At 32.3% G+C, this 72,089-nt stretch overlaps 3 protein-coding genes and 3 long non-coding RNA genes across 7 annotated transcripts; all 6 read right to left on the reverse strand.

The window, feature by feature from the left end:
* Positions 1-22,850: 22,850 nt before the first annotated feature.
* On the reverse strand, positions 22,851-27,855 carry LOC141711305 (uncharacterized). Its single transcript, XR_012571307.1, has 6 exons — positions 27,668-27,855; positions 26,855-26,957; positions 26,204-26,364; positions 25,703-25,766; positions 25,036-25,221; positions 22,851-23,215 (listed from the first exon to the last, which is right to left on the reverse strand). It is a non-coding gene; the product is annotated as an uncharacterized LOC141711305 (long non-coding RNA).
* A 72-nt stretch (positions 27,856-27,927) lies between these two features.
* Positions 27,928-31,316, reverse strand: LOC141710482 (uncharacterized). 2 transcript variants are annotated; one of them, XR_012570942.1, is made up of 4 exons: positions 31,138-31,312; positions 30,976-31,030; positions 30,392-30,463; positions 27,928-27,975 (listed from the first exon to the last, which is right to left on the reverse strand). It is a non-coding gene; the product is annotated as an uncharacterized LOC141710482 (long non-coding RNA). The 2 variants fall into 2 exon arrangements; XR_012570943.1 differs by lacking the exon at positions 27,928-27,975 and adding an exon at positions 29,167-29,238 and having other exon boundaries at positions 31,138-31,316.
* A 1,028-nt stretch (positions 31,317-32,344) lies between these two features.
* On the reverse strand, positions 32,345-39,950 carry LOC141711300 (auxin efflux carrier component 5-like). The gene is made up of 10 exons (XM_074513675.1): positions 39,877-39,950; positions 39,138-39,223; positions 38,644-38,804; positions 38,462-38,538; positions 38,273-38,349; positions 36,172-36,274; positions 35,587-35,678; positions 35,124-35,187; positions 34,341-34,530; positions 32,345-32,638 (listed from the first exon to the last, which is right to left on the reverse strand). Exons 1-5 carry the CDS (start codon positions 39,897-39,899, stop codon positions 38,346-38,348), a joined length of 351 nt encoding a protein of 116 aa, XP_074369776.1. The 5' UTR covers positions 39,900-39,950; the 3' UTR covers positions 32,345-32,638; positions 34,341-34,530; positions 35,124-35,187; positions 35,587-35,678; positions 36,172-36,274; positions 38,273-38,345.
* A 3,125-nt stretch (positions 39,951-43,075) lies between these two features.
* LOC141711299 (uncharacterized) lies at positions 43,076-48,580 on the reverse strand. The gene is made up of 4 exons (XR_012571303.1): positions 48,507-48,580; positions 48,029-48,220; positions 43,370-43,538; positions 43,076-43,180 (listed from the first exon to the last, which is right to left on the reverse strand). It is a non-coding gene; the product is annotated as an uncharacterized LOC141711299 (long non-coding RNA).
* A 3,774-nt stretch (positions 48,581-52,354) lies between these two features.
* On the reverse strand, positions 52,355-52,783 carry LOC141711213 (uncharacterized). The gene has a single exon (XM_074513621.1). The coding sequence runs from the start codon at positions 52,781-52,783 to the stop codon at positions 52,355-52,357; it is 429 nt and encodes a 142-aa protein (XP_074369722.1).
* A 164-nt stretch (positions 52,784-52,947) lies between these two features.
* LOC141711214 (uncharacterized) lies at positions 52,948-53,277 on the reverse strand. The gene has a single exon (XM_074513622.1). The coding sequence runs from the start codon at positions 53,275-53,277 to the stop codon at positions 52,948-52,950; it is 330 nt and encodes a 109-aa protein (XP_074369723.1).
* Positions 53,278-72,089: the final 18,812 nt, after the last annotated feature.

Below are 72,089 nucleotides of genomic sequence, written 5' to 3' on the forward strand. Positions count from 1 at the left end.
GATCTTCTTCCAGATAGAATTCTTAGGCTTGATACTATTTATAGAAAAGGCTCCAGTCTGCTCCTTTGACATTTTTATAGACTTTAAATGTTACAAGTACAAAATTCAAATTAAGATAACAATACAACTTATTTAAGGTTGACAAAATGTCTTAGTCTTGTTAAAGTACAGGCATGTCTCTTACAAGAATCTTCCCCAATTTGTGAGAAGATTGCTTAACACAAATTCATGCCTGTTAACAAGACTAACTCCAAGTTTGAAATGATGGAGTATAGAATTAATACATAAGCTTGATAGAATTAAAACTTATACAACATAAGATTCACAAGGTTCAATGATTACAAGAATCAGGTACAGACAGTTTTTACGTCTGCTTCTTCTCTGAGTTTATCCTTCAAATGATCAAGAATTTAAAGTTCTTCTATGATAAGTGTTCCACTCAGAGCTTCTACAAGTTTTTGTCTTGCTGTCTTTGGATAACCATTGTCTAGAACCTCTAAGCAGAATCTTGAGAATCCACCAGCTTTGATGTTCAGAAATCTCCCATCTTTAGAAATTTTGCTCATTCTTTTTTGCTTTCAACTCTTCAGATCTTTTTATGTACATCTCTATTTCTTTATCATACTTCCTCATTCTCTCTTCAGCTTCAGCTTCAGCCTCTTCTCTTTTCTTTGTTTTTTCCCTTTCAATCAATCATTCAGCTAGAACTGATCTTCATGCCCTTGAAACAGTATCCTTGTCCTTTATCAAGCTCATTATTCTCTTAATTTCTATGGTTGAAAGAGAGTCCATTAATTTGCTGCTAAGAAAGGTGAATGATCCATCTTCATAGAAAATTATTACTTCCCTAAGAGATACAATCCAAATTTTGACTATTTCCTCCGCAAGTTGTTGAAAATAGTCTTCATTTGAGATGCACCAATTTAGAGGTAGAAATTCAGATTGCTTGAAACAGTTCCAGATGCCCCTTTCAGTGACTTCCACATTCTTTGCAAGCTTGACTTTCTTAGGCTTTCTCCCAACATGTTTGTGCTTGAATTTTAATGAATATCTGGCTAAAGATAGGGTTGTCATTTTCTTGAGATTTGTCTGGCATGTGGTGATTGGGATTTTTAGAAGAGAGTTGGCTGTTTGTTTGTACAAAAACTTTGGCTTTGAGGTTTGAGGTGGTTGTGTTTGTATTTTTAGGGTTTTCTGAGTTTCTGAATCATCATGAGGCTTTCTGCTCTTCCTCTCACATCTTCTCCTCATTTCTTCATCTTTCTTGTCATCCTCCTTCTTCTTCTCTCCACCCTTGCTGCCCGATGGCTTACTGGACTGAATTGGATTTGAGCCAGAAGGATTTTGATCATCTTTCTTATGTTCATCATCATTCAAGTTATCCTTGTTGATTTGTGTTTCGGGCAAGTTGGCTTCTGCATTTTCCAGATATCTCCTCAGTAGCTTTATCATTTCCAAATCATCATTGTTCTTATTTTTCTTAGCTCTTAAACTAGTTCCTAGGATCATGATAAGCTTCTTGTTGCTCATGACACAATGTTTGGGGATCTGAAAATGTTTGAAGTAATTGGTGTTTGGACAGATGTATGTTATACCCTTGTTTGGATGTAAATATGCTTCAGGAAAAGCAGCCATTTGAGCATTCCTCAATTCAGTCAATAGCAAGGTATCTTCATGAGTTATAACTTTGACTTTGCTGATGAAGATATCTAACTCAGATTGTAATAACCCCAATTTTTGGAAATTTTTGAAACCCTTATGAATAGTGATTTTGCAGATTATGCTGAATGAGAAAACTTTTCATGCCACACTATGTAGGGGTTCTGTTATTGATCTTCTGGGATTTTATTAGTACTCTATATGACATATAAGTGTATGTAAAGATCGTCAGAATCCAATTCCGAACACTTTGATTTTTCCCGGAAATCCACTAGATACGGAAAGAATTGAGTATAAGGTAACAGGATAAAAATGATTTAAATTAAAGGATTATAAGAGAGGATCATAAAAGGAATATAATGTATTGAGAAAGGTTAAGGGAACCCAAGTAATAAGATCCCGGATATGATCTCTCAAACGATAAACGAGAACGAAAGATAAGCGAACCGTAAAACAAATAAGTGACCAAGAGACAAGCTTGTACAAGAAGCCAAGGATTGTGACATCATCAAATCACAAGGTGTGGACAAGTGGAAGCATTATGACATGTGCAAGGTGACATAAGCATGACAAAAGGGAAGGAATTGTTGGATGATTGTAAACCACACAAAGTTCAAGGTTAGAAAGGTAATTAACCAAAAACAAAACCAAAACAACCTAGCTAGCCAAAACAAATCAAATCAAACACAAAATTTTTCATTTCTTCAACATTGCTCTCGGCTTTTTCTTCTTTTCAAAGGAAGAAAAATCAAAAATCAAGTTCCAAGCATTGTTAAATCACAAGGTAATTATCTAAGGTTCCTTGTACATAGATATGGATGTCCTATAAGTTTAAGCTTCTAATTCCTTCACAATCTCTTTCATTAATTCAAGGAAGAAGATGGTGAATAGTAACTTTCAAAAAATAACTTTAGTTTTCTTGAATTTTTATGAAAGTTTAAGGTTATACAAGCAAGGATCAAGGTTCTTTAGGCATTCAAAGCTCTTGTGTTGTGTTAAGAAGCTTCAAGGAAGGTATAATCTCTTAACCAAGCTTTGTTATTGAATGTTAAGAGCATAATATGAGTGTTATAGTTCATGAGAGGCTTGATGGTTGTGTATGTAGAGATTAGTTGGTTTTGGGATGTTTTTGGAGTTGTAAATCTTGGTTGTTGATTAATGAACTTAAGTGTATTTTAAATTTATGATAAAGAATAGTATAAATTGTTAATGTTGAGTGGTTGGGGCTGTTATGATAAAGTATGGATGGAGTTTTGATTGGGTTATGATTGTGGGTTGATTGGTGATGGTTTGGTGTTGAATTGGAATGGTATAAAATTGGGAAATCGCGTAAACATAGCCGTCGTAATGTCCGATTTACTTTAAACTGCTTTTGTTCATAACATTAGGACCCGAGAACTCCCTGCTAGGTTTTGACCATTGCCATGTTTAGATAGTTCATGTTACGAGCTTCGTTTTGATATGTGGTTCGTTTGATTCTGATGTACGGTTTAGGAGAAACGGCCGTTTTAAGTAACGACGTTTCGCGAACGAATCATTACCCCTCGCCTTACTTCGAAACATAGGTTAGAGACCTTAAAGGACTAATTGAAGTATGAAACAATTATGTTAAGTGTGTTAGGCAGTTGGTAAGACACTCGCGAAAGAATCGCCTTAAAACCCTTAATGGTTAATTTATTAAAAATGGTGGAGCCGAGAGTACTCGAGCGACTTAAGTGAATCGTTAAGCGCGAAAGCGAACGTTAGGACTCTAAATGGTTAAAGTCTAGTTTCTTAAGCGACCGGGGTTTAATTCCGACTTATGTTGTTGTTCATAGGTTATCGGACCCACTCTAAGCTTAAGTCTATCCGGGAGCACTCAGGCAAGTTTTCTACCCGTTATACTGTTGTTGTGATGTATATGTGTATATGCATGACCTTGCGATAAATGCATATTTGTGATTAGCAAATTCTTGCGATATATTGTAGCATGTGATATGGTATATATGCATGCCTGTTTCATATTCTTGGATTATATATCTGTTGGTTAAAATGCTTACAGTTGCATAATACCTATGCTAGAGATAAGCGGTATTTGAGTTACCCTTAGTATAGGGGATAAAAAGGTGAACATATTTCTAAACCGGGAGTCGATGTTCCCGAGTATAATATATATATTTTTTATATATATATGGTTATAGTTTTCAAAACTATTAATCGAATAAGGTTTATTCGATAACTTCAACTTTATTTTATTATTGAATATTATTTCGAATATTCATCCGAGGACTTATGACTCCTTTATATTATTATTGAATATTATTTTGAATATTCATCCGAGGACTTATGACTCCTTTATTTTATTATTGAATATTATTTCGAATATTCATCCGATGACTTATGACTCCTTTATTTTATTATTGAATATTATTTCGAATATTCATCCGAGAACTTATGACTCCTTTATTTTATTATTGAATATTATTTCGAATATTCATCCGAGGACTTATGACTCCTTTATTTTATTATTGAATATTATTTCGAATATTCATCTGAGGACTTATGACTCCTTTATTTTATTATTGAATATTATTTCGAATATTCATTCGAGAGCTTATGACTCAGTTTATATTATTTAATGATTATTAATTGGATAGTCATTTGAGGATGTATTGACTCCTTTATTTTATTTAATGAATATTATTTATAATATTCATTCGAGGTATTATGACTCCGCTTATTATTTAATAATATTCTTTATTTTATTTAAGAATAATGTTCGATAATCAAACTTACTTTTGATATTCAAATAAAGATATTACTTTCGTATAAGTATATCTTTGGTTATTTAATACTCATTTCAAGTATAAGTCTTACAACTTCTACTTCAATTATTTGTATAAAGATTATTCTTTATGGGAATATTATTTAAATAATAATATTCAGACATTTTCTAAATACATTGGGACTGATTTATCTTATTAAATCAGCATTACTCCAAACACTCTTTAAAGTGTTTTCGAGTCTTCAAAATGATTTTTAAAAGTTAGAGCGGATCCCAAAACTCATTTTTATATTTAAGATCTTCCTTTTAAAAAGGGGATTTAAATACTCGCTCAAAACCTGAGGGATCCGGCTCTATGGTGTATTTTATATTCGCAACAAGGTTGCAGTTTTGGTAAATGAATTGATTACTTACCCAACGTTCGGGAAGTAAGTCCATCTATCGAGTCGGCATAAGCAACATGAGCTCAGTGGGCGTCCATGATAGTGTAAGTGGCTCAGTGGGAGTCCATCAAATGCATAAGTGGCTGAGTGACAGTCCAGCATAAGGTCCTATTGCGACCAGGGTGATGACCAGTGGGGAATTCGTCCATCTACTAGTAGAAAAGGTTACTTATTGGTATCTTTGCCTGATCAGCAAGATATCAAGTTTATGCCAAAATTCTTTCCTTTCCAAATTTATTGGATATTGCCATTCTGTTCATACTTTACATGACAGAGGTTTTCAGGAAACGTACGTATATATATAGGTGTATATATATATCGGGACTTAATGAAGTATATCATAACTTCATTTCCTTCAAAATATTTCAAAGATTGAATCTATTCAAGTCTTATCTTGTAGTCTCATCAGTGTGATGAACTTTTGAAACTAATTATAACTTGAACGGTGGTAGTTCAAGTAGTATTTAGAAAAGATATAAGTATATTGGAGTATCTTGTAACTTCATCTTTTAAACTTATATCTAGTAAATGATTATCTTATGCATATCAAAGACTTTCAGAAAAACGTTGAGACAAGGTTAGATATATGAGATCACCTTGCAACGATATTTTTTTATACAGTTATAAACTGGAACTTTATGTATATTATACATGGAAGAGGACTTCCAAGATTTTGAAAAGTATATATGTATATATACTGAATATTTTGCGACTTCATCGCATTAAGATATCAAACTTGGTTCATTTCTTTTGACCAAGACTTTCATGAGTACTATGAGAAGGCTCATATATTGTTAATCATTATACATATTATTTTGGTGGGCTTGCTGCTCACCCTTGCTTTCTTCTTTCATCACACAACAACAGATAGAAAAGATGAACGGGACCAAGCTCCCGATTCGCGAGCGGATAGGAAACGTTCTGCAGCTTCCTATAGGCATTGAAGTCGCTGTAGCTGAGGTGGGAACTACCAATAGACTAGGCTTCAACTTTTGATGTACCAGACTTATGTATAATCATGAATTGTAATAATGGCAAAGAAATGTAAATTTATTCAGAAACCTTTTTAAGGTGTATTGACATATAATTGTGGAATAAAATGACTTGTGATTATTTTTGGATATTCATCTCTGAGACTATAACTTGTGGTGTGTGTGTTTATTGTGGGGTCACAGTACAGAGTAGTTGATTGTGTATTAAGATTGGGTGTTATTAAAGGAAATGGAACTCGTGACAACCCGGATCTCCGACCCCGGATTTGGGGGTGTTACACAGATGCCCTCCTTGAGACAAGGTAATTTAGAGACACTTGCATACATATGTCTGTCCCTGAGTCATTTGCATTGATATCTATTCTCTTGTGCAGAAAGTTATCCTGATTGCCCATGATCACTCTTATGAAATTAATTGTCTTGTCCAGAGCCTTTTTGTATGTGAAGTGATTGTCGTTGAGAGAAGCTTTTAAATCCGTGAGTAGTTCATCAAACTCTCTGCTCAGACTAGGTCCTTCAACAGCCCTAATAAGTCTCTCCATGTCAAGATCAACTTCTTTAGATTTCTTTTCATGACCCTGGACTTGTTGTTGAGATGACCTTGATCGTGTCAACCTAGCTTTTATCTCCCCCTTAGTCTTGTTGACAGGCATTAGAAGGGGAATAGGAATTTCAGGCCTGACTTGTTCAGGCAAAGAAGGTAGTGGTATGTTGAGTTTACCCATGATGGCTCCCAAGGCTACAGAATTCTGCATTTGAAGAGACTTATGGGAGTCCACCAGGGTTTTGATATCTGTTTGTTGGCTCTTGACAAGAGATGTCAAGGCCTGAACTTGTGCAGTGAGAGAAGAGTTGGAGTCTTGCAATGCAGTGATTTGACCTTGTAGAGATTGAATCTGTAGATTTGTTGATGTAGATGCAGGTTGATGGGAGCTTGATGTAGAGATAATAGTGGAAGACCCAAATGTAGCTTGCACAAATTTCTGAATTTCATCCATGACCAAGGGAGAAGGAGTGTATCTTGCAGAGTGCATCTGATCTAGCTTCAACCTTGTGTCATTAGAGTTAGTGATATGATTTTGAACTTGCTTGTGCAAGGAAACAAATGAGTCCTTTAGTTGTGTCATGCCCTTATCTACTCCACTGAGATCATATTTAGACATTTGTTCTGAGAAGTATTTGAATTAATTTTTGATCTCAGTTTGAGAGAGAATGAGTTCATCCATCTTTTCCCTCACAATCTTCCTGATCTTGTCTTCATAACCAGTCAATTTGTCTTCAAGAGCTTTACCAAAGAGGTGAAAAGCCTTGAGTTGAGCTTTGTGCACTTTTACTCGAGATCTCCAGTTTAGGCACATAGAGATCTTGAACTGGTCTATCATGAAGTCAAAGTGAAGATGTTTATCATGAATATTGAACCGGTCTATGATTCTGTACTTTGAGAATTTTACTCGAGATCTCCAGTTTAGGCACATAGAGATCTTGACATCTCGATAAGTATAATGACTTATCGAGATCTCTAGTACTCTATATTTAATTTGGCTTGTAGAGGTCTTCAATTCTCTATAAGAGAATTTTAGCTTGTCGAGATCTCTAGTCTTTACATCTTCACTTTGACTTATAGATAACTCTTAGTTCTCTAGTAGCTTTTTGACTTGTCGATATCTCAGAGTTCTCTAGTCAAATTTAACTTGTCGATATCTCAGAGTTCTCTAGTGAATTTTGACTTATCGATATCTCTGAGTTCTCTAGTGGAACTTGACTTATCGATAACTCTGAGTTCTCTAAAGAATGTAGACTTGTCGATAACTCTGAGTTCTCTAGTGAAGAAATGACTTGTCGATATCTCTAACCTTCATGTCTTCTTGACTTGTCGATATCTCTCTGAGTTCTCTAGTAGCTTTCCTGACTTCTATATAAGCTATTCTGTAGTTCTCGAATGACTTCTCTATAACATTAAATCTGTGACTTGTAGAGATCTTGACTTAGAGTATTTTTCTTAAAACAACTTTATTCAACTCCAAGCTTCTTCATAATTTTTCTGAGGCATGATCTTCTTGATCTTCTTCCAGATAGAATTCTTAGGCTTGATACTGTTTATAGAAAAAGGCTCTAGTATGCTCCTTTGACATTTTTACAGACTTTAAATGTTACAAGTACAAAATACAAATTAAGATAACAATATAACTTACTTAGGGTTGACAAAATGTCTTAGTCTTGTTAAAGTACAGCACGTCTCTTACAACATAAAGTATTATTTATATTCATAATAAATGTAAATATATAAAAAATATATTAGAATAATCAAATTTTAACCGGATTTTTAATCGGGTCAGGCCGAGTATGTAAATATACATATAATTATGAAATTATTACTTTATATTTTAGTTGGGCCTTTGATAACTTTCTAATTTTTTTTATCTCGTACTCTTAGCGAGAATATTACTTTACGACCGTGCCCCAAATTACGATCGACAAAATTTATACCTAAATAAGGTTATAACTTTATCCGATATTACTTAATACAGGTTTAAGTGTAGATATAACAAAAAGATTGCGGTTTACATGATCAGCCTGTACTAATACTCATGCTTGTCGGTGAGCATTTTTTCTGTTAATTAGCTGCATGTTATAACTAAAACGCTTTAAAATCAATTACAGAAATACCAATTCACCTTTCTAAATCCATCAACTTATCTCTCTGTGAAATTACAACATTCCTATGGTCTATGTTGTTTCAGCAAACACCAAACAAAATATGTTTTCATCACCTACATTTTTCCGAAATATTGCATGCAAATCAAAAAATGTTGTTGGTAACTAATAATATCCATGACAAAGATCTATGTTGGATAATTATTGTTGAAGTTAATAGTAATCAATAATTAAAATAACTTCTCTCTCTTGTATGAGAGTCGGCCGCTCTAACTTCACCTAACCCTAGCCGCCCTACCTTCTTTTTCACCTTTTCTACCTATCTCTATCTCCATATTTATCTTCATGTCCTCTTTTTATTCACTTTTTCTTTAATAAAATCGAGAATTGTTTTACAAAACTCGAAAAATCCATTACAGTTATTCATTTTAATTTTCAGATATACTAAGTTAAGAGCTTGGATTTTATAATTAAATTCAGTTTTTGCATTCAAAATCCCTGGTTTAACAACATATTACAATTTGGTGTTATTCCGAGATTTTTGAAGACAACAGTCATTTAAGCCCAATATTGATGCCTAAAGTCTAAGTTGGATTCACTGTCACACTCCCACTCCCGCGGCACAAGCCCACTCATTGTCTACTTCAATATTTGTTCCATATGACTATATCACATATTTTTTTCAAGTATGTTTTGAAATTTCAAGTCATATTTTTTTGACAAAAATGTTTAAAGGATTTTAAATCTGAGTAACAGTTCATGATTTAATATTTATGAGATTTTTCTAAATTTATATAGTTTTAATACAACGTTGATTTTGTGGAGTTCGAACTTCGGCGCCCGAAATATGGTTTATGTCTAATTATCTACTTAAATATCTAAATTAATTATATCAACTATAAAATATTACATACAGGAGCACCCACGTCTAATTTACATGTCATTTTTATTATATAAGAGTTAAAAAGTAACAGGACGGAACCAGAAATAAAATTTACGGGGGACCGACTAATATTTGAAGAAGCCAAATTACATTATTTTATATTTTTTTTTCAAAATTTAACACTAAAATTTCTGTGAACTTAAACAGTTGAAAGATACCGAGACTCCCTCCAGTGCCCTCTAGTTCTTCCTTTGAAAACTAGGTCAAGCTTCTTGCACTAACAAATTGCAGAAGATAAATAAGAATATTAACCAGGTCAAACTCAATGCAATGAGTGATGACAGATAAGAATATCTACTTTTTATCGATATTGCATGTTAGTTATATTATTTAGAAAAAATCTGGTTAGTGCGTAATTTTCTATGACACTTTACAATTTTAGATAGACTCGTAATATGGCGACCCTTTTTTTTTTGACAAACAAAGAGATTTTATTAAACCGATAAATCAATTCTCAGTACATTTTTAACCACAATGGAAATAGAAATCCTATCGAAAACTCGATCTGGGAAAGAATATGACAAACAAACTAGCTCCTGCGCCGCCATATTAGCAGACCGTTTAACAACAAACAGAGACACTGTTTTTAAATCCTCCAACATCTTACGACAGTCTTGAATGACCTGACCAAAAGGAGATAGCAGAGGAGCCTTGCTACGGATTGCTTGGATGGCTGTCAGACAATCCGACTCCACCAATACCTTGCTCGCTTTGATCCAGCTGAGGGCTTCTTTTATCGCCAACGCTTCAGCCATTGTGCTCGAAATCATGCCAGCCTTGTACTGCGTCTTCGCTTGGATTAGTTCCCCTTGCTCGTCTCTAACAATTAGACCCAACCCTGTAGAATTATACTCATTAAACACCGCTGCATCCACCGAGATCTTCATATAATCAATCTGTGGTGCAACCCAGACTTCCTGACCGTCTCCCTCAACATAGTAAGGAAAACGCGATTGAGGTTTACTCTTCTGGGCTATACTCCATTGTAGAAGAAACTGCTTTGCTTGTGCAATAACGACATTAAAACGAGTAAAATTCTTGTTCCAGGTTAGCTCATTTCTGGCTTTCCATAACGACCAACACACTGCGGCGATTTGAGCTCTTTTTTCATTGTCACAGACCTCCAAAATTCTTTGCCACCACTGATAAAAACTCATGTTACCACTGAGAGGCACTTGAGGAATAATTTGTTTCCAACATTGAGTTGCCAAGTCACAGGAGCCTAAGATATGCTCCACTGTTTCCTCCCCTCGACAACAGACTTGACAAACTGGGTTGACATCCATATTTTTCTGCAGCAAATTAACCATGGTAGGCAAACAATTGGATAGAGCTCTCCACATGAAGTTGAGGATCTTTGGAGGTGCCTTTATCCTCCAAGTCTTTCTCCACGTACTACTCTGATCCTCCATTCTCCAGAGATTTTTCTGTTCTTGGCGGGGGAGGGGTTTTGGGATTGTCCGACACACATGTTAAAAAATTATTTTACGATATAATAATTAAACTGAAACAAATAAACATTACTATCTAAGTTTGAAAAAGAAAACATTACAATCTATAATGTTAACTAGAGAAATAACCTTTAGGTCAATCTCTAAGAATTCTAGCAGAATTATAATCTGATGACTGCTTTGAAATCACGCATCAACCATATTCACGTTTCATCAATATTCACGTCTTCAACTATATTTCCTTCCATTGCGACGTTGAAGCATTCCCCACAAAAAACCGTGCTTGTACTTGTACCACTCTGTAGTTAAAAAGAAAAAATCATTATAATCAAGCACATGCTATAATGAGGTGCTGTATACATGATCCAATACTTCATCAAATGAATTTTTACTTTATCTTCCCAGATGATGTTTGAAGCGGCCGTGCAACTACAACCAATATGACAATACAAGTAATACTATACACATAGCAAAATGAAAGATGACCTTGCACCCTTTTATTACGTTCAATATACTTCTGTTCATTTCATATGCATATACATAGGCAATTGGGACAGCATATCTCATGGATAATCACTTCTTTCATTAAGCCGGACCACTGGGCCCTTAAGTTTTTGGCTGAGCAGAAAGTGAGAAATTGGTTGCAGCATAAATGGATAACAAATTGATGAAGTACAATTATCAAATCTTTACAGAAAAGTTCAAGAATATACTGTTGCTGATGCGCAACAGAAGGCCTTGGATTCCTGTTTTAAAGAATAATTTTGAAGGAGGGGTTAAGGACAGAAAAGCTAGAGTAGTATAGCAAGGGTGTTGTAATCAAAACTGTAAATAGAGGTTTAGTATAAACAGATCATCAATATTTTAATTACGTTCATGTTTGAACTATTATTCAGAAAATAGAAGTTATTATTCCACCAGCGTCTCTCTCTCTCTAACTGAATCCTATCAGATTCTCTTGCATTTCTAGCTTAAAATTTCTATTCCTTAACTTGTTTTACTGTTCTAAGAAATCAAGCACACACAAATACATCAGAAAAACTGAAAACTACATGTCAAAGCATGACACCAAATTTAATAGTGTCGTCATAGATTTAGTATTTTTATAGCATAAAATGACAAATTATAGCATTTAAAATAGAACTCGCATAAATATTTAGCCAAAGGAATACTTGATTGGCATATAATAGAATTACTTCATCCAAGATGCAACTCGAGAAGTTTTAGTGGGAAAAGTATGCACATCAAAATCGGCATACAAATTCTTCGGTTCAGTATCTCTAGTAAGCTTAAGGCCTGAATAATAGACATCGACTCCAAATTACAATTAAGCTGAAATTAATAGAAGCACTTTATGGACTCAAATCATCATTTTAACAAATCACACCATGGAAAACTTTTGTCTGTTGTAAATTAAAACGTTTTACATCTACGTTTTACAAATTCAAATTCCAACATTGTCAATTACTCTATGAATTAAAAGGTGTTTATTCAAATACCAAGTATAACAAGAAGATGGAAATTCCTATTTAAATTATGGCGCTGTTAGTTTAATTTTACATTAAACAAATACTCTCAGTCCATATTCGACAAGAAAGTTTATTCTAAAAATACTGTACGGCCATCATCAGGGAATAGAGTAGCGTCTAGATCTGGTACAGGAAGTTACGAAAAAGGTACAAAAACCAATCAGAGAAGCACATTTATGTAGTGAACATTGTTAAAAAGAGCCTGTACACATTTAATATTTCGTTGTTGTCTACAACAGAAGACTGGATGGTTAAAATTAAGACCCTGATTACAAGCTAGCAAGGCATTATATTTGTGACCTCATTTATCCACTAAAGTTAATTCCTTCAACAGTTGTGAAAAGGTAAGACTATATATCTAAAGATCATATGCCAATCAGGAATCTGAACAATCGCCTAAGAGGTATTCAATTGGGAATATGAACAATTACTGCAGAGGAACGGAAGGAATACCAAGTATTTATCTACTATATATGCAAAAAGATAATAAATAGGGTATTTGAAAAAGATGAAGAGACTAAAGTAATTATCTGCACCTTTTGCTTTCTGCACCCATGTACATTAAAGAAGAATCCACAGTAATAATATTTTGAGGCTTCATCTGAGTCGATCACGGTCAGATGCTATGGATTTAGATGGCCTACAACAGCTTCCTCAAGCAATTGCTGAAAACCAGGGCAATATGGTTGCACTGATGACATCAGTAATATGTTGGGTAGTATTTCAATTCTGGTGGATTATATTTGTTGCTGTATATATTTTGTTGAGATTGTTTGACGAATTGATTAAAAGAAAGGTCGGAAAATGCTACAAATGCGGACTGAGTTAGCTCATGATCAGGGAGAACCATATTCAAAACTCAATTTTTTTGAGAAGCATCTACAAGAGAGGCGGTGTTACTTATACCAATTTACAGCAACCTGAGCAGCATGTCTTAAGGGATGAAAAGAGTTCACAGCATTCACGTGATGGAGAGCGCCTTAAACAGGAGGCAGAACTCGAACAATTAGAGAGTGATACCGACAGGTTGAGGACTGAAATTATGAATATCCAAAAGGAACAGGAGAATGCAGATAATTATCTGTTATCTGTTAAAGAGAGGCTGAGAAGGACTGAACAGAAGCAACAGCAGATGTTCATTAGCATGGCCAAAGCATTTCAGAACCCGTCATTTAGCGAGATTCTTATGCAGCAGCTCAGGCCGAAAGAAGCACTGGAGACTGCTGGAACTTCAAAGAAACAACAGCTGATTGCTCCACAGTGCAACAAAGGTCCAGCGGAGGCATCCTATTATCCTATATATGCAAAAAGATATAAATAGGGTCTTTGAAAAAGATGAAGGGACTAAAGTAATTATCTATTTATCTGTACCTTTTGCTTTCTGCACCCATGTACTATTCTGGGCATTACCGCATCTAGTAGGTTGCAGGTGCAGCTGCTCTAAATAATTGGATGGACATTAAAGAAGAATCCACAGTAATAATATTTTGAGGCTTCATCTGAGCCAATCACGGTCAGATGCTATGGATTTAGATGGCCTGCAACAGCTTCCTCAAACAATTGCTGAAAACCAGGGCACTTGTTAAGAAAATTATAAGAATAAGTTTATAACAAGATCAATAATATTAATCTAAAGGAACTTATTACAATACCTTCTCATGTAAAAGTAATGCACACCACTTCCATGAATAAATAAAATATTTATGATTTGATATTGCCGGTAAAAGATATAGCAGACACTAACTATGTACACCATTCAGAATGAGCTGTGACCGGTCTCCAGTGGAGTAATTTGGAATATGTAACCAAAAAACAATAGATACCTCAGAGAAGCAAATGACTAAATATGGTATTCTGTCTCCATATGAGATTTATAACTCCAAATGTGAATACTTAAAAGGTAAAAATTGACTACTTTTGCCTCCACCAAATGACGTTTCTTAACCTCCCAATATGGTTGCACTAATGACAACAATAATATGTTGGGTAGTATTTCAATTCTAGTGGATTTTTTTTGCGAAAATTCTATTGATTTTAATAGAGCATGAATTTCTATAATAAATTTAAAATAATAGCAAAAAAATAAAATATAAAAAATAACAACTGCAACAAACATTACAAATCTTGCATTAATTAAAAAAATGAAAAAATTACCTGGAAACTAGATGTCAACGACTCAACCGGGGGGATTCATGGAGCACTTTCTTCATTGATTCTGCAAGTATTTCAGAAATTTATGAAGTAAAAGTAGAAGTAGAAGTTCGATAATAAATTTAAAAAAACATAGATAAAGATGGTAAAATAATTCAGTCAAATTGTCTAACTGTGCCACAATCATATGTATACACACACATGGATAATCAAGATTGTATAAGTGAACAGAGTCCGAAAATTGACACCTTCTAGATAACGAATTACAACTTCAAATCAAAATGAATTGTGGAAATCCTAGGCAATAGAGATACATCTATATTTAACTGTTGTAGGAAAGTCATGACTAATTAGGCTACTTATCTGACTAATCTTGTGCATCTGTTTTACGTTTAACATATATCTAACATGCATTCTACTTGTATTAGGACATCAATAATATTGTATTGATTTAAAAATATAGTTTATTATTTTCATTCCAACAAAATACGGCCAAAATCTTAACCCTTTTTTTTATCACAAACTTCTCTTCGTGATCGATGACTGCAATACAATTTTCCGTAGAAAGATAAGCCCGATCCACCTGAAAAATATATAAGATGTCAACTGGAGGCAGAGCCTTCATCTACATCTACAAGGCAGTAGATTCAAGTTTTTGAAAAATTGACATGATATCATTCCATATGAAGCTGCTCCATAAGCAATCTATCTTCAGAATTGTCACACAACAGATAGAACTCGAAGTAAAAAAGAAATGATAGTTAATGCGACTTTACATCAGTCAAAACAAGTTTTTGCATATTTGGCAAGTAAAAAAAAGATGTTTAGTTTGGACCAAGAGACACTTGCATACATATTATCTACCTTAAAGGTTTCTATATATCTGAAATCGTTATACGTTTTATGAGGAGATTTACTGCACATATTTTTCTCCACTAATCTTAGTTCATAATTAAGTTTTTACATCCCTTAATTCGAAGAACATTGTCAATAAACGGGAGATGATGACAGCTATGCTCATTTATTGTGCACTATTGAAGTAAAAAACTAAGTACTAGGGAATCCACACATAAGACTGTATACCTCGGATTCAAAAATAATTGCATCTCCTTGTTCAGTGAAGCATTTTCGATCAGACAGGTTGTCTAGATAATCCAATGTTTCCAAATCTTTTATCCTCACTTCACTGTAAACCACATGAATTTTGGTCAGTCCAGGTAACAGCTAAATACTGTAAATTTCACTACGGAAAAGCTTTCATAGCATTAAGAAATCTAATTAACCAAATAAGATCGCAAAGTCTACATTCTCTCTCCTTTATTATTATGTGTCAAATGATCAAAATAACAGTGAAAAGGGGGAAGTGTCTAAATGGCGCATCCGAAAAGGCTCCAAGTGTCACTTTCAACTATTATGCAGCTATGTTAACAAATTCATATTAATATATGTGGATTGATAATAATCACCAACATTCATGTAACCAAGAAACTCTTTGCTACAGTTTTTAATATCCTGCCATTTCTCTACCTACAAATATGATCTTAGATGTGAAAACGTATACACAGGTAAAATACAAAAAAAGTAATATATCAACTTCACCAAGTACAAAATGTTTCTATAACTAAAGGTTTGTATCATCTAAAAGTTATCAAACATGTGGAAGCCTCCGTGGATCCAATCAGCATATAGCATATGGGAACTTGCAACATAATCACTATCTTCTGCTGTTATATAGAATTTTTTTTTCTTTCTAAATGCCGGTTAAGGCCTTGTTTGTAAAGGAAAAAAACAATACATCTGCATAAAAGTACTTTTAAGATATTGAACGGAACATCAAATATTGGGTATTATTCTCATAAAATATTTTTATGTGTGTTCTGCGTTTCACTGAAAGGAAATAGTGATTCATGTATTTTGTGTAATGAGAAATATAAATCTTTTGCGATGTTGGTGTATTGTGTCAGAAATCGGATTACAGCTTTTGAGTAGAATCCAAAACATCACAAAAATGTAAGCAGCAGTGGAGCTCTGAGGTTGTAAGAATAAGATACTAAGATTCATAGACAGAGAAGAAATAAAGGAGCCTGTACACATTTAATTATTCTTTGTTGTCTACAACAGAAGTCTAGAAGGTTAAATGAAGACCCTGATTAAAAGTTAGCAAGACATTCTATTTGAGACCTCATACATCCGCTAAGGTAAATTTCATTAACAGTCATTGACAAATAACTAAATAAGACTATATATTTACAAATCATACGGGCCAATTAGGAATCTGAACAATTACTAAAGCGGAAAGTATTCAATTGGGAATATGAACAATTGCCGAAGAGGAAAGAAAGAAATACTTAGCTCTCTATTATATACGCGAAAAGATAATAAATAGGGAGTTTAGACAGAAATTAAAGGGACTAGAGTAATAATCTTTATCTTTTGCTTTCTGCACCCATGTATTATTATGGGAATTACCAGATCCAGTAGGTGCAGCTGCTCTATAATAATTGGACTTGGGTACGCAGAGTCATACATATCCAAGTATCCATCATCTACCCACATCTGCAAACATATACAGAGTCACCTTCAAAGCACCGGTAGATCAGCGATTATTACCGGAGGGATGATTTTTACGGCAAACTTCGAATATTTTTTGGCGAGCTACAATTGTTTTCCAGTAACGACAAAGAAGGATTCGGTTTCAAGACCATGAATCTGGCACGGATTCCGTGCCGACATAGGTACGGCCTATAGAATAGCCGAGTCGGAGCAACACAGTCAGCAATGTGTATGAACCCTTATTAAAGGATTAGAAGAGGCTCAATCGATCATTAATCCTCATCCCAAATAATGCAGTACAAACAGTATACTCGCTCTCAACAAAATGTTTTGATCATTAATCCTCATCCCAAATAATGTTTTTCATATGCATATCATCACTATATACTAATCTGTAAGTTGTAATAAATTTCAAATTATAAGGGTTTGAGGCTGGAAATTTTGATAGTTTTAACGGATCGGGATCCGTTTAAATAGAAAAAACAACCAAAAATGAATGTGGACGTATCCATTCTAGATTTCTTCTTCATACACTTTACACACACATAATTACACAAATCTAGATCAACTTGTTGTATTTAACAAAAATAAATACTATTATAAATCTCGCATTAATTTCGAAAAATACTAAGAATTACCTGGAAACTACACGTGAACAGGAACGAAATTCATGAAGCACTTTCTTCATTGTTTCTGCAAGTAATTCAGAAATTTAAATAAAAATGAAGAATTAAATAAAAAAACATAAATTATACTCGTAAAAGATTGTTAAGTGAATAGAAATTGACACCTTATGTTTAATAAAAAGGGGCGATTGAGCTAGGATTGAATATTATGAGACAGCTTCTTGTACAAAGAGAGATCGATCGGCTGCAACGCGATTTCACCTCCAAAACCATGATTCGATGAAATTGTTACAGATAGGTCGGTGCTGATATTTATCCAGATATCAGTCGGATGCACAAAAGGGCCGGGCTTGGACCTTAAACAGCCCTGCCTTTAACCGGGGCCTGCTTTTATCTTGATCGAGCCGGATCGGGCTTTTCAAAAAGTTTCAGAGCTTGGGGAACATTAGATCATATCGGGCTTTATTAGAGATTTTGATTACTATATAGGTTAACAACTAAATTATTGCAAAAAAATATTAATTTACATAAAATATTTTATGAAAACACTAAATTATTGAGAATATTTAAATTGGGGAAAAAATGAATATGTTTTATAAATTTTATCTAAATATATACAATGTACTTATTAGTTTTTCTTTCATGGATCTTATAATAAAATATAGGGAAAATAAATTCATATGTCCCTAAACTATTGGTGTTTTCTAAAGTAGATCCCTGAACTAAAAATTTCAACATTAACGTCCCTAAATTTTTAAATTTTTCTCACCGCAGTCCTTCCGTCAGTCAACCAGTAACGGATGTTGGGTTTTTGCTGACGTGGCATGCGGGTTGAATATGTGGACTACTATGTGGATGTACACGTGGGAAAAAATTAAAAAAAAATTATAGAAAGCAGCATATGCATCTCATGTGATAGTGAAATATATTCGGCCGTTACATTATATACATACATACATATATTATAAAAATAGGGTACATGTTTATAGTTTGGGGAAGATTACATTGAGAAATTGATTGAGATGAGATCTAATGGGAGTAACACTACAATCAACTCAAGCTCTGTATCGAAGGCACAAGCCATCTATAAGTGCGGGTTCGAATGTCCCATTTGGACCTCCAACAAACCAAATAGCAGGGGAAAAAAGTATTTTGGATGTCCATTGTACAAGGTGAAAGAGAAGTACTGTGAATATTTTCAATGGTGTGATGATACTCTGCCTGATAAAATTGAATCTTTAAATTTCGAAGATGAAAAAGTTTCATCACTCCGCCTAGCTGTAATGGAAGCAAAATTTGGTGAGTTGGAAGCTGTGAAGAAAATGAAAATTAAAGCCCTGGAGTTTCAATTGCAAATGAAGGACAAAGACATTAAAGTTCTTGAAATTAAGTTGCAAATTTTCAAACTGGTTTTAGTTGTAATTGTTTGTGCCTTTGTAATCAATTTATGTATGTGAATCTTCCAAGTGACTTTGAAATTGTAATCAGATGAATCACTTGATTCATCCTCTAATATCTTGTATGAATCTAACTCATACTCACTCTCCCATCCTCGGTTCTCTACATCAATCTCCTCACTGTCCTTATTCTTTTGCGTCTTATCAATTTTTTTAGTTATCAAACTACTAAGGGGTATATGCAGTTCATCATCATCATTGGCTGGATTACTCTTAGACCTATAAACTTTCTTCTTCTTTTTCAGTACCTCTTCAAACTCTTCATCACAATCACTCAAATTCTGCATATACTCATCAATATCACTACCCTCACTGTCTTCTCCACTCTCACTACCCTCCTCACTCTCACTACCCTACCAACTATCACTATCCTCTCCACTCCCAACATTCTCTGCATTATATTCAGAGTTATCTTCACTAGACCCATCACATATTTCATCAATTTCACAAGAATGATCAACATACAAATCTATTCTACGAGTTTTCAAAGCATGATAACACATTAAATCTACATTATCATCATTCCACAAAATCTTACAATTATAATCATCAAAAGGAGTACCAATTTTGTGCCAATAAATCTTAAACTCCTTATAATCAAGCTCAGTTCGAATGTAATTCTCAAATATTGGAAGAGACATAATGCTTTGCTTATTAAGAATATTGACCTTACCTCCCTCATAACTTTTCCCACCATCATTACAAAGTGATGAATATACAAACTTCCCCCCGTGACGAATATACAAAGTGATTTCAGACTCCATCTGAAAAGTAGCACAAACCGTAATTAGTATCGATTTATTAGTAACGAAATTGAAAGAATTACAACCGTATTTACCTTAATCCCAGATATGAACCCTCAATTAAGAACCTAACCCTCAGTTATGAACCCTAAAACCCATTCATTTATCCCCTTATCTTTCTATACATATATGATATAATCAGTTTGTTTTAAAACATACTCACGTGAGAGACAAGTGTGTGTTTTACATTTTTCTTTTTTTTTTGTTAAATTTTCTTTCCACATAGTAGTCCACATATTCAACCCGCATGCCACGTCAGCAAAAACCTAACATCCGTTACTGGTTGACTGACGGAAGGACTGCAGTGAGAAAATTTTAAAAGTTTAGGGACGTTAATGTTGGAATCCAGGGATCTACTTTAGAAAACACCAATAGTTTAGGGACGTATGAATTTATTTTCCCTAAAATATATAAATAGCATTGTTAGTCACGAATATGTAAATATTATGTGTTTAAAGTATTATTTAGATTAATAGTAAATGTAAATACATAAATATATAAAAAAATATATTAGAATAATCAAATTTTAATCGGATTTTTAATCGGGTCGAGCCGAGTATGTAAATATATATATAATTCTGAAATTATTATTTTATATATTAGTTGGACCCTTAATAATTTTCTAATTTTTTTATCTTACTTTTAACGATAGTCTTACTTTACGACCTTGCCCCAAGTTGAGACCAACGAAATTTATACTTAAGCGGGTTATTACTTACCGAATATTACTTAATCTAGATTTAACCGTCGATATAACATAAAGATTGCGGTTTACATGATCAGTGAAAGCTTTAAAAGCAATTACGGAAATACCAATTCACATTTCAAAATTCACCAACTCAGCTCTCTCAGTGAAATGACAACATTTCTATCTTTTATGTTGTTTCAGCAAACACCAAATCAAATTTATTTTCTTCACCCGGATCTTTCTGAAATATTGCATGCAAATCCAAAAATGCAGTTGGTAATAATATCAATGACCATAGTAAATCCAATTCATTTACTAAAAGATATATGTTGGACAAAAGTTGTTTAAGTTCAATATTGATGCCTAAAGTTTAAGTTGCACTCAGTGCCCCACTTCCCCGACCCAAGCCCCCTCATTTTCTATTTCAATATTTGTTCCATATGACTATTAGAGTATCTTCAACCCTCTGCACCGTTAGGCAAAAAATCTACGTGTCAGTCTATTATACATAATATGTGAAAAATGGTACACTCCAACGAGAAGACTGTTAGCTTTAATTTTAGACAACGAAATAGACGCACATTGTTGATTCTCTTGCATCATCTATAATACTCCATGTCACCTCCCGCCTAAAAATCTTCTAACTTTAACCCTAATTTAGGCCAAATCTTAATCAATTTTTTTTAATAACGTGGAACAAAATATCTGAAATCATTTTTTCAATATTTAATTTAAAATATTTAAGATATTTTTTAAATATATAATATTATAATATATAAATTATGTATATATCTTCATCATTAATATATATACATATAGATATATATATTTTTTACTTATATTTTAATTATAAAAAAATAATTTTGTGTAATATTAAGTGTAAAAAAATAATTTTCTTGTTAACTAAATTTTAAAAAATGTAATATAATAAGATATATTTTAGTCATATATTTGTATTTTATATGTAAGTAATGGTCATAATAATTATTCATTTTTATTTTATAATGTTTACTTAAAAATATTGACATAAATATAAAACTATTATAATATTATAATTAAATATTTTTTATTGAATATCTTATTTTATTTTCAGTAATGTATAATAGAATAATTAAATTTATTTTAATTTTATATTTAAAATTAATAAAAATAATAATATTATAAATACAGCTAATGAGAATAGCAAATGTTACTGGATTAAAAGTGCTTACATTGTTTTTGACAAAAATGTTTACAGGATTTTAAATTTGAGTAACAGTTCATGATTTAATAGTTCTGAGATTTTTTAAGTAATTTATATAGTTTTAATACAATGTTAATTTTGTGGAGTTTGAACTTCGGTGCCCGAAAATATGGGTTTATTTATAATAATCTTCTTAAATATCTAATTTAATTATATCAACTATAAAATATTACATACATGAGCACCCACCTATAATTTACATGTCATTTCTTATTATAATGGGAGTTAAATACTAACAGGACGGAACCAGAAATAAAATTTACGGGGGACCGACTAATATTTATAGGAACCAAACTATATTTTATATTATTTTTTCAAAATTTTACACTAAAAGTTCCGCCTAGGTCTATCGTCTTGTACTAACAAATAGTAGAAGATAAAGATAAGAATATAAACTAGGTCATGATCAATGCAATGAGTGATGACATAAGAATATTTACTTTTTATCGATGTTGCATGTTAGTATATAGAGTGGTTAGTGCGTATCTTCGGATCACACTTTAAAATTTTAGATAGACTCTTTCCATGGCAGCCCTCGAGCTTGTCCGAAACATGTTAAAAAATTATTTTAAGATAGAATAATTAAGCTAAAACAAATAAAACAAATAAACATTACTATGTGCCTGTTTGAGAAATCTTAAATAAGTAACTTATGAGTTAAAATAAATATGTGACTTATAAGTGATAAGTAAATAAATACTTATAAGTTATGTAAGTGTTTGAATAATTTTATTTATAAGTTAAATTATTTTTTTTACTTAAATGAACTAAAATAAATAATTTTTAAATATAATTATCTTAATTCTTGAATTTTATATTAGATTAATATTTACAAATATATTTTTTAAAACTAAAATTAATAAAAAAAACGAAAAAACATAATAAGCTGAGAAAAATTACCTCGTTACTAACATTCAACTTATCAGCTTTTAAGTTGTAAAGTCAACTTATAGGTTGCTTCAAGTCAACTTATAAGTTGTTACGACAAAAGTTGTCGATAAGCTGTTACGGGCTTATAAGTCAACTTCGTAGACAAACAGGTTTTATCTAAGTTCGAAAAAGAAAACATTACAATCTATAAAGTTAACTGGCGAAATAACCTTTAAATCAATCTCTAAGAATTCTAGCAGAATTATAATCTTATAATCTGATGACTGCTTATTCACGTTTCATCAATCTTCACGTCTTGAACTATATTTCCTTCCATTGCGACGTTGAAGCATTCCCCACAAAAAAACGTGCTTGTACTTGTACCACTCTGTAGTTTAAAAGAAAAACTCATTATAATCAAGCATATGCTATAATCAGGTGGTGTATACATGATCCAATACTTCATCAAATGAATTTTTACTTTATCTTCCCCTATGATGTTTGAAGCGGCCGGACAACTAACACCAATATGACGATACAAGTAATACTATACACATAGCGAAATGAAAGATGAAAGATGACCTTGCACCCTTTTATTACGTTCAATATACTTCTGTTCATTTCATATGCATATACATAGGCAATTTGGACAGCATATCTCATGGATAATCACTTTTTTCATCAAGCCTGACAACTGGACCCTTAAGTTTTTGGCTGAGCAGAAAGTGAGCAATTGGTTGCAGTGTAATTGGATAAGAAATTGATGACGAGGTACAATTATGAAAGCAGGGGTGCGGCACTACCCCCACGTACTGCGCACTAGATACGTTCCGGTGCGGGGGTGCGCGGCGGTGCGGCTGCATACGTACGGGGTGCGCCACCCGGCGTGTCCCCATATTTAATTGACTCGATTTGTTGGGGGTGCGGGAAGGGGGTGCGGGAAGGGCAGAGACCGTAATTTTTTTTTGTTGACCTTCACTTACCGGAGCCTAATCTGAGGTTTGAGATGAGAGAGAAGTTTGAGAGGAGAGATGATTGAGCTCTAACGTCGCCGCCGTCGAGCCTGTTCTCTTCATCTCCGTCTTCAATTCCGAGTCAGTTGGCTCTGGGGGAGTCTGGGGGAGTCTGTGTGTATCGTGTATGTATATATGGGCTGGGCTTTTGTTGTTTTGAGTGTTTCAAAGTTAAACCGACCTGGTCTGCTAGTGTAATTCACTGCTTTCATTATTTTATCTTATTTTACATTCTTTAATACTTGTTTCTTTATTTACTTATTCTTACTATCAATTGTTATATGTGCTGAGTATTGGTTAGTTTTATCAAAAATTTACAAATTTATATTTATTTGACTACTTTATTTATTTAAAATGCAATTTTAATTATATAATATGTACTTATAAAATATATATTATCTAAAAATATATTTAAATATTTTAATATTTGCCGTATCCCCCTGCACCCGAATCCCCATATTTTTAAATTTGCCGAATTTCCGTATCCCCGCACCGCGTATCCCCGCACCCGCACCCGCACCCATGCTTCCCAGATTATACTAATCTTTACAGAAAAGTTCAAGAATAAACTGTTGCTGATGCGCAACAGGGACATGATAGTTTTGAAGGAGGGGTTAAGGACAGAAAATCTAGAGGAGAGGGACATGATATTTAATTCCAACACTGTCAATTACTTTATGAATTAAAAGGTGTTTATTCAAATACCAAGTATAACAAGATGGAAATTCCTGGGGATAGAGTAGCTTTTAGATCTGGTACAGGAAGTTAAGAAAAAGGTAGACAAACCAATCACAGAAGCACATTTATTTAGTGAACATTTTTAAAAAGGAGCCTGTACACATTTAATATTTCTTTGTTGTCTACAACAGAAGACTAGATGGTTAAAATTAAGACCCTAATTACAAGCATGCAAGGCATTATATCTGTGACCTCATTTATCCACTAAAGTTAATTCCTTTATCCACTAAAGTTAATTCCTTCAACAGTTGTGAAAACTGAAAAGGTAAGACTATATATATAAAGATCATATGCCAATTAGGAATTTGAACAACCGCCAAAGCGGTATTCAATTGGGAATATGAACGATTACTGCAGAGGAAAGGAAGGAATACCAAGTATTTATGTACTATATATGCAAAAAGAAAATAAATAGGGTCTTTGAAAAAGATGAAGAGACTAAAGTAATTATCATCACCTTTTGCTTTCTGCACCCATGTACTATTCTGGGCATTACCGCATCTAGTAGGTTGCAGCTGCTCTAAATAATTGGATGGACATTAAAGAAGAATCCACAGTAATAATATTTTGAGGCTTCATCTGAGCCAATCACGGTCAGATGCTATGGATTTAGATGGCCTGCAACAGCTTCCTCAAGCAATTGCTGAAAACAGGGCACTTGTTAAGAAAATTATAAGAAAAAGTTTATAAGAAGATCAATAATATTAATCCAAAGGTACTTATTACTAGACATTCTCATGTTACAGTAATGCACACCACTTCCATGAATAAGTAAAATATCTATGATTTGATATTGCCGGTAAAATATATAGCAGACACTGACTATGTACACCATTCAGAATGAGCTGTGACCAATCTCCAGTGGAGTAATTTGGAATATGTAACCAAAAAAATTTGATAATATGTTATTCTGAGTCTTCATATGAGATTTATAACTCCAAATGTGAATACTTAAAAGTAAAAATTGACTACTTTTGCATTCACCAAATGACGTTTCATTGCGAAAATTCTATCGATTTTAGTAAAGCATGAATTTCTATAATAAATTTAAAATAATAGCAAAAAAATAACAACTGCAACAAATATTACAAATCTTGCATTAATTAGAAAAATGAAAAAATTACCTGGAAACTAGATGTCAACGACTCAACGGGGGATGGGATTCACGGAGCATTTTCTTCATTGATTCTGCAAGTATTTCAGAAATTTATGAAGTAAAAGTAGAAGTATTAGTTCGATAATAAAACTAAAAAAAATCACATATAAAGATAGTAAAATAATTTGGTCAAATTGTCTAACTGTGCCACAAGCCCACAATCATATGTATACACACACATGAATAATCAAGATTGTACAAGTGAATAGAGTCTGGAAATTGACACCTTCTAGATAACGAATTACAACTTCAAATCAAAATGAATTGTGGAAATCCTAGGCAATAGAGATACATTTATATTCAACTGTTGTAGGAAAGTCATGACTAATGAGGCTACTTATCTGACTAATCTTGTGCATCTGTTTTACGTTTAATATATATATATATATATATAACATGCATTCTACTTGTATTGATTTAATAATATAGTTTATTATTTTCATTCCTACAAAATACGGCAAAATCTTACCAGCATATGGTAACCCTTTTTTTATCTCAAACTTCTTTCCATGATCGAGGACTGCAATAAAATCTTCTGTAGAAAGATAAGCCCCCTTTTTTTATCTCAAACTTCTTTCCATGATCGAGGACTGCAATACAATCTTCTGTAGAAAGATAAGCCCGATCCACCTGAAAAACAGGTAAGATGTCAAATTCTGAGGCAGAGCCTTCATCTACAAGGCAGTAGATTCAAGTTCTTAAAAAATTGACATGATATCATTCCACTTGAAGCTGCTCCATAAGCAATCTATTTTCAGAATTGTCACACAACCAATAGAACTCAAAGTAAAAAAGAAATGATAGTTAATGTGATTTTACGTCAGCCAAAACAAGTTTTTGCATATTTGGCACTTAAAAAAAAGATGTTTAGTTCGGGTTAAGAGACACTTGCATATATGTTATCTACCTTAAAGGTTTCTATATATCTAAAATTGTTATACGTTTTATAAGGAGATTTACTGCACATATTTTCCTCCACTTATCTTAGTTCATAATTAAGTTTTTACATCCCTTATTTCGAAGAAGAGTGTCAACAAACAGGAGATGATGACAGCTATGCTCATTTATTGTGCACTATTGAAGTACAAAACTAAGGGAACCCACACATAAGACTGTATACCTCAGATTCAAAAGTAATTGCATCTCCTTGTTCAGTGAAGCATTTTCGATCAGACAGGTTGTCTAGATAATCCAATGTTTCCAAACCTTCTATCCTCACTTCACTGTAAACCATATGAATTTTGGTCAGTCCAGGTAGCAGAAACAAAAGAGGAAGAGCTAAATACTGTAAATTTCACTACGGAAAAGCTTTCATGGTATCAAGAAATCTAATTAACCAACAAGATCGCAAACTCTACATTCTTTCTCCTTTATAATTATGTGGCAAATGATCAAAATAACAGTGAAAAGGGGGAAGTGTCTAAATGGCACATCTGAAAAGGCTCCCAGCGTCACTTTCAACTATATAAAGCTATGTTAACAAATTCATATTATTATATGTGGATTGATAATAATCACTATCATTCATGTACCCAAGAAACTCTTAGCCTACAGTTTTTACTGTCCTGCCATTTCTCTACCTATAAATATGATCTTAGATGTGAAAACATATACACAGGTAAACTACAAAAAAAAGTAATACATCAACTTCACCAAGTACAAAATGTTTCTATAACTAAAGGTTTGTATCATCTCAAAGTTATCAAACATGTGGAAGCTTCCAGGGATCCAATCAGCATATAGCATATGGGAACTTGCAACATGATCACTATCTTCTGCGGTTATATAAAATTATATTTTTTTTTAAATACCGGTTAGGCCTAGTTTGTAAAGGAAAAAACAATATATCTGCATAGAAGTACTTTTAAAAAACCTGGCGTAACTAGAATATACTTGTCAGGTAAATTAGTAGGAAAATACATCAAAAGTCAACCTGTAGGGCCACTGCTTTAAATCTTCCTCTGAAGGACTGAGCAGCAAGTCAAATAAGTCTTTCCCGCTAAGCCTTCTGTTTTATGGGAGGAGGATCATTATCAATTCTCCATCCTTTGTTTCTTGCATGACCTTTTTCTTAAAATGAAGCGGAGGAGCGAAACTAGAGAATATTTTAAAACATGCATCAAGTTATCGGTACAATGATTTCAAATAACAAGACTGCAACGTGCATATAACGATAATTGGTATATACCTTAAGAAAACAAACAGAGATTCCTCCTCGCTTGCATTATAAGGCCTGGGAATCTACAGAAAACATTTAGGAATATATTTAAAATTACGCCCGGTATTGTATATTAAGCAGCATAACTTGATTACTCATCACTCGCTCAACAAATACATAACGCACATTTTAAACTTACAACTATTCTCCTCCCTTTTTTCTAGTTTCTAAAGTACAAATTTGGTCATTCTGTAATGCGCCACAACCCAGAATTTATTTTCTTAAGGAAATTCCATCATGGATCACTTACAGAGAGATAATTCAAACAACAAGTTGTCGCTAGAAGCACTTAAATAGCAAGCCAAAAGAACAACTTAAGATTACAACCTAAATAACAACATAGATTGCAATTACCAGCAAGAAAGCCTGCACATAATCATTATACACTTCAATGCCAGGGGGCACAAGAGGCAATAGTAGTGCAAGAAAGTCTGCTCATTATACACTTTAATTGTAGTACCACACAACAGGGAGAAGTGGTGTTTTTTTAGAAACATTATTATGGAAAATTTCAATATAATTTGTCATCCAAAGTTAGATGGGTCAAATTAGTTTGCCTAAGCTCTTGAACGGAACATCGAATATTGGGTATTATTCTCTTAAAAGATTTTGTGTGTTCTGCGTTTTACCGAAAGGAAATGGTGATACATGTATTTGTGTAATGAGAAATATAAATCTTTTGCGATGTTGGTGTAGTGCGTCAGAAATCGGATTACAGCTTTTGAGTCGAATCCGAAACATCACAAAAAGTGGAGCTCTGAGGTTGGTAAGAATAAGATACTAAGATTCATAGACGGAGAAGAAATAAAGGAGCCTGTACACATCTAACTATCCTTTGTTGTCTACAACAGAAGACTAGAAGGTTAAATGAAGACCCTGATTAAAAGTTAGCAAGAAATTATATTTGAGACCTCATACATCCGCTAAGGTAAATTTCATCAACAGTCGTTGACAAATAACTAAATAAGACTATATATCTACAAATCATATGGGCCAATTAGGAATCTGAACAATTACTAAAGCGGAAAGTATTCAATTGGGAATATGAACAATTGCCGAAAAGGAAAGAAAGGTATACTTAGTTCTCTAATATATTCGCGAAAAGGTAATAAATAGGGGCTTTAGACAGAAATTACAGGGACTAGGGTAATAATCTTTATCTTTTGCTTTCTACAACCATGTATTATTCTGGGAATTACCAGATCCAGTAGGTGCAGCTGCTCTATAATATTTGGACTCGGGTACACAGAGTCATACATATCCAAGTATCCATCATCTACCCACATCTGCAAACATATACAAAGTCACCTTCAAAGCACCCGGTAGATCTGCGATTATTACCGGAGGGATGATTTTTACGGCAAACTTTGAATATTTTTTGGTGAGGTACAATTATTTTCCAGTAATGACAAAGAAAGAAGGATTCGGTTTCAAGACCATGAATCTGGCACGGATTCCGCGCCGACACAGGTACCGCCTATTGAATAGCCGAGTCGGAGCAACACAGCCAGCAATGGGTATGAACCCTTATCAAAGGATTAGAAGAGGCTCAATCTATCATTAATCCTCATCCCAAATAATGGAGTACAAACACTATACTCGCTCTCAACAAAATGTTTTGATTTTACAGGTGATTAGATTTAGGTTTCCATTTTAGGGCTTTCATTTTAGGACTTTCAGTTAGGTATACATCACTAACTGATCTAACTGATTACGGCTTCAATTTAACTTTCTTCCATTTAGTCATAGGTTTTGCATTAAAGGGCGAGTGTATCCTGTGATTCTACCTGTTGAAGATAAAAAAGTTACCGGAAAGGTTTGTTTAATAATCCATCTTGACTTTCAGCCTGAATAGCATTAATGATATATAGCCCGCTATAGTATTAATAATTTCCATTCTTTATGTAGTTATGAACATTTAGATATAATCTTCAAATTACTTACTTCCATGTGATGATTCTCTTACTATTATCATCATAGAACTTTTGAGCAATTTGCATGTGTGCTTTGTGACATCGGGTAACATAGGTTTCTATAGCTTATCCAATGTAAAAAATCACATACCCGTTGTTTTAATAACTGAATCATCAAAAGCAATAATGCTTTTCATATGCATAGCCTCACTATATACTAATCTGTAAGTTGTAATTATATTTAGGAATTTCAAGTTGCCTCACTTTCTGATGCGGATTAAAGAAAAGAAAATGAAAGAAATCATTTATGAACTTGATTCGTGAAAATTCCATTATCTGCAAATTTACAGTGAATGTGTGCATTGCAATTTGTTATATGAAGTGATTAGTACATGGTCAACATGTCTGCTTCTTTATTCTCTTTGTTGCTTCTAGTTAATGTATGCACTAGCCAAAAAGAAGTAACTAATAATAAACATGCAGATTCATTTTACACAAACAAAGTTGTAGCCAATGTCCTACTTACCAAAGCATGTTGCAGACGGGCATTCTCTTCTTGCAACACGTGCAGTTCCGCTTCCAGATCACGACTATAAGCCTAGCCAATTAGAATACATAAAAACAAACTTTAGAAACAGACTTGGTGCGGCCCTCTCAAAGACCACGGTTTTAATCCAACATATTTACATAGTCATACTTATTTTTTGTGATTATTTCTTCGTAAATAGAAATTATTAACAAAATTATTTTTCTGCAACCACTTAACAAAGCACTAGGTATCACTTTGCACCTATCATATTAATCCTTCACTATATAATCATTTCACTGTAAATATACCGTAAATGCCTCATTGCCCTCCGATAAAGTTAAGTATTAACATTAATTTTTCAAATTATACGGGTTTACGCCTGGAAATTTCGACATTTCAACGTGATCCGTTTAAATAGAAAGAACAACCAAAAATGAATGTGGCCGGATCCATTCTAGATTTCTTCTTCATACACTTTACACACACACACAATTACACAAAACTAGATCAACTTGTTGTATGTAACAAAAATAAATACTATTATATATCTCGCATTAATTTCGAAAAATACGAAGAATTACCTGGAAACTACACGTGAACAGGAGCGGAATTCGTGGAGCACTTTCTTCATTGTTTCTGCAAGTAATTCAGAAATTCAAACAAGAATGAAGAATTAAATAATAATAATAAAAAATTATCCTCATAAAAGATTGTATAAGTGAATAGAGTCTCGAAATTGACACCTTATAAATAATAAAAAGGGGCGATTGAGAGATTGAATATGTTGAGACAGCTTCGTGTACAAAGAGAGATCGATCGGATGCAACTCGATTTCACCTCTAAAACCATGCTTCTATGAAATTGCTTGTATATGTAAAAGATATAATCCCTAAGCCGTATTATATAGGCCATGCCGGGGACGAGCCCAAGTCCACTGCCCATTTCCTTATTTTTGAAGCCTGTTAAGCAAAATATGAAAATGAAAATTTTCATATTAATAAGATTTCAAAAGAAATGAAAAGAATAAAAAAATGAAAAAAAAATGAAAATTTTAAAATTTAAATATTAATAAGATTGAAAATAAAAATTGAATACACTCGGATTTTGAAAAACTTTTTCTAATCTCTATTAAATACCATCAGATTTTAAAAGATTTTTTAAAATTCAAATTGAATGCCTCTTTATTTCAATAATCCAAAAAAATCCTTTAAAATCTTGATCGAATACATCCCCGGATTCGGTGCCCCACTCCCCCGGCCCTAGCCCACTCATTGTCTACTTCAATATTTCTTGCATATGACTATATCACAGATTTTTTTCAAGTATGTTTTGACATTTAAAGTCATATTTTTTTAACAAAAATATTTAAAGAATTTTAAATCTGAGTGACAGTTCATGATTTAATAATTCTGAAATTTTTCTAAAGTAATTTATATAGTTTTAATACAACGTTAATTTTATGGAGTTCGAACTTCGGTGCCCGAAAATATAGGTTAATTTGTAATAATCTACTTAAATATCTAAAATAATTATACCAACTATTAAATATTACATACATGATTGCATGTCATTTTTTATTATAATAGGAGTTAAAAACCTAACAAGACGGAACCAGAAATAAAATTTATGGGGACCGACTAATATTTAGAGAAACCAAACTAAATTATTTTATATTTTTTTCAACATTTTACACTAAATTTTTTGTGAACTTAGACAGTCGGCGGATATCGAGACTTTCTCCCGGTGCCCTCTAATTCCGCCTCCTGAAGTTAGATAACAGATAAGAATATTTACTTTTTATCGATGTTGCATGTTATATATAAAAAATCTGGTTAGTGCGTATCTTTCAATCACACTTTAAAATTTTAGATTGATCTGTTACTCGTTATTATGGCAGCATTTTCTGACATAATTGGTGGGGGAGGGGGTTTTGAACTTGTCCGAAACACATGTTAAAAAATTATTTTAAGATAGAATAATTAAGCCGAAACAAATAAACATTACTATCTAAGTTTAAATAAAAAACTTTACAATCTATAATGTTAACTGACGATATAACCTTTAGGTCAATCTCTAAGAATTCTAGCAGAATTAGAATCTGATGACTGCTTCGGAATAACGCATCAACCATATTCACGTCATCATCAATACTTACATCTTTAACTATATTTCCTTCCATTGCACTTCTAAGCTTTTCATGACGACGTTGAAGCATTCTTCACGAAAATTAGTGCTTGTACCACTCTGTAGTTAAAAGGAAAAAATCATTATAATCAAAGCACATGCTATAATCAGGTGTGTATACATGATCCAATACTTCATCAAATGAATTTTTACTTTATCTTCCCGGATGATGTTTGAAGCGGCCGTACAACTACAACTAATTTTGACGATACAAGTAATACTATACACATAGCGAAAGAAAAGATGAAAAATGACCTTGCACCCTTTTATTACGTTCAATATACTTCTGTTCATTTCATATGCATATACATAGGCAACTTCAGCAACATATCTCATGGATAATCACTTTTTTCATTAAGACAGACCATGGGGCCCTTAAGTTTTTGGCCGAGCAGAAAGTGAGTAATTGGTTGCAGCATAAATGGATAACAAATTGATGAAGTACCATTATACTAATCTTTACAGAAAAGTTCTGTTGCGCAACATAAGGCCTTGGATTCCTGTTTTAAAGAAGATCCCAAGGGCATGATAGTTTTGAAGGAGGGGCTAAGGACAAAAAAGCTAAAGTATAGCAAGGGTGTTGTAATCTTTTACTTGAAGTAGAGGTTTAGTATAAACAGACCATCAATATTTTAATTACGTTCATGTTTGAACTATTATTCAGAAAATAGAAGTTATTATTCCACCAACGTCTCTCTCTATAACTGAATCCTATCTGATTCTCTTGCATTTCTAGCCTAAACTTTCTATTCCTTAACTTGTATACTATTCTAAGAAATCAAACACAAACAAAAACATCAGAAAAACAGAAAACTACATGTCAAGGCATGTCACTGAATTTAATAGTGTTGTCATTGATTTAGTATTTTTATAGCAGAAAATATTTAGCCAGAGGAATATTTGGTTGGCATATAATAGAATTACTTCATCCAAGGTGAAACTCGATAAGTTGTAGTGGGAAAAGTTTCCTCAACTGTATGCACATCAATATCAGCATACAAATTCTTCAGTTTAGTAAGCTTAAGACCTCCAAATTACAATTGTAGGCTGAAATTAATATAAGCACTTTATGGACTCAAATCATCATTTTAACAAATCATACCTTGGCAAACTTTTGTCTGTTGTAAATTAAAATGTTTTACATCTACATTTTACAAATTCAAATTCCAACATTGTCAATTACTCTATGAATTGAAAGGTGTTTATTCAAATACCAAGTATAACAAGAAGATGGAAATTTCTATTTAATTTATTGCATTGTTAGTTTAATTTTACATTAAACAAATACTCTAAGTCCATATTCGACATGAAAGTTTATTCTAAAAATATTGTACGGCCATCATCAGGGGATAGAGTAGCATCTAGATCTGGTACAGGAAGTTAAGAAAACGGTAGAGAAACCAATCAGAGAAGCACATTTATTTAGTGAACATTGTTCAAAAGGAGCCTGTACACATTTAATATTTCTTTGTTGTCTACAACAGAAGACTAGATGGTTAAAATTAAGACCCTGATTACAAGCTAGCAAGGCATTATATTTGAGACCTCATTTATCCACTAAAGTAAATTCCTTCAAAAGTTGTGAAAAGGTTAGACTATATATCTACAGATCATATGCCAATTAGGAATCTGAACAATCGCAAGCGGTATTCAATTAGGAATATGAACAATTACCGCAGAGGAAAGGAAGGAATATCAAGTATTTATATACTATATATGCAAAAAGATAATAAATAGGTCTTTGAAAAAGATTAAGAGACACCTTTTGTTGTCTGCACCCATGCATGTACTATTCCGGGCATTACCGCATCTAGTAGGTTGCAGCAGCTCTAAATAATTGGATGGACATTAATGAAGAATCCACAGTAATAATATTTTGAGGCTTCATCTGAGCCAATCATGGTCAGATGCTATGGATTTAGATGGCCTGCAACAGCTTCCTCAAGCAATTGCTGAAAACCAGGGCACTTGTTAAGAAAATTATAAGAAAAAGTTTATAACATGATCAATAATATTATTCTAAAGGAACTTATTATTAGACCTTCCCGTGTTACAGTAAAGCACACCACTTCCATGAATAAGTAAAATATCTATGATTTGATATTGCCGGTAAAAGATATAGCAGACACTAACTATGTACAGCATTCAGAATGAGCTGTGACCAGTCTCCAGTGGAGTAATCTGGAATATGTAACAAAAAAAATTGATACCTCAGAGAAGCAAATGACTAAATATGGTATTCTGAGTCTCCATATGAGATTTATGAATCCAAATGTGAATATTTAAAAGGTAAAAATTGACTACTTTTGCATCCACCAAATGACGTTTCTTAACCTCCCAATATGGTTGCACCGATGACATCAGTAATATGTTGGGTAGTATTTCAATTCTAGTGGATTTTTTTTTGCGAAAATTCTATTGATTTTAGTAGAGCATGAATTTCTATAACAAATTTAAAATAATAGCAAAAAAATAAAATCTAAAAAATAACAACTGCAACAAATATTACAAATCTTGCATTAATTAAAAAAAATGAAAAAATTACCTGGAAGCGAGATGTCAATGACTCAACAGGGGAGGGGATTCATGGAGCATTTTCTTCATTGATTCTGCAAGTATTTCAGAAATTTATGAAGTAGAAGTTGAAGTTCAATAAAAAATCTAAAAAAAATCACAGATAAAGATAGTAAAATAATTCAGTCAAATTGTCTAACTATGCCACAATATAATCAAGATTGTATAAGTGAATAGAGTCTGGAAATTGACACCTTCTAGTTCTAGATAACAAATTACAACTTCAAATCAAAATGAATTGTGGAAATCCTAGGCAATAGAGATACATTTATATTTAACTGTTGTAGGAAAGTCATGACTAATTATGCTACTTATATGACTAATCTTGTGCATCTGTTTTACGTTTAACATATATATAACATGCATTCTACTTGTATTGATTTGAAAATATAGTTTATTATTTTCATTCCAACAAAATACGGCCAAAATCTTACCAGCATCTTGTAACCCTTTTATTTATCTCAAATTTCTTTCCGTGATCGATGACTGCAATACAATCTTCTGTAGAAAGATAAGCCCGATCCACCTGAAAAATAGATAAGATGTCAACTTCTAAGTCAGAGCCTTCATCTACAAGGCAGTAGATTCAAGTTTTTAAAAAATTGACATGATATCATTCCACTTGAAGCTGCTCCATAAGCAATCTATCTTCAGAATTGTCACACAACAGATAGAACTCAAAGTAAAAAAGAAATGATAGTTAATGCGACTTTACATCAGTCAAAACAAGTTTTTGCATATTTGGCACTTAAAAAAAAAAAGATGTTTAGTTTGGGCTAAGAGACACTTGCATATATATTATCTACCTTAAAGGTTTCTATATATCTGAAATTGTTATATGTTTTATGAGGAGATTTACTGCACATATTTTCCTCCACTTATCTTAGTTCATAATTAAGTTTTTACATCCCTTATTTCGAAGAAGAGTGTCAATAAACGGCAGATGATGACAGCTATGCTCATTTATTGTGCACTATTGTAGTACAAAACTCAAGGAACCCACCCATAAGACTGTATACCTCATATTCAAAAGTAATTGCATCTCCTTGTTCACTGAAGCATTTTCGATCAGACAAGTTGTCTAGATAATTCAATGTTTCCGAATCTTCTATCCTCACTTCACTGTAAACCACATGAATTTTGGTCAGTCCAGGTAGCAGAAACAAAAGAGGAGGAGCTAAATACTGTAAATTTCACTACGGAAAAGCTTTCATAGTATCAAGAAATCTAATTAACTAACAAGATCGCAAAGTATACATTCTTTCTCTTTTATTATTATGTGGCAAATGATCAAAATAACAGTGAAAAGGGGGAAGTGTCTAAATGGCACATCTGAAAAGGCTCCAAGTTTTTGGACGGTATATCTCATGGATAATCGCTTTTTTCATTAAGACGGACCACTGGGCCTTTAAGTTTTTGGCTGAGCTGAAAGTGAGTAATTGGTTGCAGCATAAATGGATAAAAATTGATGAAGTACAATTATACTAATCTTTACAGAAAAGTTCAAGAATATATTGTTGCTGATGCGCAACACAAGGCCTTGGATTCCTGTTTTAAAGAAGATCCCAAGGACATGATGGTTTTGAAGGAGGGGTTAAGGACAGAAAAGCTATAGTAGCAGGGGTGCCAACCCAGTTTGTTACATTGTTTGATGCTGTTAACGTGCCCTGGTGCAGCTTCCTTGTCAAGTATAATATCAAATTTGATGATATTCCATAGTAGCCCATCCTTTCAAATATCTCATACACTGTTACATTAATATTTTCATTGTCAATTAGTATTAATTGTTGTACTATTAAACTTTATACTCATGAAATTACTATTTTTAAAATGTAATCCCCTGCTCATTTTCTGGCTTCTCTGCAAAACTGGCTATATTTACTACTATATAATATTTTTTATTTAAATACAAAAGGGCACAAATTAGTTGGTGCATGATATTGTAGTTGCTACAACATGAAGATAAATGAGGGTAAAAACTCTATACGAACTATATTTTTATATTACACAAAAATTCTTTTACTGTAAGTAGAGGTTTAGTATAAATAGACCATCAAAGCCTTTTGCACAAAAATTCTTTTACCGTAAGTAGAGCTTTACTCTCTCTCTCTCTCTATCTCTCTCTCTATATATATATGTATATGTATCTATGTATATTATAATTCCTACGGGGTGAGTTCTATGGAGTCCACCTTTTTATCGGAGTCCTCGGAGTCCATCTACGTTCTGCAAATAAAATATATTGTAAAACGTGTTATTTTGCAAAACATGTTACACAAATAGCATAACTTCAACAAAATCATGCAAATCTCATATATTTACGGTACAATATGTATGTTCTGCAATATGTTCTGCAATATGAACATTTATGTTCTGCAAACTAAACATGTTTTGTAGAATATATATTTTTGCAATGTTCTGCTTGTAAAATGTATGCAATCTACAAGATTTTTGATAGAATAGTGATGTTTGTCGAAAAATAATATGTTTTGCAATATTTTAAGCTATATTTTACTTGCAGAACATATATGGACTCCGAGGACTCCAATTAAAGGTGGACTCCATAGAACTTTACTCTAATTCCTACTGCCTGTTTTGAATAGTATCTTCACCCCCTTCCTAGCCTTTTACCCTGAAAGTTGCAAAGAATTACATCTCTTGCCATCATGCTTTCCTGTGCTGCAGCTAAATGTACTTCTTTGAACTCTCACATGTAAACAAGCTTCCGCCGGAAGCTTTAACTTTGAATAAGGTTTCTCAAGCTCTAGGCTAAATATTCTACTTGACTCATTAATTTATTCAACTACAGATTCGACTCATTAATATTCAATTGAACTAAATAAAGTAAAAATGTTCAAGCCCATAAAACATAAATTGCTCCCACCATAACATTCAATTAATTACAAAATCACGCTGTGTGTATAAATAAAAAATAGCAGTTAAACCAATAGAACAATATTAGATCAAACACAAATTTATATTAATATATATATTTATATGACTGTATTTATATATTTATATATATATATATATATTAATGTATTACTTGGGTTTTAAGTAGTATAAGTTTGTAGATCTCTAAATACAGGAAAGAGTTTCAGTGGCAAAAACAGTAATTACCCATGGCTAATGCAATCGATATCTAGTCTATATTCTTGAGCATAATAGAAAGATAAGTATGCTGGAGGAAGTGTCACCTGAAATAACATTTACAATATATGTAGTTAGATCGCCATTGAACAAAATCAATTTGTTAACACTGAGTTTATAGTTTATACGTATCATTTCAGTGGCAAAAACAGTAATTACCCATGGCTAATGCAATCGATATCTATTCTATATTCTTGAGCATAATAGAAAGATAAATATGCTGGAGGAAGTGTCGCCTGAAATAACATTCACAATATATGTAGTTAGATCGCCATTGAACAAAATCAATTCGTTAACACTGAGTTTATAGTTTCTACGTATCATTACGAAATAGTCAGTACCTGGATTATTGTTGCCTTTAACACTTCACCATCTAATCCTAAATAAAGACAGGCAAGGCCCCAACAAATTGGTCCCATGATAAACCTCCAAAGGATGCCGGTAATAGGGACTCCAATCGACCAATTTTCATCTATCTTTTTATTAATTGCCATGAATAAACCTGAAATATGCATAGCAGTAAGCAAAGCATATATATGAAGAGAATCTGGCTATATGTAAGGATGTCTACAACAAATTCAGATATTATATCTAATCAGGAAGAGTCACAGATTAGATTATAATGTGTAATAAATCCGTCCTAAATAACCTTAATTATTTTTTTAATGAAGGCTTGCAACTGCTATCATCAGGTAACTAAACCACTTTCCTTATTAGGCACTGATCTGTTTTTTTACTTGGCCTAATGTCCAGATAATGTGTGTGTGTATGTGGAATTGTATGTAGCTATAAAGAAGTTACACGATGGACTCGGGAATTAGTGCTTTGAACTTACCCAAGCAGAACATGTAAGTGCCCACAGCTGCTTTCGACACAATCAAAATACATTCCTCCATAATGCTTGGCATCTCAAAATGCAACCTGAAGCATAATTTCCATCCAGAAGTTAGCATGATGATAACATAAAAAAACCGATTAATAATATCTAATTTTAATTGTCAAAGGTTCACTGGTTGGCATAATTCACGAAAAGTGTCTATATTTGAGTGTACGCATGTGTATAAGGTATGGGGATTATAGGAAAATCTCTATACACAACTAACAACGATAATTAGAGCTACTATTATCATAGAACTTTTGAGCAATTTGCATCAGGTTACATAGGTTTCCATAGCATATCCAATGTAAAATTCACATTACCCGTTGTTCTAATAACTGAATCTTCAAAAGCAATAATGTTTTTCATATGCAAATCATCACTATGTACTAATCTGCAAATTGTAATTTTATTTAGAAATTTCAAGTTGCCTCACTTTCTGTTGGGGATTATAAGAAATAAAAATATGAAAGAAATTATTTATGAACTTGATTCGTGAAAATTCCATTGTCTGCAAAATTACAGTGTCTGTGTGTATTGCATTGTTATATGAAATGATTAGTATGTGGTCAACATGCCTGCTGCTTTATCCTCTTTGTTGCTTCTTGTATATGTATGCACTAGTCAAAAAGAGAACTAATAATAAACATGCAGATTGGTTTTACAGAAACAAAGTTGTAGCCAGTGTCCTGCTTACCAAAGCATGTTGCAGGAGTGCATTCTCTTCTAGTAACACGTGCAGTTCCGCTTCCAGATAGCGAGTATAAGCCTAACCAATCAGAATATATGAAAACAAACATTAGAAACAGACCTGGCGTGGCCCTTTAAAGACATGGTTTTAATCTAACAAATTTACAGTCATACTTATTTTTTGTGAAATTTCTTCTTGATAGAAAGTACAACAAAATTATTTTTTCTGCACCCACTTGACAAAGCACTAAGTATCACTTTGCATCTTCCATATTAGGCTCAATCGATCATTAATCCTCATCGCAAATAATCATACAAATGAAAATATGATCATGAAGAAATTTACCATTAATAAGGGTCGCTCGCTCCTTAAAAATATATGAGTTTCCACCAGAATAGTCTACAAAAAAAAGGTAATATATCCTAATAAAACTAAGCGGACTAAATCCCTATGGCTTATATAATGGTTAACTAGACACCTCAAGAGAGGTCCCCAAATTCTTCTATTCTCTTTTCGAATAAGGTTTCTCAAGCTCTAGTCTAAATATTCTACTTGACTCATTAATTAATCAAGTCTAGATTCGACTCATAAATATTCAATTGAACTAAATAAAGTAAAAATGTTCATAAATTGCTCCCATCATAACATTCTATTAATTACAAAATCACACTATACGTATAAATAAACAATAGCAGTTATACCAATAGAACAATATCAAATCAAACACTAAATTCTTCGAGTACAACTAACAACGATAAATAGAGCAATAAATCCATGTCGAATGAACATACTCAAGCGCAACAAAACAACACAGTAAGATCGCAGTCAATAAAACAAACAACGTACATGTATATGATGATCGCATTCAATTAATTAAATCGCAATAAAATGAAGAATTACCTGGAAACTACACATGGACGGGGTGAGCACTTTCTTCATTGTTTCTCCAAGTAATTTCAGAAATTCAAATAAAAATGAAGAATTAAATTAAATAAAAAAACATAAATTATACTCAGAAAAGATTGTATAAGTGAATAGAAATTCGAAATTGACACCTTATACTCGATTTCACCTCCAAAACCATGGTTCGATGTTTGGTGAACCTGATAACCTTATAACCTTATAACCTGTTAGAAGTACAAAATGTTACAAGTACAAAATACAAATTAAGATAACAATATAACTTACTTAGGGTTGACAAAATGTCTTCGTCTTGTTAAAGTACAGGCATATCTCTTACAACATAAAGTATTATTTATATTCATAATAAATGTAAATATATAAAAAAATATATTAGAATAATCAAATTTTAACCGGGTTTTTAATCGGGTCAGGCCGAGTACGTCAATATACATATAATTCTGAAATTATTACTTTATATTTTAGTTGGGCCCTTGATAACTTTCTAATTTTTTTTATCTGATACTCTTAGCGAGAATATTACTTTACGACCGTGCCCCAAATTACGATTAACAAAATTTATACCTAAATAAGGTTATAAGTTTATCCGATAATACTTAATACAGGTTTAAGTGTAGATATAACAAAAAGATTGCGGTTTACATGATCAGCCTGTACAAATACTCATGCTGGCCGGTGAGCATTTTTTCTGTTAATTAGCTGCATGTCATAACTAAAAAGCTTTAAAATCAATTACAGAAATACCAATTCACATTTCTAAATCCATCAACTCATCTCTCCGTGAAATTACAACATTCCTATGGTTTATGTTGTTTCAGCAAACACCAAACAAAATATGTTTTCATCACCTACATCTTTCCGAAATATTGCATGCAAATCAAAAAATGTTGTAGGTAACTAATAATATCCATGACAAAGATCTATGGTGGACAATTATTGTTGAAGTTAATAGTAACCAATAATTAAAATAACTTCTCTCTCGCATGAGAGTCGGCCGCCCTAATTTCACCTAACCATATCCGCCCTACCTTCTTTTTCACCCTTTCTACCTATCTCTATCTCCATATTTATCTTCATCCCCTACTTTTATTCACTTTTTCCTTAATAAAATCGAGATTTGTTTTACAAAACTCGAAAAATCCATTACAGTTATTCACTTTAATTTTCAGATATACTAAGGTAAAAGCTTGGATTTTATAATAAAATTCAGTTTTTGCATTCAAAATCTCTGGTCTAACAACATATTACAATTTGGTGTTATTCTGAGATTTTTGAAGACAACAGTCATTTAAGCCCAATATTGATGCGTAAAGTCTAAATTGGATTGAGTGCCCCACTCCCACTCCCGCGGCCCAAGCCCACTCATTGTCTACTTCAATATTTGTTCCATATGACTATATCACATATATTTTTCAAGTATGTTTTGAAATTTCAAGTCATATTTTTTTTGACAAAAATGTTTAAAGGATTTTAAATCTGAGTAACAGTTCATGATTTAATAGTTATGAGATTTTTCTATATTTATATAGTTTTAATACAACGTTGATTTTGTGGAGTTCGAACTTCGGCGCCCGAAATATGGGTTTATTTCTAATTATCTACTTAAATATCTAAATTAATTATATCAACTATAAAATATTACATACAAGAGCACCCACGTGTAATTTACATGTCATTCTTATTATATAGGAGTTAAAAACTAACAGGACGGAACCGGAAATAAAATTTACGGGAGACCAACTAATATTTGAAGAAACCAAATTACATTATTTTATATTTTTTTTCAAAATTTAACACTAAAATTTTTGCGATCTTAAACAGTTGACAGATACCCCGAGACTCCCTCCAGTGCCCTCTAGTTCTCCCTCTGAAAACTAGGTCAAGCTTCTTGCAGTAACAAATTGCAGAAGATAAATAAGAATATTAACCAGGTCAAGCTCAATGCAATGAGTGACAGATAAGAATATCTACTTTTTATAGATATTGCATGTTATATTATTTAGAAAAAATCTGGTTAGTGCGTAATTTTGTATCACTTTAAAATTTTAGATAGACTCATAATATGGCGACCCTTTTTGATATAATTGGCGAAGGATGGGTTTTGGGATTGTCTGACACACATGTTAAAAAATTATTTTACGATATAATAATTAAACTGAAACAAATAAACATTATTATCTAAGTTTGAAAAAGAAAACATTACAATCTATAATGTTAACTAGAGAAATAACCTTTAGGTCAATCTCTAAGAATTCTAGCAGAATTATAATCTGATGACTGATGACTGGTTTGGAATCACGCATCAACCATATTCACGTCTTCAACTATATTTCCTTCCATTGCGACGTTGAAGCATTCCCCACAAAAAACCGTGCTTGTACTTGTACCACTTTGTAGTTAAAAATAAAAAATCATTATAATCAAGCACATGCTATAATTATGCTATAATTAGGTGCTGTGTACATGATTCAATACTTCATCAAATGAATTTTTACTTTTTATTACGTTCAATATACTTCTGTTCATTTCATATGCATATACATAAGCAATTTGGACAACATATCTCATGGATAATCACCTTTTTCATTAAGACGGACCACAGGGCTCTTAAGTTTTTGGTTGAGCAGAATGTGAGAAATTGGTTGCAGCATAAATGGATAAGAAATTGGAGTACAATTTTAACAATCTTTACAGAAAAGTTCAAGAATAAACTGTTGCTGATGCAAATAGTCTTTCTCTCTCTCTCTCTACATCAGAAAAACAGAAAACTACATGTCAAAGGCATGTCACTGAATTTAATAGTGTTGTCATAGATTTAGTATTTTTATAGCAGAGAATGACAAATTATAGCATTTAGAAAAGAATTCGCACAAATATTTAGCCAGAGGAATATTTGGTTGGCATATCAATTACAGAAATACCAATTCACATTTCTAAATCCATAAACTCTTCTCTCTCTGAAATTACAACATTTCTATGGTCTATGTTGTTTCAGCAAACACCAAACAAAATATGTTTTCATCAACTACATCTTTCCGAAATATTGCATGCAAATCAAAAAATGTTGTTGGTAACTAATAATATCCATGACAAAGATCTATGTTGGACAATTATTGTTGAAGTTAATAGTAACCAATAATTAAAATAACTTCTCTCTCTCGCATGAGAGTCGGCCGCCCTAATTTCACCTAACCCTATCCGCCCTACCTTCTTTTTCACCCTTTCTACCTATCTCTATCTCCATATTTATCTTCATCCCCTACTTTTATTCACTTTTTCTTTAATAAAATCGAGATTTGTTTTACAAAACTCGAAAAATTCATTACAGTTACACTTTAATTTTCAGATATACTAAGGTAAGAGCTTGGATTTTATAATAAAATTCAGTTCTTGCATTCAAAATCTCTGGTCTAACAACATATTATAATTTGGTGTTATTCTGAGATTTTTGAAGACAATAGTCATTTAAGCCCAATATTGATGCCTAAAGTCTAAATTGGATTCAGTGCCCCACTCCCGCGGCCCAAGCCCACTCATTGTCTACTTCAATATTTGTTCCATATGACTATATCACATATATTTTTCAAGTATGTTTTGAAATTTCAAGTCATATTTTTTTTGACAAAAATGTTTAAAGGATTTTAAATATGAGTAACAGTTCATGATTTAATAGTTATGAGATTTTTCTAAATTTATATAGTTTTAATACAACGTTGATTTTGTGGAGTTCGAACTTTGGCGCCCGAAATATGGGTTTATTTCTAATTATCTACTTAAATATCTAAATTAATTATATCAACTATAAAATATTACATACAGGAGCACCCACGTGTAATTTACATGTCATTCTTATTATATAGGAGTTAAAAACTAACGGGACGGAACCAGAAATAAAATTTTCGGGGGACCGACTAATATTTGAAGAAACCAAATTACATTATTTTATATTTTTTTTCAAAATTTAACACTAAAATTTCTGCGAACTTAAACAGTTGACAGATACCGAGACTCCCTCCAGTGCCCTCTAGTTCTCCCTCTCAAAACTAGGTCAAGCTTCTTGCACTAACAAATTGCAGAAGATAAATAAGAATATTAACCAGGTCAAGCTCAATGCAATGAGTGACAGATAAGAATATCTACTTTTTATCGATATTGCATGTTAGTTAATTATTTAGAAAAAATCTGGTTAGTGCGTAATTTCGTATCACACTTTAAAATTTTAGATAGACTCGTAATATGGCGACCCTTTTTGATATAATTGGCGAAGGATGGGTTTTGGGATTGTCTGACACACATGTTAAAAAATTATTTTACGATATAATAATTAAACTGAAACAAATAAACATTATTATCTAAGTTTGAAAAAGAAAACATTACAATCTATAATGTTAACTAGAGAAATAACCTTTAGGTCAATCTCTAAGAATTCTAGCAGAATTATAATCTGATGACTGCTTTGAAATCACGCATCAACCATATTCACGTTTCATCAATATTCACGTCTTCAACTATATTTCCTTCCATTGCGACGTTGAAGCATTCCCCACAAAAAACCGTGCTTGTACTTGTACCACTCTGTAATTAAAAAGAAAAAATCATTATAATCAAGCACATGCTATAATTAGGTGCTGTATACATGATCCAATACTTCATCAAATGAATTTTTACTTTATCTTCCCAGATGATGTTTGAAGCGGCCGTGCAACTACAACCAATATGACAATACAAGTAATACTATACGCATAGCAAAATGAAAGATGACCTTGCACCCTTTTATTACGTTCAATATACTTCTGTTCATTTCATATGCATATACATAGGCAATTGGGACAGCATATCTCATGGATAATCACTTCTTTCATTAAGCCGGACCACTGGGCCCTTAAGTTTTTGGCTGAGCAGAAAGTGAGAAAGTGGTTGCAGCATAAATGGATAACAAATTGATAAAGTACAATTATACAAATCTTTACAGAAAAGTTCAAGAATATACTGTGCGCAACAGAAGGCCTTGGATTCCTGTTTTAAAGAATAGTTTTGAAGGAGGGGTTAAAGACAGAAAAGCTAGAGTAGTATAGCAAGGGTGTTGTAATCTATTACTGTAAGTAGAGGTTTAGTATAAAAAGATCATCAATATTTTAATTACATTCATGTTTGAACTATTATTCAGAAAATAGAAGTTATTATTCCACCAGCGTCTCTCTCTCTCTCTCTAACTGAATCCTATCAGATTCTCTTGCATTTCAAGCTTAAAATTTCTATTCCTTAACTTGTTTTACTGTTCTAAGAAATCAAGCACACACAAAAACATCAGAAAAACAGAAAACTACATGTCAAAGCATAACACCAAATTTAATAGTGTCGTCATAGATTTAGTAATTTTATAGCATAAAATGACAAATTATAGCATTTAAAAAAGAACTCGCATAAATATTTAGCCAAAGGAATACTTGATTGGCATATAATAGAATTACTTCATCCAAGATGAAACTCGAGAAGTTTTAGTGGGAAAAGTTTCCTCAACTGTATGCACATCAAAATCAGCATACAAATTCTTCCGTTCAGTATCTCTAGTAAGCTTAAGACCTGAATAATAGACATCGACTCCAAATTACAATTAAGCTGAAATTAATAGAAGCACTTTATGGACTCAAATCATCATTTTAACAAATCACACCATGGAAAACTTTTGTCTGCTGTAAATTTATACGTTTTACATCTACGTTTTACAAATTCAAATTCCAACATTGTCAATTACTCTATGAATTAAAAGGTGTTTATTCAAATACCAAGTATAACAAGAAGAAGGAAATTCCTATTTAAATTATGGCGCTGTTAGTTTATTTTTACATTAAACAAATACTATCAGTCCATATTCGACAAGAAAGTTTATTCTAAAAATACTGTACGGCCATCATCAGGGAATAGAGTAGCGTCTAGATCTGGTACAGGAAGTTACGAAAAAGGTACACAAACCAATCAGAGAAGCACATTAATTTAGTGAACATTGTTAAAAAGAGCCTGTACACATTTAATATTTCGTTGTTGTCTACAACAGAAGACTGGATGGTTAAAATTAAGACCCTGATTACAAGCTAGCAAGGCATTATATTTGTGACCTCATTTATTCACTAAAGTTAATTCCTTCAACAGTTGTGAAAAGGTAAGACTATATATCTAAAGATCATATGCCAATCAGGAATCTGAACAATCGCCTAAGAAGTATTCAATTGGGAATATGAACAATTACCGCAGAGGAACGGAAGGAATACCAAGTATTTATCTACTATATATGCAAAAAGATAATAAATAGGGTCTTTGAAAAAGATGAAGAGACTAAAGTAATTATCTGCACCTTTTGCTTTCTGCACCCATGTACTATTTTGGGCATTACCGCATCTAGTAGGTTGCAGCTGCTCTAAAATAATTGGATGGATATTAAAGAAGAATCCACAGTAATAATATTTTGAGGCTTCATCTGAGCCAATCACGGTCAGATGCTATGGATTTAGATGGCCTACAACAGCTTCCTCAAGCAATTGCAGAAAACCAGGGCAATATGGTTGCACTGATGACATCAGTAATATGTTGGGTAGTATTTCAATTCTGGTGGATTATATTTGTTGCTGTATATATTTTGTTGAGATTGTTTGACGAATTGATTAAAAGAAAGGTCGGAAAATGCTACAAATGCGGACTGAGTTGGCTCATGATCAGGGAGAACCATATTCAAAACTCAATTTTTTTGAGAAGCATCTACAAGAGAGGCGGTGTTACTTATACCAATTTACAGCAACCTGAGCAGCATGTCTTAAGGGATGAAAAGAGTTCACAGCATTCAAGTGATGGAGAGCGCCTTATACAGGAGGCAGAACTCGAACAATTAGAGAGTGATACCGACAGGTTGAGGACTGAAATTATGAATATCCAAAAGGAACAGGAGAATGCAGATAATTATCTGTTATCTGTTAAAGAGAGGCTGAGAAGGACTGAACAGAAACAACAGCAGATGTTCATTAGCATGGCCAAAGCATTTCAGAACCCCTTATTTAGCGAGATTCTTATGCAGCAGCTCAGGCCGAAAGAAGCACTGGAGACTGCTGGAACTTCAAAGAAACAAAAGCTGATTGCTCCACAGTGCAACAAAGGTCCAGCGGAGGCATCCTATTATCCTATATATGCAAAAAGATATAAATAGGGTCTTTGAAAAAGATGAAGAGACTAAAGTAATTATCTGCACCTTTTGCTTTCTGCACCCATGTACTATTCTGGGCATTACCGCATCTAGTAGGTTGCAGGTGCAGCTGCTCTAAATAATTGGATGGACATTAAAGAAGAATCCACAGTAATAATATTTTGAGGCTTCATCTGAGCAAATCACGGTCAGATGCTATGGATTTAGATGGCCTGCAACAGCTTCCTCAAACAATTGCTGAAAACCAGGGCACTTGTTAAGAAAATTATAAGAATAAGTTTATAACAAGATCAATAATATTAATCTAAAGGAACTTATTACTAGACCTTCTCATGTAAAAGTAATGCACATGAATGATTACTGAACATGAAAATATGCAAGATATAAAATGATGGTCAACATGTCTGCTGCTTAATCCTCTTTGTTGCTTCTAGTTTATGTTTGCACTAGCCAAAAAGATAACTAATAATAAACATGCAGATTTGTTTTAAAGAAACAAAGTCGTAGCCAGTGTCTTACTTACCGAAGCATGTTGCAGACGTGCATTCTCTTCTTTTATCACGTGCAGTTCCGCTTCCAGATCACGAGTATAAGGCTAGCCAATTAGAATACATGAAAACAAACTTTAGAAACAGACTTGGTGAGGCCCTCTCAAAGACCACGGTTTTAATCTACCGTATTTACATAGTCATGCCTATTTTTTGTGAATATTTCTTCATAAATAGAAATTAAAACAAATTTATTTATTCTGCAACCACTTAACAATGCATCTTCCATATTAATCCTTTACGATATAATCATTTCACTGTAAATGAACCGTAAATGTTGCCCTAGGATAAAGTTAAGTATTAACAATAAATTTTCAAATTATAAGGGTTTGAGGCTGGAAATTTCGGATCGGGGTCCATTTAAATAGAAAAAACAACCACAAAAATGAACGTGAACGTATCCATTCTAGATTTCTTCTTCATACACTTTACACACACACACAATTACACAAAACTAGATCAACTTGTTGTATTTAAAAGATGGAGAATTACCTGGAAACTGTACGGGGACGGGGACGAGATTCGTGGAGCACTTTCTTCATTGTTTCTACAAGTAATTCAGAAATTCGAATAAAAATGAAGAATTAAACTAAAAAAAACATAAATTATACTCATAAAAGATTGTACAAGTGAATTGAGTCTTGAAATTGACACCTTATAATTAATAAAAAGGGGCGATTGAGAGATTGAATATGATGAGACAGCTTCGTGTACAAAAAGAAATCAATCGGCTGCAACTCGATTTCACCTCCAAAACCATGATTACATGAAATTGATTACAATAAGTGGGTGCTATTCCCTAACCCTAAGCCGTATTATATAGGCCGAGCAAGTGCCATTTCCTTATTTTTGAAGCCCAGTAAGCAAAACATAGGCTTGGTAAATTAGGTGGTCAACCAGCTCCTATTCAAAGCCCAAATCCAACTTTTAGTAAATCAAGTGACCCAAGTCCACTGCCATTTCCTTCTTCATGGGCTTGGTAAATCAAGTGACCCACTCCGACTAAACGTGTTTAAAATTTAAAATTTAAAAATTAAATATTAATAAGATTAAAAATAAAAATATTACTTATTATTAAAATACATTACATAATTAAAAAATAAAATATTACAAGAACATGACAATTTAAAATATTACATCTGAAACAAATCTATCTATTATATATCTGAAACAAATAAAATATTACTTATACTCCATGAAATGGTGAGCAGTGAGCCCAACAATTGCTTGCAGGAAACATAAAAACATTTTCAAACTTGAGTTGAAACTGTACGGGGACGGGGACGAGATTCGTGGAGCACTTTCTTCATTGTTTCTGCAAGTAATTCATAAATTCAAATAAAAATGAAGAATTAAATAATAAAAACATGAATTATACTCATAGAAGATTGTAAAAGTGAATAGAGTCTCGAAATTGACACCTTATATTTAATAAAAAGGGGCGATTGAGAGATTGAATATGATGAGACAGCTTCGTGTACAAAAAGAAATCAATCGGCTGCAACTCGATTTCACCTCCAAAACCATGATTACATGAAATTGATTACAATAAACGGGTGCTAATCCCTAACCCTAAGCCGTATTATATAGGCCGAGCAAGTGCCATTTCCTTATTTTTGAAGCCCAGTAAGCAAAACATAGGCTTGGTAAATTAGGTGGTCAACCAGCTCCTATTCAAAGCCCAAGTCCAACTTTTAGTAAATCAAGTGACCCAAGTCCACTGCCATTTCCTTCTTCATGGGCTTGGTAAATCAAGTGACCCACTCCGATTAAACGTGTTTAAAATTTAAAATTTAAAAATTAAATATTAACCATTAATACTCATTCATTATTTAATCATAAATACATTAATTAATATCCAAACATTATTTGTTTTAATCATTAATACTCATTCATTATTATATAATTAATACAGATTCATTCATGTAATTTTTATTACCTCAATTAAAATATCATTAATATGCAAGTCATTAAAAATAATTTCTTCATAAAATTTACATACTCTATTAAAAAATTAGTATAAAAAATTTAAATGATAACCATTGCATAAGAATTCATATAATACATAAGTTATCACATCATTAACTTATTAATATCGATTAGTTGTTGCATACTTAATATATATATATATTTATAACTAATTATTATAGAGATATATGCATGGATCATATAATACCTAAGTTATGACTTACTAATATAGATTAATAATTGCATACTTAATATATACATATTCATTTATAACTAATTATTATAGAAATACATGCACGCATGTATACTTACATACATCCAAACATATGTACGTATGTACGTATATATGTACATATGTACTTATTCTTTTTATTTGCTCCGAAAATTAAAAACCCTCATCTTCAAATGAAATTTCCCTTAAATTTCCCTTTTAGTTAATGATTCAAATTTTTTTGTCTACAAAAATTGTCCTTATTTTTAACGTAAGTTAAATTCTAAAAACGAGAATACATACATTATTAATTATCAAATTAATAATATAAATAAGTGAATTTTAAATATAAAGTAAAATTAAATATTAATATTAATAGTAATAATTTTAAATTTCATTAAAAAGAAAAAATATTTCATTTTAATAGCAGGTTTATAAAACATATATATTAAAAATTCTAATAATAATAATAATTATTATTTATATTATATTAATAATAATTATAATAATAATAATAATAATATTATTATAACAAAATAAATAATATTAATACATGAGAAACTTGAGTACAAAATCATGTTATTTATAAAAAGTGGTAGTACATTTAAATTATAATAAATTTTATTTGTACAAAATATTATTGTTCGTCATTAATTTTAATGATATTATCACAGCCTACCAGTGACCTTTAATAACACAGTTGACTGACATATACCATATTTATCACATTAACACTAATATTTAGATCTATTATAAACATTTGCGAATTAAATATTACAAACAAATGAACTAGATAAACTTATATATTAAATATGATTATGTGGATCAGAACCATTGATACCTCTAACTGAATATATATTTATATCTAACCATGTCATACTTTAAGTATTATATTTTTGTATTTACACAAAAATAAATAAATTATGGGCTTTCATATATATATATATATATATATATATATATATATATATATATACATACATATATATATATATATAAATACACATATATATATATGTATATATAATATATACACACACATATATATATGTATATGTATGTGTGAATTTATGTAAAAAAAACCTTTAACTTATGGTCTTCATAATTCATAAAATATATGATAATGTTGGTTTATATTGGTATTTTACTGCGTCATTATGGCATGAACGGATAATATTAACTAAAATAAATAATCTTGGTAAAGTTTACATATTAAAATACAACCCGAAAGCGCCTAGTATGCCGTGAGATGTGGATTTATTAATATTTTTTGAGAGAGGGGAAAGAGTTACTAAGGTCGGAAATTAAAATTGAAGAATACTAAAATTCAAATAACAATTATAAAATAAAATCTTATGTAAACAAACAACTATATTATGTAAAATTACTAAAATTTCTAAAAAAAATTCATGGATCGTCATTAACAGTAAAAAACAAGAAATGTCACTACAAGTCTCTACGTTAATTGTAGATAAACACTATTGCACCAATGTCATCAAAATAAAAATCTACTCATATACAAAAATAAATCCATCATCATTAGGAGGGGGGACAACATGAAATATTATCAACAAGAATAACTAAAATAATATCGATTCGCCCAATATAGAGCATGTCCGTGCATTGCACGGGCTATAGAGCTAGTTAATCATTATTATGGAACATTGTGATATGCTCAACCAGATCGAATTGTAGTTGACAATGTTTCTGCCTGTCACAAAGTTGGATAGTCCTTCCGATATAAATTTCATTAGAGGCTAAAGATTCTTCGCCTAAGTTTGGAGGCGGTAAGCCATATGTTGCATCATCGTAAGATGGTAAAGCGCCAAAGGGAGTGGCGTATGTGTCTCTCTCATCCTCAACGATCATATTATGTAGTATAATACACGCTCTCATTATTTTAGCGAGATCTTCTTTATCCCAAATTTGTGTTGGATCATGTACAATTGCAAATTGAGATTGCAACACGCCAAATGTCATTTCTACGTTTTTTCGATGACCTTCTTGATATTTGGAGAACAATTTTCTCTTTTCACCCTGTGGGCGTGGAATTGTTTCACGAACGTAGCCCATTCAGGATAGATTCCATCTGTTAGATAGTACCCCATGTTATAGTTGTTACCATTAATATTATAATTTATCTCAGGAGCACGACCTTCTAGTACATCATCAAATATCGGTTATCGGTCTAACACATTCATGTCGTTATTAGAACCAGCAACTCCGAAAAATGCATGTCATATCCATAGGTCCGATGAGGCAACAACATTAAACAATATTGTTGGAACTCCTTTATGACCCCTCATGAACATCCCTTTCCATGCTTTAGGGCAATTTTTCCACTGCAAATGCATGTAGTCAATACTCCCCATCATTCCGGGAAAACCGCGAGCCTTTCCCATTTTTATGAGACGTTGTACATCATTTGAGTTTGGCTTTCGCAAATATTCACTCTCAAAAATTAAAATAATATTGGTAACAAATTTTTTCAAGCATTCAATTGCAGTGGACGTACCAATGCACACATAATCATCAACTGCATCCGTTCCAATTCCATATGCCAACATGCGTATGGCCGCCGTGAATTTTGTAAAGGTGATAGGCCCTTTCTTTCCAATGCATCAACCTTCTGCTAAAAATATGGATCAAAATTTGAAAGAGCATCCACAATTCGAAGGAACACGTGTCTTCCCATTCGAAACCGTCGTCGGAATGTATCTAGAGGGTATACTGGATTTTGAGCAAAATAATCTTTCTCTAATCGTTCATGACCCGCTTCACGGTCTTTGCATATCACTCGTTTAGTCGTGGTTGACGAGCCTTCTTCAATAAATTCTTTAGACATATCAGAGTTCTCATCCGTAGTATATATTTTGATTGCACTGTGAATGAAAAAAATGAGTTGCAGACTATCACAAAGAACAGACATGTTTTATAGGAGATAAAAATAATAAAAGAAAACGGCTAGTTCGAACTAAAAATAAACAAGAACTAAATTACAACGGCTAGTTCCAAATAGAAACAAACAAAAACTAACTTCCAAGAACTTATTACAAACAGAATCAAACGAACAATTAGTTTCCAACAACTAATTCCAAATAAAAATAAACAAGCAACTAGATTCCAATGGCTAGTTCCACCTGCGTCTTGATTTGACTTCCTCAATAATTTTGGCATAAATCTCTCGTTGAGCCTCTTTCATTATACTAGTATCAAGCGTAAGAAGTTGCATATCTGATTCATTCTCTTTCCTAGCCTCCTCTTTTTCTTAAGTTCATTGAACTCTGCCATTAGATCTAATCTCCTGCATAAACTAGCTTTTATTTCTTCATAATCTTTTTTTTAAGATCATTAAACTCTGCCTTTTTTTCCCCTCCCTCTTAGCTGCTTTTGTACCTTTAGGACGAACCGGTGATTCAACAACATTCTCATCTTTTGGTGTTTCATTCATCAATGATGAGTAGTTCCCAAAATCACTAAATTTAGTTCTCTTTGCACTTCCATTATTTGTCTCTTTAGGCTCTCTCCATTTAGGATGTCTCTTTAGATCATTCCAATGCTTGTCAAAATTAAACTTCTTATTGTATTTAGTTTTATGGAAACCATGAGCTGCCGCAATTATGTTGTCCAAATTTGTACCACTCCCCATTTTTGAGACAGCTTCCTCATAACATGTTCTATATTGCTAAGCCCCTTCATTTATTCGTTGCCACCTTTTTTTGATAGATATTACCCCTCTTTTGATAATACCGTGATTACTTTATTCACAATAGTTACAAATTTGATCCCAAAATTCACCTTTTTTATTCGCCCCGATCAAGGGATCAATCGACACATTCAACCATGCGCTAATTAAGAGTTTATCTTCAGGAGGTCATTTCACTTGTTAGGGGAATGACAAGGGTTTGGAAGGTGGTATTGGGTTAACGATATATGAAACTAATATCATATGACGTATGTTTAGTTGATTGCTATAATTGATATTGATAGTATATTAATATCATGTTTGGTTGATTGTTGCAATTTATATGAGTAATTTTAAATATTTTTAAGGTTATAATTTTAAATAATTTAAATAATAAAACATTTAATATTTTTTTTATATTTTTTAATTGCTAACTTAATTTTGTATTATAAAATTACACGTAGTATATAAATTATTATAATTATTATTTTAAATTTCTTATTGTGTGCTATTTTTCGGCTGTAAATATCATTTAATATTATTTTTTCAATAGTCATTTTTAAATTAATATTTATAAACTTAGGGGTGTATCCTTATTTAATAAATTTTTTAGGTTCAATAATTCACTTTGGATATTAGAAATATTTAAAAACTAGTTGCCCTCCTATCTCTCTCTTTCGCAAAATCTTAATTCTTATTTTTTCGATTGGTTAATGATAAACACTGTTTTGATAATTTTTCCTAATTTTTATTTACTTCAAATAAATCTATCTCTTCATTAAGAGTTTTAGTTCTATGTATAGGTTTTCTTAACTATATATTGTGTTTTGTTCTCTCTCATTGTGAGAGTTTAGTTTGTTTGTTTTGTTCTCTGGAATCGTACATCTACAAAATTTCGTATATTGGTTCATTGATAGGGGTCCTATCAGATTACGACTATTATTAATTGTTCGAATGCGTTTCGACACGTCAAATTTCTGTGTTCTCACAATTTCAACAGATTGTTGGATTGTCTTTATAAAATGATGTATATGTCAACTATGCGAGCGAGAAATATACAACAGTGAAAGATCCGATCAACGATCGTAGTTTTGTTCAAAAAGACTATGATTTGATTTATCTTGATACGTATTTATTCAGTTTTAATTATTATTATAATTTTTTTTGGATTTTAATTAATAAACTAATTGAATATCCAATTTTTTTTAATAAATGACAGCTAATTTAACAATCTTGAACATTTTTTTAACGTAGGTAACCGGCGGCCGCTACCCATCGGGTGCGCACTAGATAAACCTTACGGGCTCCTAAAGTTCAACAACTTCCATTTAGATTTTTGAAATATTAAAATAATAAATTAATAATTGGTACACTGATATAGAATTCAGGATTTTAGAAATCAAACTCCAATTAAAATTCTAATATCTAATTTAGCAGTTTTTAATTTTGTAGGGTTCAAAATGCCCCGTTAAAATTTTAAAAATATTAAAACTTAGTAAAATGCACAACAATCCAATTAGAAAAAATTGGGGAAAGCGTTACTTAAAGCGATCTAACTTAAGTAACGTTTAGCATAACAAAAAAAAATTAAAAATCTCAAACACAAGTTCATCTAGCGTCATGGACAAAAAAAGGAAAAAAATAGTATTAATAACAACCAACACGCTAAGCAATTTAGTGTTTTAGCTAAACATTACCATTTTCTGCGTTTCTACATACTATTTTGGGCTGTTTTTACATGCGTGCCATTTTAGACATTTTTCTACGCATGTACCATATAGGGCTAACAACAAATATACTTGGTGTTATTATTATCTTTACATTATGAGAAGCAATTTGTACTTTAGGAATGTGAAAGAAAACATTATACTTGAACAAGGTACATAATCTGACTGCAGGTTGGGTTTTTAAATCTTGTTAACTTTCTTGACTTTTAATTGTCAATAGGATTGTTGATTAGTGAGTTGAAGACTTTTACTTGGTCAGGTAAAACGCCGTTCAGGTAAGAATAAATTCTACGAACTTCAGCAGAATTGGAATTTGACGTAGGTTCAGAAGGAATATCGTCTATGTCAAAATCTCTACGAATCCGCAAAATAACATTTAGTTCAATCTCTAAGAATTCTAGCAGAATTAGAATTGATGACTGCTTTGGAATAATACATAAACCGGTCCCAAAAGTCCCCCGCCTAGTATGTCGACATCATCGTCAATATTCACGTCTTCAACTACCTTTCCTTCGATTGCACTTCTAAGCTTTCCATGACAACGTCGAAACATTCCCCACAAAAAATAGGGATTATACCACTCTGTAGTAAAAAAGAAAAGATCATTATAATCAAGCACATGCTATAATCAGGTGGTGTATATATGATCCAATACTTCATCAAATGAGTTTTCACTTTATCTTCCCTCATCACAGAGACCAACTAAAACTAATATGGCAATACAAGTAATACTATAACCAAGCGAAATGAAAGACGACCTTGCTCCCTTTTATTACGTTTAACATACTTGTGTTCATTTAATATGCATATACATATGCAGTTTGGACATATATCATGGATAAGCACTTTTTTCTTTAAGCCAGGCATTAATCCCTATTTAATTTATGGCGCTATTAGTTTAATTTCATATTAAACAAATACTCTCTAAGTCCATATTCGACAAGAAAGTTTACTCTGAAAATACTGTACGGCCATTATCAGGGGATAGAATAGCGTCTATATCTGCTATAAGAAGTTAAGAGAAAAAAGAAGTTAAGGCTTATGAGAATATGTGGTCACATGGAATAACATAAGTTTTGCTACAGAAACTTATGAGACCAGTTTTGTACCCAATGGGAACGTTAACCTTTTACAATGGAAGAAAGTGAGAACTAGGCCCAGTACACTGGAAAACTGCAATCTTACTATCTGTTGTTCAGATAAAATTAAATGAACTTTAGTCATGGTATCTGGACTAGGAAAATGAAGGAGCCTGTACACATTTAATATTTCTTTGGCTACAACAGAAGACCTCACATATCCAGTAAAGTAAATTCTTTCAACAGTTGTGAAAAAGTAAGACTTTATATATCTACAAATTCTATGCCAATTTGGAATCTGAACAATCTCCAAAGCGGTATTCAATTGGGAATACGAACAATTACCGCAGAGGAAAGGAAGGAATACCAAGTATTTATCAACTATATACGCAAAAAGATAATAAACGGGGACTTTGAAAAAAATGAAGAGACTAAAGTATTATCTGCACCTTTTACTTTCTGTACCCATGTTTCTGGGCATTACCGCATCTAGTAGGTTGCAGCTGCTCTAAATAATTGGATGGACATTGAAGAAGAATCCGCAGGAATAATATTTTGAGGCTTCATCTGAGCCAATCACGGTCAGATGCTATGGCTTTAGATGGCCTGCAACAGCTTCCTCAAGCAACAGCTGAAAACCAGGACACTGGTTCAGAAAATTATAAGAAACAAGTATATAACAAGATCAATAATATTAACCTTAAGGAACTTATTACTAGACCTTCTCATGTTACAGTCATGCACACCACTTCAATGAATAAGTAAAATATGTATGATTTAATATTGTCGGTAAAAGATCTAACAAACATTAACTATGTAAACCATTCAGAATGAGTTGTGACCGGTCTCCAATGGAGTAATTTGGAATACGTACCCAAAAAAATTGATACCTCAAAGGTACAAATGACAAAATGATAAATATGGTATTCAGAGTATCCATATGAGATTTATAACTCCAAATGTGAATACTTAAAAGGTAAAAATTAACTACTTTTGCATCAACCAAATGTGATTTATGCGTCTCGATGATGGGTAAGACACTATGTTTCTTAACCTCTCAATATGGTTGCACTGATCACATAGGTATTATGTTGGGTAGTATTTCAATTCTAGTGGGACTTATCTATTTTTTTTTGCAAAAAATCTATTGATTTTAGTTGCATGAATTTCTATAATAAAAATAAAATAATAGCAAATAATAATATCTAAAAAAATAACAACAAATATTACAAATCTTGCATTAATTTAAAAAGAATGGACAATTACCTGGAAACTATATGTCAACGGGGGAGGGGATTCATGGAGCATTTTCTTCATTATTTCTGCAAGTATTTCAGAAATTTATGAAGTAGAAGTAGCAGTTCGATAATAAAATTAAAAAAAATCACAGAACAAACTTAAAGATAGTAAAATAATTCAGTCAAATGGTCTAACTGTGCCACAATCATATGTATACACACACAGTATACACACACACATAGATAATCAAGATTGTATAAGTGAATAGAGTCTGGAAATTTCATATTCCTCCCTTCTATATATCTAAAATTGATATACGTTTTATGAGGAGGTTTACTGCACATATTCTCCTCCACTAATCTTAGTTCATAATTAAGTTTTTACATCCCTTAATTCGAAGAAGAGTGTCGCTAAACGGGAGATGATGACAGCTATGCTCATTTATTGTGCACTATTGAAGTAAAAAACTAAGTACTAGGGAACCACACATAAGACTATACCTCAGATTCAAAAGTAATTGCATCTCCTTGTTCAGTGAAGCATTTTCGATCAGACAGGTTGTCTAGATAATCCAATGTTTCCAAACCTTCTATCCTCACTTCACTGTAAAACCATATGAATTTAGCAGAAACAAAAGAGGACGAGCTAAATACTGTAAATTTCACTTCGGCAAGCCTTCATATATCAAGAAATCTAATTAAGCAACAAGATCGCAAAGTCTACATTCCTTCTCCTTTATTATTATGTGGCAAATGATCAAAATAACATTGAGAAGGAGAAGTGTCTAAATGGCACATCTGAAAAGCCTTCAAGTGTCACTTATGTAAAACATAACGCACACATGTGTTTCAACTATAACTTAAATGTATTGTGCATGTACTAAAATGTGGCAGTAATTTACACGTGTCAGTATGATCATTTTTCTCTCATATTGTGTTGATAAAAGGTAAACGCACTTAACTTTATTTCACCTACTTAAAACAAATGAAATGCTTTCAAAGAATATTAAAACAGCGTTTAGCATAAGCCTCTTCTACTTTTAAGTAAGTAATATATTCCCTTAGAAACTAACAGTGAGAGGGAGTTGAAAATGTAGCATTGTACTCAGTAGCACCATTTTGGTGATATGCAAAAGATTACTAAATGACATACATACATAGCACGAAAACGTCAACCATTTACAAATAGCAGAGGTTTTAATAGGTACTTAAATGTCACTGCCAACTTAGCCCAGTCCTGTTTCTATGATCTTTGTTTTATTTCATGTCACAACACATTACAACCAGTGACAGAGTATTTAGGTTCAAAAATGTCAGTGCATACCAGATATCCGAAACAGACAAATATGTATGGTAGCCAAATGAGAAACTAAAGGCTGCTGTCAATGTTCCGGATGTGCGATATCATGTTGAGATTCCCACAAGATGAAAGAGAAACCCTAAGTCGAAACTCATAACTATGGAAGACAAAGAAAGAAAGCTGTCATCAAATTCATATTAATATATGTGGATTGATAATAATCACCAACATTCATGTACCCAAGAAACCATTTGCCTACAATTTTTACTGTCCTGCCATTTCTATACCTACAAATATGATCTTAGATGTGAAAACATATACACAGGCAAACTACAAAAGAGATAATACAACTTCACCAAGTACGAAATGTTTCTATAACCATAGGTTCATATCATCTCAAAGTTATCAAACATGTGGAGGCGTCCATGGATCCAATCAGCATATAGCATTTGGAAACTTGCAACACAATCACTATCTTTTGCTGTCATATAATTTATTTATTTTTAAATACCGATTAAGGCCGTGTTGGTAAAGGGAAAAAAACAATATATCTGCAAAAAAGTACTTTTAAATAAACCGTGCGTAACTAGGATATACTTGTCATGTAAATTAATAGGAAAATACATCAAAAGTTAACCTGTAGGGCCACTGCTTTAAATCTTCCTCTGAAGTCTTTTGCGGTAATCCTTCTGTTTCTTGGGAGGAGGATTATGATCAACTCTCCATCCTTCGTTTCTTGCATGACCATTTGCTTCAACTGAAGCGGAGGAGCAAAACTAGAGAAAATTTTAAAACCTGCATCAAGTTATCGGTACTATGATTTCAAATAAAAAGACTGCAACGTGAATATAACGATAATTGGTATATACCTTGGGAAAACAAACAGAGATTCCTCCTCGCTTGCATTATAAGGCCTGGGAACCTTCAGAAAACATTTAGGAATATAATTAAGATTACGCCCGGTATTGTATATTAAGCAGCATAACTTGATTACTCAATCACTCACTCAACAAATACATTAACAAATACATAAGGCACATTTTAAACTTAAAACTATTCTCCGCCCTTTTGTTTATAGTTTCTAAAGTACATTTTTTGGTCATTCTGTAATGCACCACAACCCAGAAATTATATTCTCAAGAAAATTCTATCATGGATCACTTACAGAGAGATATTTCAAAGAGCAAGTTGTCAATAGAAGCACTTAAACAGCAAGCCAAAAAAACAACTTAAGACTACAACCTAATTAACTACATAGATTGCAATTACCAGCAAGAAAGTCTGCACATAACCATTATACACTTCAATGCCAGAGGGCACAAGAGGCAGTAGTAGTGCAAGAAAGTCTACATGTTGTACACTTTAATTGTTGTACCACACAACAGGGAGAAGTGGTGTATGTTTTGAGAAACATAATTGTGGAAAAGTTTCAATATAATTTGTCATCCAAAGTTAGATGAGTCAAATTAGTTTGCCTAAACTCTTGATCGGAACATCGAATATTGGGTATTATTCTCTTAAAAGATTTTTATGTATGTTCTGCGTTTTACCGAAAGAAAATAGTGATTCATGTATTTGTGTAATGAGAAATATAAATCTTTTGCGATGCTGGTGTATTGTGTCAGAAATCGGATTACAGCTTATGAGTCGAATCCAAAAACATCAAATATAAGCAGAAGTGGAGCTGTGAGGTTGGTAAGAATAAGGTACTAAGATTTATAGAAGGGGAAGAAATAAAGGAGCCTGTACACATCTAATAATTCCTTGTTCTCTACAACAGAAGACTAGAAGGTCAAAATGAAGACCCTGATTAGAAGTTATCAAGACATTATATTTGAGACCTCATTCATCCACCAAGGTAAATTTCATCAACAGTCGTGGAAAAATAACTAAATAAGACTATATATCTATAAATCATATGGGCCAATAAGGAATCTGAACAATTACTGAAGCGGAAAGTATTCAATTGGGAATATGAACAATTACCGAAGAGGAAAGAACTAAGTTCTCTACTATATATGCAAAAAGATTAATAGGGGCTTTAGAGAGATATTTAAGGGACTAGAGTAATTATCTTTATATTTGCTTTCTGCACCCATATATTATTCTGGGAATTACCAGATCCAGTAGGTGCAGCTGCTTTAAATAATTGGACTCGGGTACGGAGATTCAAATATATCCAAGTATCAGATTTGGCACTTTGAAAGACTTAGAACCTGGCAACACCATTTGGCAGTTGGCACAAATATGGGGACACGACATTTTTTTAATTTAAATTCATTGAATATAATAGGTAGAGTTTGGGGGCCAGAAACAGAGCTAAAATTTTTATTAGGTTATATATGCTCCTATCATGTTTCAATGTTCTATTTCCTGTAATATTTTCCTTATTGACATTTATTTCCAAGTATTACTTATAACCAAAAATGAATGTGGACGGTATCCACTGTAGATTTCTTCTTTATACACTACACGCATATCTACAGTTCTACTTGTGGTGGTTGACTTTATTGTCTTCCATCCCCCATTCATTTTTCCCCATCCCTCCATCATCTACCCACATCTACGCATATCTACAGTTCAAATAATGCATTATAAATAATACAGTTTCAAGACCATATATCAAGTAATGCAGTACAAATGATGCAGTACAAAGTACAAACACTATACTCGCTCTCAACAAAAATCAAATTGTAAACTGAAATTATAAACTATTAATTAAAAACTCCTTTTCTTGAATTTGATTTTCTACTCTCAATTTATTTATACTGTTTTAATTTTGCAGGTGATTAGATTTAAGTTTCCATTTTAGGGCTTTCAGTTAGGTATACATCTCTAACTAGTCTAACTGATTACGGCTTCAATTTATCTTTGTTCCATTTAGTCATAGGTTTAGCATTAAAGGGCAAGTGTATCCTGCGATTCTACCTGTTGAAGATAAGAAAGTTACTGGTAAGGTTTGTTTAATAATGATAATCCATCTTGACTTTCAGCCTGTATAACATTAATGATATATAGCCCTCTATAGTATTAATAATTTCCATTCTTTATGTAGTTATGAACATTTAGATATAATCTTCAAATTACTTACTTCCATGTGTTGATTCTTTTACTATTATCATAGAATTTTTGAGCAATTTGCATCAGGTTACATAGGTTTCCATAGCTTATCTAATGTAAAAATTCACATTACCCGTTGTTCTAATAACTGAATCTTCAAAAGCAATAATGTTTTTCATATGCATATCATCACTATGTACTAATCTGCAAGTTGTAATTATATTTAGGAATATCAAGTTGCCTCACTTTCTGATGGGGATTATAAGAAAAAAAAATGAAAGAAATTATTTATGAACTTGATTCGGGAAAATTCCATTGTCTGCAAAATTACAGAGTATGTGCGTATTGCATTGATATATGAAATGATTAGTACGTGGTCAACATGCCTGCTGCTTTATCCTCGTTGTTGCTTCTTGTTTATGTATGCACTAGTCAAAAAGAGAACTAATACTAAACATGCAGATTGGTTTTACAAAAACAAAGTTGTAGCCAGTGTCCTACTTACCAAAGCTTGTTGCAGACGTGCATTCTCTTCTTGTAACACGTTCAGTTTCGCTTCCAAGTCACGAGTATAAGCCTAGCCAATCAGAATATATGAAAACAAACTTTAGAAACAGACTTGGTGTGGCCTTTTTAAAGACTATGGTTTTAATCTAACATATTTACGTAGTCATACTTATTTTTTGTGAATATTTCGTCTTAAATAGAAATTATAACAATATATTTTTTTTCTGCAACCACTTAACAAAGCACTAAGTATCACCACTGTGCATCTTCCATATTAGGCTCAATCGATTATTAATCATCATCCCAGATGATCTAGTACAATTGAAAATATGATACATGAGAAAATTTATCATTTATAGAGGTGGATTGCCCCTTAAGAATATATGAGTTTCGGCCATAATCATATACAAAACTGGTAATATATCTTAATAAAACTAAGCGGCTAATTCTATTCTCTTTTCGAATAAGGTTTCTCAAGCTCTAGTCTAAATATTCTACTTGACTCATTAATTTATTCAACTACAGATTCGACTCATTAATATTCAATTGAACTAAATAAAGTAAAAATGTTCAAGCCGATAAAACATAAATTGCTCCCACCATAACATTCAATTAATTACAAAATCACGCTGTGCGTATAAATAAAAAATAGCAGTTAAACCAATAGAACAATATCAGATCAAACACAAATTTATATTAATATATATATATATATTAATGTATTACTTGGGTTTTAAGTAGTATAAGTTTGAGATATCTAAATACAGGAAAGAGTTTCAGTGACAAAAACAGTAATTACCCATGGCTAATGCAATCGATATCTAGTCTATATTCTTGAGCATAATAGAAAGATAAGTATGCTGGAGGAAGTGTCGCGTCGCCTGAAATAACATTTACTATATACGTAGTTAGATCGCCATTGAACAAAATCAATTTTATCAATTTGTTAACACTGAGTTTATAGTTTATACGTATAATTTTAGTGGCAAAAACAATAATTACCCATGGCTAATGCAATCGATATCTAGTCTATATTCTTGAGCATAATAGAAAGATAAGTATGTTGGAGGAAGTGTCGCCTGAAAGAACATTCACAATATATATATGTAGTTAGATCGCCATTGAACAAAATCAATTCGTTAACACTGAGTTTATAGTTTATACGTATCATTACGAAATAGTCAGTGTGGATTATTGCTGCCTTTAACACTTCACCATCTAATCCTAAATAAAGACAGGCAAGGCCCAAACAAATTGGTCCCATGATAAACCACCAAAGGATGCCGGTAATAGGGACTCCAATCGACCAATTTTCATCTATCTTTTTATTAATTGCCATGAATAAACCTGAAATATGCATAGCAGTAAGCAAAGCATATATATTAACTAAACCACTTTCCTTATTAGGTACTGATCTGTTCTTTTACTTGGCCTAATGTCCAGATAATGTGTGTGTGAGTGTGTGTGTGGAATTGCATGTAGCTATGAACATACATAGATGATCAGATCAAACACTAAATTCTTCGAGTACAACTAACAACGATAAATAGAGCAATAAATCCATATCGAATGAACATACTCAAGCGCAACAAAACAAAACAGTAAGATGGCAGTCAATAAAACAACGTACATGTATATATGATGATCGCATTCAATTAATTAAATCGCAATTAAATGAAGAATTACCTGGAAACTACACGTGGACAGGAGCAAAATTTAAGGAGCACTTTCTACATTGTTTATGCGAGTATTTCAGAAATTCAAATAAAAATGAAGAATTAAATAAATAAAAACATAATTGAATAGAGTCTCGAAATTGACACCTTATATTTAATAAAAAGGGGCGATTGAGAGATTGAATATTATGAGACAGCAACTCGATTTCACCTCCAAAGCCATGATTAGATGAAATTGTGTATGCTACACATCTGAGATACCAGTCAGATGCACAGAAGACCCGGGCTTGGACTTGGACCGGTTCCTCGCTTTTCGGGCTTGGATCTTGATCGGGCCGGGTTGTGAATTTCGAAAAATTTCAAACCTGTTTAGATTCTTGAGCGGACTTCACCGGTTTTTTGGGCGATCGGATCAAATTTTATTAGAGATTTTAAGATTATATAGATTAACAACTAAATTATTGTAAAAATGTATTAATTTATATGTTTTATTGTGGGACAAAAATGAACATGTTTATAAAATAATACATTTTATATATGTTATCCAAATTTATATATTGTACTTATAATATCTTTTTTCATCAATATTATAATAAAGTATATAAATAATATTATGAGTCACGAATATGTAAAAATATATATCTTTAAAATATTATTTATATTAGTAAATGTAAATACATAAATATATAGAAAATTATATTAGAATAATCAGATTTTAACCGGACTTAAAAACTGTATGATATCATGTATATTTGGTTGATTGCTGGAATTGATATGGTATTAATATCATGTTTGGTTAATTGTTCGAATTTATATGAGTAATTTAAAATATTTTTAAATTTATAATTTTAAATAATTCAAACAATAATATATTTAATATTTTTTATATTTTTGAGCTAATAACTTAATTTTGGTATTATAAAATTACACGTAAATTTATATTAGTCGATATATCATTGTCATGTTTCATACTCAATTCCTCATTATTTATCAAAATTTTACTTTTGATGAATTTAGATATGGGTGTAGAGAAAATAAAATTTTCAAACAACCATTAAGTAAGAATTGCGATAAACAAACCTCATACATGATATTTGAAATATTTGAACCCAACGATCCCTAAATAACATATTTCGGAGATAAAATGGCACAAACAAAATAAAATTCAAAATAGCATTCCAAAACAAGATTGAGCGCAAAGTTTTAAAAACAAGCAAAAATGCTACTTTTTTTCTCACTTTGCCCCCTCCACCCTATTTAATTAATAATTAAGTCCACCACGCTACTATCATGTAACGTTTTAGTATATTTTATTATTATTTTAATTTTTTATTATGTGTCATTTCTGAGTCGAAAATATCACTTAATATTACGTTTTAGTTTAATATTTTTTTGGGGTTCAAAAATTCACTTTGGGTATTGAAAATATTTAAAAAATAGTTGCCCCTCCTCTCTATCTCTTTCTCGAAACCTGAACTCTTGTTTTTCGGTTGGTTAATAATAAGCCGCATTTTGATCATTTTTTCCTAGTTTTTGTTGATTTCAAATAAATATCTCTCTTCAATTAAGAGTTTTCGTATTTATCTGAGTTTTCCTAACCATTTTTTGTGTTTTGTTTTCTCTCATCGTGAGAGTTTAGTTTGTTTGCTTTGTTATTCGGGATCATATATCTCCGAAATTTCGTATATTAGTTCATTGATAGGGGTCACATCGAATCACGTCAGTTGTTCGAATGCGTTTGGACACTTCAGATTTATGTGTTTTTACAATTCCAACAAATTGTTAGATTGTGTCTCTAAAAATGTTGTATATTTCGAAAATGCGAGCGAGGAATTTACAACGGTTAAAGATCTGATCAACGATCGTAGTTTTCCGAAGAAGACTATGCTTTGATTTATCTTAATACGTATTTTTCAATTTTGATTATTATTGTAAATGTCGCATGATTTTTAATTAAAGAATTAATTAAATATCCAAAAAATAATTTGAATAATATACACAGTTAATTTAACAATATTTAACATTTTAAAGTTTATCAATTCTCTTTTAGATTTTAGAAATATTAAAAAAAGAAATCAATAAAAAGTGCACCGATTTAGGGTTCGGAGTTTTAGGAATCGATCTCTAATTTAACAATTTTTAATTTTTTTAGCGTTCAAAAATGTCCGGTTTGGATTTTAAAAATATTAAAACTGAGTAAAAAACACAACAAGCTAACTAGAAAAAATTGTGCAAAACGTTACTTAAAGCGATCTAACTAAATTAACGTTTTACCATGACAAAAAATTTAAAAACCTCAAACACGAGTTCATCTAGCGTCATGGACACAAAAGGAAAAAAATAGTATTAATAACGATCAAATCGCTATGCAATTTAGTGTTTTAGCTAAGTGAAAAAATAGTATTAATAACGACCAAAACGCTACGCAATTTAGTGTTTTAGCTAACCGCTACTATTTTGGACTATTTTTACATGTCGTGCTATTTTAGACATTTTTCTACATGTGTGCCATATAGGACTAACAGCCGGTTTAAATGAATATTTTATATTTTTTGATTTTAGGGCAATTGTTTAAGATTATAAACTATTTGAATACAAATTTTGGGTGATAATTTTGTAGTATTAAATTTTGGTATTTTTTTCGGTTTAATTGACGAAAAGAGGGTGAGTAGGTTTGATTGGGTTTAGGGATGGTAACGGATCATGTATTGTGAAATCCAAATCCCAATATTTCCGGTTTATCACAATGCAAATCCGTCGGGTTTTGAACGAATCGTATATTTTTCAGGTATCTAATATTACGAATAATATAGTCAAATTTTACATTATTTATACATCGAAACACGATTATTTACATTTATATCATACTTGAATTAAAATAAATTAGTTAATGAGTAGTCGAACATATTATATTTTACCGGTTGATATGATGATTGAAATTTAAGACATGTTAATAACATAATACTTAGTATCCAATCACAAATATATTTTTAGATTTATTAAAATACATCTTAATAATAAAATTGGAGATTGAAATAGATAGTTACAATTCACTAAATAAGCGTTTACAATCTTGACATGGTTACACTACTACTCAAATAATATAATAAAAATATGTAAAATATATGTCTGTTATCTAAAATCTTATATATCATATATTATATATGTGTTGGGTTTTAATCGGGTTTCAGATTTGGATCGGGTTTAGTTTGAGCTTCGGATTTTGGATCGGGTATCGATTCAGTATCATTAAAATCCAAATAAAAAAATTTGGGTTATGTATATCCAAAGTATGAGGTACCCGGCAGATCGTATTAATTAACATCCCTAATCGGGTTTGCTAATGTACATTACTTATTTCCTGACGGAAGGACTTGATTCAAAAAAAATTAAAAGAAAAAATAATCTTAGAACGTCTTCAATCGAGATGTCAAAAAAAGTTCCAAAATATCAGGTAACATGAAAGTGCCAAAACGTCAGGTAGACTATGATTTTTTAACTTTGTATGCTCATGTTGATCGCTTGAAAGATAAGACTGTTGTTTTACATTTCGTCCCGCTGATTCCGTAGAGCTGTATATTACTTTCTTGGTCGATACATACAATGTTTTCCTTTGCAATTGCAGCGTAGTGATTTCGAGGTAGTTTTCATCGGAGTGAAGAGTGAACAATTCTGCTCTAACCGACAACCACTTCGCAATCTTGAGAAATATTTTGAAGAGAAATTTTCTACCATGCCATGGACTGCCATCCTGTTCTCGGATAGCGCTTTCCAAAATTTTTTGGAATCAAAATTAAGACTTCATTTTTCTCATTTCCTTTACGATTTTGATACAGTCTCGGTTGTAATTGATCCTACACGCATGGTCTTGCAATGTCAAGCTGACAATATCTTCCTTTGGCATGGTAACCGGGCTTATCCTTTCTCCCTCGAAAAAGTTGAACAACTTATGTTTGAAGACGAGGAAACCTCGAAGCATCCTTCTATTAAAAAACTATTGTCTACCTTTAGGCGTGATTACGTCATTAACAAAGACAATCAAGTATGCCTTTTTTGTAGGTCATCATGATTTAATAGTCTTGTATTCTCTTGGCACATCTTTTTATTTTCTTCATCGATATACTTATTTTTATGCTTCTCTCGGAGGTTACTGTTTGTGATCTTCAAGATAAGGTGGTTGCATTGTTATTTAAATGAAATTTTTTCAATTGATGACGTTACGAAAGAAATCCAGCAAGTTGGCTCACAATGCATAATTTGAAGTCGTTCTTGTTTACATTCATGACTTGTATGATTCTTGTGAGTTTGCAACTGAAGAGACATTTTGGAAGAAATTCAGCAAAATGTCATGGTTGACACTCCTGTTCAAAGACCCAAGATGCAAATATTTGAATCGTATTTTTAATTATCATGTGGATTTGGAGAGGGGTCTAGATCCCAGGCTTGTCATTGTTGGGCCATAAGGAAAATTTGTTGAACCATATGATGTTGACAGTTTGAGGAAATTTGGTCGTCAGCATATCCATTCTCGTGCGAAAGAGCTGCTGAGTTGGAGGCCGAGTCTGAATATATCCATACGTTGAAGTTGAATGTGTTGTTGGGTCCAAAGATTTCTTTCACCCAAGAAAATGGGTTCAAGATGGGTTCTTCTCGACGTTCTTAAAGATGTTAACTGTCCAAGTTTTTATTGCACAATGTTATTAATTTTTGCCTTAACTTTACAGATTAAACCGTCACAACTTATGGAAAGAGAATCATACTCATTATCGAGAATGGTTGGGCCGTTTGGTATCCCACCTTTTAGTAGGGACTAAAAGAAAAATATCTCAAAATGAAGAATACTAATGATGCTTTTTGAAGTAATCCACGCCCCATATGTGGGATCCTTTTATGGTAAAACTATTCAAACCGTGTCATGGTTGAGGCATCGTCCCTTTCATTTGAGTTCAAAAAAATACAAATTGCTGCAAAAAAATTTGGAAGAGGTGTTGGTCTTCTTGCTTTTGATCATGAGAGAAGGGTCATGAGGAGAATTAAATTTCCTTCCATAGGGGAGGGGAATGAGAATTTTCCATTTTTACAGGTGGTCTAGTAAAGGAGGCTCTGATTGATCTAGCGCAGCAGTTTGATTAGAGGAATTGATTTGTTCGATTTTAAACCTATAAGTCATTAATTTGCTAATTTGTATTAATATCAAGACGGGGAATTTTGTGAACTTTTAATTTTTATGATATGTCGCTTGCTATTTTGCTATAGTTTTTGAAATCAAAGGCTAGTGGAGTTGATCAAGAAAGTTAGATATCTTAGTCTTACCCCAGAAAATATAGAAAGAAAGGAAGATTACCTTGTAGCTGTGATATATGGCTTTAGTTTTCGCACATTTCCTCATCAATCCTACCGTCAAAGATAATAGTAAGAAACTATTATGTTGATTGCCATTTTTATGAGAAAAATGTCCCTGAGTACGCACTTAGCGCAGTTATATATAAGTTGGTAGTGTAATTTAGTAATAAAATTAACAAATTTTTAATCAAGTCGTGAAAGTCATGTAATTATTGATATAGCCCTCGTATGTTTATATTAAAAATTCTTTATACTTATATTACGTACTAGAATGAAAATCGTGAAAAATAAACAACGGTCAACTACAAGATGTAGCAACATTAGTTGCTCGACTCCTTTTCCTACAAATGGAGGTCTTGTTAATTATTTGCAAGTCCTTAATAACTAAAAAGCCTTAAACTCAATTTACATAAATACCGATTCATATTAGTTTCAGCCAGATATATACAAAAAGCCGGAGCCCGAAAATTCGGTCCGGCCCGATCCAGTCAAACCCGGCCTGGTCCCGGCCCGGGCTTAGGGCCTCGACGGGCCGTATATTTTTAGGCAAAGTCTGGCCCTACCCGGTTATTTTAACCGGGCCGGGCCGCGGCCCGGTCTTTGGCCCGACCCGATTAAAAAACCCGAAATAACCCGGTTAAAATCTAATTATTCTAATATATTTTCTTATATATTTATCAATATACATTTACTATAAATATAATTAATATTTTAAACACATATTTATTTACATATTCGTGATTAATAATATTATTTAAATACTTTATTGCAACATTAATGAAAGAAGATCTAGTAAGTACCCTATATATATTTGGATAACATTGATAGAACATATCATTCTATAAACATGTTTATTTTTTGCCGGACTTAAATGTTTTCAACGAAGTAATGTTTTCATAAAATATTTCATGCAAACTAATACATTTTATGATAATCTATTTGCTAACACAATGTAGTCTTCAGAATCTCTAATAAAACTAGATCTGATTCAAATAAAAAAAACTCGGTCCGATCCGATCTGGCCCGAAAAAAGCCGGTGAGGCCCGCCCCGAGGGCTCAAACGGGCTCAGACATTTTCGGAAAGCCCGACCTGGTCTGGTCAAAGTCAAAGTCCAAAAAGCCCGGTCCGGTCAAAGCCCGAGCTTTTTAAAGTCTGGTTAAAATCCGACTCGGTGGGCCTTTTGTGCATCTCTAGTTTCAGCAAACCAAACCAAATTTATTTTCTTCACCCAGATCTTTCTGAAATATTGCATGCAAGTAGTGTTGTAAAAATCGGGAATGAGTGAAGATCGGTTGAGTAACCGATATAGGAATAATTAAAAATTGGGGATTAATCGGAGTAAAAATCGGATATATTATAATATTAAATTATATTTAATATTTATTATGATTACATTAATTATTTATTAATAATTCTATATTTATTATATCATAATTTCTATTATTATTCATATTTAAATTAATATAGTACTTTAATTTTAATAAATAATTATATATACTCCAATAAATAAAAATCTGTAAGAATTAATCGGATTTCAAAATTAAATCGGTCGAATATTTTGTAAGGAATTAATCGGCTGAATTGGAAATTTATCGGGAATTTTTAAAACAATACATGCAAATAAAAAATAGAGTTGGTAATAATATATTGATATCCATGACTATAGACTATAGTAAATCCAATCCATTGCTAAAAGATATATGTTGGACAAAAGTCGTTTCAGCCGAATATTGACGACTAGAGTCTTGGTTGGATACAATGGC

This window comes from Apium graveolens, chromosome 3 (genome assembly GCF_009905375.1).
Source record: "Apium graveolens cultivar Ventura chromosome 3, ASM990537v1, whole genome shotgun sequence".
Classification (NCBI taxonomy): domain Eukaryota; kingdom Viridiplantae; phylum Streptophyta; class Magnoliopsida; order Apiales; family Apiaceae; genus Apium; species Apium graveolens.

Bases quoted from the DNA above. Each gene is read 5' to 3' on its own strand.
- LOC141711300 (XM_074513675.1), bottom strand. From the start codon at position 39,899: ATGCACTCCTGCAACATGCTTTG. The intron at 39,224-39,876 runs GTAAGCAGGACA...ATTATGCTTCAG, and splicing joins CACTCCTGCAACATGCTTTG to GTTGCATTTTGAGATGCCAA. The intron at 38,539-38,643 runs GTACTGACTATT...ATGTTATTTCAG, and splicing joins TAAAGGCAACAATAATCCAG to GCGACACTTCCTCCAGCATA.
- LOC141711213 (XM_074513621.1), bottom strand. From the start codon at position 52,783: ATGGGCTACGTTCGTGAAACAATTCCACGCCCACAGGGTGAAAAGAGA.
- LOC141711214 (XM_074513622.1), bottom strand. From the start codon at position 53,277: ATGTTGGCATATGGAATTGGAACGGATGCAGTTGATGATTATGTGTGC.